Raw genomic sequence first — 72,089 nt, 5'->3', positions numbered from 1 at the left:
ATCTTGAAGATAGAGCAGCAAATTGTAATCCAAAGACGCGTGGTTGTGGAGAGAGAACTGGGCAAGGATGTTGTGGAGGTCAAAGAGGTCATGGACCTTATTAAAACTTATGGACTAATGAAAATTGTTGTTGGGTTATCTCAGCGTTATGAAGGACTGGTGAAAGAATTTGTGGTCAACATCCCTGAGGACATTGCTGATGAAAATAGCAAAGAGTTTTGTAAGGTGTTTGTAAGAGGGAAGTGTATCAATTTTTCTCCAACTGTGATCAATAACTTTCTAGGTAGAGGAACAGAAGGTGCATGTGAACTGAAAGCGACAGACAATGAGGTCTGTAGGGAAATAACTGCAAGACAGGTCAGGGAGTGGCCTAGCAAGAAGCATCTCCCTGCTGGAAAGCTAATTGTGAAATATGTTATTCTGCACAAGATAGGGTCACCAAATTGGGTGCCAACCAATCACATATCTACAATCTCAAATGCCCTTGGAAGGTTCATCTTTGCTGTTGGAACCAAGCTGAAATTTGATTATGGTAGATTCATGTTTGAACAAATTGTCAAACATGCTTCTACAAATGCAGTGAAGCTTCCTATAGCTTTTCCCTCAATGATTTGTGGGATAATCCTGAGCCAGCAACCTGGAATTCTGAGCACAAATTATCTTCCTAGTAGAAGAAAACCTCCTCTGTCAGTTCATTACAAATTGTTTGAAGGCAGTCATGTCAATGAAATTGTCATGACATCTGCTGTGAAGAAGCCAGCCTCACAAGGTGGTCTTATTGCTGAACTGAAAGAAACTTGTAAAGAATTGGATACAGGGATAAGGGTGGCAAAATCCAGGAAAGAAGCTTTGGAGGCTCTATTTGAAAGCTTGGAGCAAGATGATAGAGATAATGTTGGACAGGCCAAGGAAACAGAAGCCCAAACCTTTAGAGAGAGGTCTGAATCTAAAGATGAAACAAGTGGCAGTTCTGGTTCTAAAGCTGATGAAGATGCAAGCTCCTCTGACTAGTTTTGTTGAAGTTGTCCCCCACTTTTCTGATGGTGTACTATGATGAATGTTCTTTTGGTGGTTCTTTTGGCAGTCATGTTTTGATGCCTTGATGTGTATTTTTTTCTGGGTTCTTTTTGGTTTTTTTGGATTTTTATCTCAGCTTGTAAAGTTGTGTATGTTTATGGTTCTGTAACACCTAACAATATGCTGTGACATTCTGTGTGACATTTTGTTTGACTAATAGACATTTATTTTGTCTAGTTGGTCTCTTTGGTCTCTTTTGGCGAAAAAGGGGGAGAAGTAGCTAAAGTAGATGTAGCTAAACTAGAGTAGTTATGTTATACTATAGACAGATGATATAAGATGTTGAAGAGTATGTATATTGGAGATAATCTGTTTAGTACAGATGATGTTGAAGGTGATGTCTGTGTTGAGCAGACTGAGGGGGAGAAGGAGCACAAGCGCATGTGTGTTTAATATGTGTTTACTAGTTGCTATTTAAGCTAATAATGCGTGTTTTGTTACTTCTGCTGCTAAAACTGATACTGTGATTATACTCTTGTGAACAAATGGTTTGATGTATGTTTTAGCCAAAATTTGCCAAAGGGGGAGTTTGTTGGTTCTATGTGTTGGCAGCAATTTTGGTAAAACCTAGAGTGTTCACAAGTTGTCACAAGTGCTGTCTAGACATGAGATAACAGGTTCCTGCAGGGTTAAGATGTGAATGTGCAGGATTTTACTGAGATGTCAGACCCGATGTCATGACATCTATATACAGAACATTCAGTATGAATGTTATGTATTGTGTGATTACGTTTTTTATGTTAATCTATGTGTGATTGATAAGATGATTGAACGTGTCATTCAATCAGTAATTACAACCGGATTGACTTATTTTCCAAGGAGATATAATCAGTTGTCATGAGAAGATATGAATGGAAAATAGTTTTAGGGTTTTGTGATGTCCAAGCCCAGCCAAACACTTCTATATAAAGGGCATGGAAAACCTGGTTTTAATACACAAGAAATAACAAGCGAAATATTGAAAGAGAATAAGGATTTTAGTCTTTTGTGGTTGTGTGTATTGTGAGCCATTCATTCATCCATAGATGATTGAACTGGACTGACTTTTGAGTTGTAATTTGTCCACTCTAAGCTTTGAAGCAAGAGTGTGTGTTTACTTGGTTGAAGCTTTTAAGCAAGATCAAGTATGTGTTCTTGAAGAGTGTCTTCTTTCATTGTAATATTTTTTTTACATCACTGCTGTGATTGAAGGGGAGTGAGTAGGATCTCATATCTAAGAGTTCTTAGATAGAAGTCACACGGGTAGAGATTAAGTGAAAAGACTGTAACTTGAAGTTGTTTACTGAGAGTCTTTGAACCAATTATGTTTAGTGGATTTCCTTCCTGGCTTGGTAGCCCCTAGACGTAGGTGAGTTTGCACCGAACTAGGTTAAGAATTGCTTGTGTCACTTGTATTCCTATTCTTTATCTTTTATCCTGTTTATATTCTTCAGATATTAGTGTCGTGATATTACCTTCGACATTTCATATCTGATACCAGAATTTCATGAAGGAAGACCGTTGATCATGTATTTGATTGCACTCGAAGATAGTATGGGTTGTTTTCTTGGTCAGCAAGATGAGACTGGGAAGAAAGAATTTGCAATTTACTACCTCCGTAAGAAGTTCACCGACTGTGAGACTCGGTATTCGATGCTTGAGAAGACTTGTCGCACATTGGCTTGGGCTGCTAAGCGTCTGCGCCCATATATGTTGAAACATACCACTTGGTTGATATCCAAAATGGATCCAATCAAGTATATATTTGAAAAGCCTATTTTAACTAGGAGGATTTCTCGTTGGAAGATGTTGTTATCAGAGTATGATATCGAATACCGATCTCAAAAAGCGATCAAAGGTAGTATCTTGGCTGACCATTTGGCTCACCAACCAATTGAAGATTATCAGTCAGTGCAGTATGATTTCCCTGATGAAGAGATTTTGTACTTGAAAATGAAAGATTGTGATGAACCATTGCTTGAAGAAGGGCCATAACCTGGTTCCCGTTGGGGCATGGTATTTGATGGAGCTGTTAATCAGTATGGAAATGGCATTGGGGCAATGATCATTACTCCTTAAGGCACGCATCTACCATTTACAGCTAGGTTGACTTTCAAGTGTACAAACAACATGGAAGAGTATGAAGCTTGCATTATGGGGCTTGAAGAGGCCATGAATCTTAGAATAAAGTATTTGGATGTCTTCGGTGATTCGGCTTTGGTTGTGAATCAAATCAAAGGTGAGTGGGAAACAAATCAACCCGGTTTGGTACCATATAGAGATTATGCGAGGAGGATTTCAACATTCTTTACCTAATGGAAGATTCTCTTGCAACGTTGGCATCAATGGTTGTAGTGAAGTATTGGAATGAAGTTCCCAATTTATTTGTGATGTGTCCTGATAGGCCAACTCATGTGTTTCCTATTGAAGAGATTAAAGACGAGAAGTCGTGGTATTACGGCATCAAATGTTTTCTACAAAGTCAGATTTACCCGCTTGGGGCATCTTTGAAAGATAAGAAGACTTTGAGAAGATTAGCCGGTAATTGTTACTTGAATGGTGATATACTATACAAGAGAAACTTCGACAAGGTTTTGCTCAGATGCGTGCATAGACACGGAGCAGACTTGTTGATGACTGAAGTGCATGAAGGTTCCTTTGGTACTCATTCCAATGGATATGCAATGGCGAAGAAAATGTTGCGAGCAGGTTACTATTGGCTGACAATGGAATCTGACTGTTGCAAATCTTTGAAGAAGTGCCACAAGTGTCAAATTTATGCTGATAAGATTCATGTGCCTCCGATACTATTGAATGTTATCTCTTCCCCATGGCCCTTCTCCATGTGGGGAATTGATATGATTGGGATGATTGAGCCCAAAGCTTCGAATGGACATCATTTCATTTTGGTGGCAATTGACTACACAAAATGGGTTGAAGCGGCATCATATGCAAATATAACCAATCAAGTGGTTGTAAGGTTTAACAAGAATCAGATTATATGTCGTTATGGTGTATCAAGTAAGATTATTACTAACAATGGATCAAACTTGAATAATAATATGGTGGAAGCTCTTTGCAAGGACTTCAAGATTACACATCATAATTCTTCTCCCTACAGACCCAAGATGAATGGGGTTGTTGAAGCTGCGAATAAGAACATTAAGAAGATTATCCAGAAGATGGTTGTCATGTGTAACACCCCAAAATTTGCCCTCCTTATTCACGCATTCATTTTTAGGTCATTTAACATTAGATACATTGCATTTCATCATGTCAATCGGGATTAGCTCCAAGAAGCTTGAACATCATCCAGGACACTTTGTGGGTTCTATTTAGATGATCAGTCAACACAAGGGAAAAACTTGAGTTACTTCCAACAAGGGTCTATTCGTCAGTCAAAACGTTAATCTTGAAGGAGAAAAGGTTTGTTCATGAGTTGTCATGCTCGCTAGGCGAAGCCCACGTGTTATGCAAAAAAAAAATAAAAAAAAAAACAAAAAAAAATAAATTAAAAAAAAATCGAAAAAAAAATCGGAAAATGAAAAAAATTAAAAAAAAAAAAAAAAAAAATTAAAAAAAAAATTAAAAAATAAATAAATAAAATAAATAAAATAAAAAATCTCAGACTTGGACCTCTCTCAAAAGCCCACTAAGCTACCAATATTAGGCTATAAATACTAGAGTTTTCATTGAAACAAAACCCTGGACAAAACCTGGAGAGAAACCTAGACAGAGAGAGTGAAAATTAATCTGCAGCAACCTCCAGGCAACTCTGAAAAGTTCATTCTGACTCACACACTTTCAGCTCAAGCAAACCCTAACATTGGTTTGCAAAATCCAGCCGTGCCATTTGATTTCAACCGATCTCTCCAATCAGGTTTGCCCTTATTCCCATTACCTTTGTGCTTTGAAGTTGAATGCTCTGAATGTATGAGGTATTATGGGTGAATTTGATACCCTTTTGATGCATGTGTTTGACAAGAGGTTTATGCCTCCTACCCTTGGTTGCTTTTTGTGAGCTTTTTGTGAATTTTAATGGCATGATTCATGTGGTTACATTTTGATTTGGGGGCAACTCTTGATTACCCTATCCTGTTTGCTCTAACCTGTTTTGTGTTTGTTATGGCATTGTTTTCTCCTAATTCCGTCATATTACTCTAACCTGTTTGCCTGGTGTTCCACTTTATTTGTGGGATACCACCTGGAGGTTTATTCTGATTACCTGTACTGACTCACTTTCTTTGATGGTGTTTAGCTTGGAAGGGTCCCTGGGTTTCCCATTCCTCTAATTGTTGTTACTTCGGATCTTTATCCGCGTGGTACTTTTACATTTTTCCCGCATTTTACTGCTTTCCTAGCTGAAAGACCTCGATAGGAGGCAATGTTTTTGTGTGTTTATTTTTTTTTTACAGGTTCCTTCGTCCAGGACTCCTTTTGCATGCGCATTCCTAAAACGCAAACATTTCATTGATTTTTCTTCTCCTAAGAACACGTACTCCTTCTACTACAGGCGAGTAAGTCTCCCAAGGTCGAGCATCCGGTAGATTCCGTAGTAACGTCGTTCGTCCAAAACCCAATCCATAACCCTGTAGTTAGCCGAACTACGACTTGCTCTGATTCTCATTCCAGATGAGATACGTAGGCATAAGACGCGATGTCTTAGCCCCTAGGTAGCCGAGCTACGAAGACTCTGATTCTCATATTCAGATGAGATACGTATGCAGTGGATGCGACATCCGTGCGAGTCATTTTCTTTTGACCCCTTTTTTTAGTAAATAACACATTATATAAACCCACACCCTTTAGACAAGAACTACAAAAGTGGACCCCGTAGAGTACTACGGATGCGTAGGGGTGCTAATACCTTCCCTTCGCATAATCGACTCCCGAACCCAAGATTTGGTTGCGAGACCCTGTCTTGTCCTTTCCTTTTTTCAGGTTTACTTCGAGCGTTTCCTTTCCCTCCTTTGGGATAAATAACGCACGGTGGCGACTCTCCTGTCTTTCTTCGCCGGTTGTTTTTTTTCGCATTCCATTTTTCAGGTTGCGACATCATGTATAAGGAGTGGCATGAGATGCTCCCTTTTACTTTGCATGGGTATCGTACATCCATCCGCACTTCAACAGGGGAAACCCCTTTCTCTCTTGTTTATGGCATGGAAGCAGTGCTCCTCGTAGAGGTTGAGATTCCTTCATTACGTGTGCTCATGGAAGCCAAGTTGACTGAAGCTGAATGGTGTTAGACCAGGTTTGATCAGTTGAATTTGATAGAAGAGAAGAGATTAACTGCCATGTGTGATGGCCAGTTGTATCAGCATGAAGAAAGCTTTTGATAAAAAGGTCAGACCTCGAGTGTTCATAGAAGGTGACCTTGTGCTCAAGAAGATTTTGACGTTTAAGCCAGATTCCAGAGGAAAATGGACTCCTAATTATGAAGGCCCATATGTTGTTAAGAGAGCCTTTTCAGGCAGTGCATTGATTCTTACAACAATGGATGGTGAAGAGTTCACTCATCCTGTGGACGCAGATGCAGTTAAGAAATACTTTGCCTAAAAAAGAAAAGAACAGCTCGCTAAGTTGAAAACCCGAAAGGGAGGCTTAGGCAAAAATGAGCGTCTTAGTGGATTGAAAACCCGAAAGGGCGATCCAAGCAAAAATTAGAGACATAAAACAGAAAGAATTTCTTGATAAGTTGAGAACCCTTCCTTGGGGCAACTTATGCAAAAATTAAGGATTATGGCAAGTAACTGCATTCTGCTGATCTTCAGATTTTGAAGACTTGTTTGAGCATAAGGGTTAACATTAATTCATCCCCAGCAGCGGTCAAGGGCACAGTGGATATCAAGAGTTGGTAGAAGGATTAAGGATCATTTGTATTCAATGAAACCCTTTTTTCATGTAAATTACCATTTTCAACTTTGTAAAAATCTATGGAGTCTTGTCATTTAGAGACTACCATTCCATTAAATAAAGTTCAGCTTTTATCCAAATTATTTCTACTCTTATTTATTTCAGCCAATAGTTTTAAATTTTATTATGGTCATTTTGAAATAATTTTTTTTAAATCAAAATCAAGGTTTTTCTTAAATATATAAAAGCAAGAATTTTTTCAAAGCAAGTAAAAGGAATATCAACAGCATCTTGATGAACAACAAGTCCTTAAGTGAGAAACATCAGAGGTTCCCCAAGCAGTTAATCCTTCGGGTATCCCTAGACGTTTGTGTTGAATCAGTTCCTCGGTGGAGTGTTTAATCTTCAGTGGAATTCCTTTCCTCGTCCCCAGCTGAGTTGGTTGATTCAGATACCCTGCGGCGTGTTGTTTTCCCCGACAGAGTTTCTGCCTTCCCCAGCGGAGTTTGTACACAACGAAGTTCATTTTCTTCAGTAGGGTTGATCTTTAGAGGTGGTTGATCTTCCCTAGTAGATCACATCGGTTTCCCCACCAACCGCCATTCAACTTGCTTCTAGTCAGATTTTCCTCCTAGTTTCTGAGAAACTTTTGTTATGATTGTTTTCTGTAGGGTTGTCTCCCATTTTTATGGTGTTGACCTAAAATTCCCCACAGATTGGATGTTCTGTCCTCAATAGATCTCCTCCTTCCCCAGCTAGGTTTGAACCTTTGGGATGTTGATCTCTTTGTTCTCCAGCAGTTGTCTCCATATTTTGTCGATTGACCGAGGATTGTACCGATGGTTCAAATTCTTTGCGACACCTTTGTATCCTTTGTGATTGTTTGGTCAGCATAATCATCATATATACATATACATATACATTCATATAATTTCATAATTGCATATCCTGCATCTTCATATTTTGATTTGTTTGAGATTATTATTCTCTATTATGGCGGTATTTTATCCCCATTACCAAATCTGGTGTCTGTCCTCCTTCAATTGTAGAGTGTCAGCCCCTTAAGCAGAAAGACTTTAACCTTTCTCCTTTTCCCTACTGAGTTGGTTTCCTCATGGATGGTTGTTATTTCGGTTTCCTCCCTAGTTGGTTTTCTGGATGGAATTACTCCCCTTGAGTTATGTCCTCATTGGGTTGAGTCTTGATTGACCGTTTTCTTTCTAGCTCTTACCTAGATAGATGCTTTGGTCCTCTGAGAGTCTATTACCCAGTAACTGGTAATATTCTTCTTAGTTTGCAGTTTGTTACTTCTTGCCCACTACCCGGCAAAAGTACCTTTTTTTTTCTCCTCAGTAGATTCCCCAGTGGATCTATTCCCCAGGAAGTATCTCCTTGATATGTTCATCCTAACCGGTGACGGATATCTTTCTTTCCCTTGCCTGAGTCAATCCTTGATATGTTCACTTTAACCGTTGACGGGTATTCTCATTCTTTTAGAATTCTACCCAGTAAAAAGGTAGTTGTAATCCCTATTTTGTTCCCTAGAGAGTTAATCCTTGATATGTTCATCTTAACCGATGACGGGTTTCCTTCTCCTTGTGGTTTTCTACCCAGTAACCGGTAGTTGTAAATCCTACTTTTCCCCTGCACGGAGTCTATCCTTGATATGTTCATCCTAACCGGTGACGGATTTTCTCTTCTATCGTATTCTATCCAGTAACTGATAGATATAATCCCTATTCTTGCTCCTCATCATAGTCGATCCTTGATATGTTCATCCTAACCGATGACGGGTCTTATCTTTGATTCATTTTCCACCCAGTAACCGGTAGTTGTAAATCCTATTTTCCTCCTCGCAGAGTCTATCCTTGATATGTTCACCCTAACCGGTGACAGATTTTCTCTCCGTTGGTCTTCTATCCAGCTTTCGATAGATGTAATTCCTACCCTTTTTGTTCAGTTGGTATATCCTTGATATGTTCATCCTAACCGATGACGGGTATCCTCCTTGACATTTCCAGGCAAGTCTATCCTTGATATGTTCATCTTAACCGGTGACGGATTTTCTTCCCTATCGAGTTTATCCTTGATATGTTCATCATAACCGATGACGGATACTCTCACTCTTGGTCTTCTGCCTTGTAACTGGTAGTTGTAAATCCTATCTTTCCTGTAATTTTTCCCAGCAAGGTTATTCTTACCCAGTAACCGGTAATGAATTTCCTCTTCTAGGATCCTCAACGAGTCATCCTTGATATGTTCATCCTAATCGACGACGGATGTTCTCTCTGCCAGATCTTTATTATCTCCTTACCCAGTAACAGGTAGTGGATAATAGATTTTTGCTCCTCCTGTGTTGAATTTTATCTTCCCCAGTTGAGTTGAGTGTGCATTTCCTTAGTGAAATTGCTTTTCCCCTCATGAGTCGAGTACCTCAGTTTTATCCTGACTTACTCATATTCCCTGCTGATGTTGTTATTCCCCTGCTGAGCCTTTCCATTTTGTATGGATTTCCTCAAGTCCCCCGTTAGTTTTTAAGTCGTAGCTTGGCCTATGCGTAACGACTTGTGTCCCCTCAGAGTCTTTGTCGCCCTAGTGAGTTTTCCTTATGGAATGCATTATGCTCCTGCGGACTTTCAGTCTCCCTGATTTCTTTTTCCTTTGTGGCAATATTTCCCCACAGAGCATTAACTTTCGCATTCATATCATTTACATCATGAGGTCTCTTAGGGACCAAAATTTGTTTCTCTATGTTGTTATTTAAGCCCATTCTACTGAGTCGAGTCGAAGATTTAAACCTTCACCTCCTCAGTTAGAATGTCCTTAAATAGGGGCAGTTGTAAGACCCCAATTTTGACCCTAAGATCCCTCATGCAATTTCATCATAGGAATTAGCATTGGGATCATACCTTGGCTTTCTCCTTACCCATCCTTCATTGGGTTTGTTCTGGGAGAGATCACCTAGTACTATGTGATTGTATCATACTTGTATTTTATCATTTCACTAACCAAAATACACAAAATATGTCTTTGTATTTGCCTAACTCTTTTGTAGGAAGGGCATGATCCCATTGATTCATCAAGTTCACATCTAGGGTTTGAGACCCTCCTGAACAAAGAGCACAACCAAGAATTGATCCAAGAATTTTTATGAGCATCATATATGAGTCCCAATGTTCTCTACATGTTATATTGATCAAATTTTCTTCAAGAGTTTAAGGGTGATTTGCCTTGGAAACCCTAGTTTGACTAGGTATCTTGAGTAACTTCTCCAACAAGCTATCTCACAAATTGATCAAATTTCTCAAGGTACACTTCAAAATTCATCATCTTATGCATATATGATCTACCATGAGCCTAGAAAGTCAAGAGAATTGGAAGTTAGCAAGTTGGTTGATGGTGGTTGGCCAAATGAATTCATCTAATCAAAACTGGGTCTCCCTAGACCGTATCTCCTGCAATTTTCACCATATGAAAATAATTCCAAGAGAAAACATACTCTAAATGACATTACAAATAACTTTCATGTTTAGACCTAGAGCTAGTTTTGCTTGGAAAATCATTTTCTATGTTGAAACATTATAGGTCATTTTGTCTAAACCCTAATTTGAAAGTCAACTTCCCAAGGACATAACTTGCTCAATTTTTATGAGACTAAAGGTTTCCAAGTTTCACAATCAAATTCAATGTGTATACTTCAACTTTGATGTTTAGAGTGGGAGCTAATTCAACTTTTTTGACCATGTGATATGAGGTTACATTATAGGTCACTTTTGACCTATACCATTGATCAAGTGATTTTTCCAAACTTCAAAAATGCATAACTCTATCATTTCAAATCCAAATGAAATGAAATTGGTAATCATTTTAAAGGTCTTTGAAATAGATACAACTTTGATGAATACACTTTTCTCATTTGAAGCTCATATAAAAAGTTAAGCAAGGTGAAACATTGAGACATATGGCTTAACACTTAGAAAAATTTTGATATGTCAAATATTTCCAAACTTCCACCTCAAATTTCTTCAAGTTACAAACTCCAAATGGAAAAGTGTTGAACATTAAAGTCATTTTTCTTGATCTCACCTTTCCAAAAAGCTCAAATTCATTCATTTTGAACAAGGAATGCATAAGCTGCGCATGGCATGAACATGGTGTCATCACTTGGCAATGATCAAATTTCAAATCTTCATGCACACTTGCCTTGCAATTCAAGTTGAATTCAGATTATCTCACACTCATTTGTGGACTTATGGAAATGATTTTATGGGCCTATGCGCGCTCATGCACCCATGCATCATCAATACCAAATTTGGAAAGTGGACTTCCAGTGTGCAAAAAGCAATGGTTTCAGCTATAAATAGAGCCTCACATGCTCAACATTTCACACACATTCGCCCCAGCTTTAATCCCCTACCTCTAACCCTCACATTGCAAAGGATAATCCTGAGAAATTAACTTGAATTTGAGTTTGAATTTCCACTGTTTTGAAATTCAAATCTCCAGGAATCCACAATATTTTGAGCATTCAATCCTTCTTCTGCATGCATTTGGAATGAGATCAAGCACGAGCAAGAACAAGATCAGTTGAATCCAGACCTCCATTGGAGGTATTTTTCAGAAATTTTGATCTCTTCGATTCTCTCTAATTCTTGCTCAATTCTATTGATTCTTTGGTTGTCTAAAGTCCTACCAATGTAGGCAAGAAGATTGAGTTGCTTTGAGCCTAAATCAAAGCAACTTAGTTCATGTACCTCAAATTTCAAATCTATGTATCTCTCAATATACTTGGAGTTAGAGTGAATTGAGGCTAGATTTGAACTCAGTGCCATTTTTACTATGAAATGATATCCTTGTTTTTAATTTTGGTGATGGTTATGACTGAACCAGTCCGACGAGGTTCGCCGGAGAAGACAACCGATCCTTGGCCGCCGGTGGTGTGCTGGATGGTTTTGAGCCATAGGATCCATCTAATTTGTTTTAATCCTGAGCGTTCCTTCTGAATACCAATTGTGTAGCGCGCTGAATTAGGTGCACGGTGGAACGCGTATTTTGATCCACTTGATTTGCCACCTCAATTAATGAGGGAGATCAAGTGGTCCACGTTTTTTCTATTATTTTAATTTTCATTTTAATTGCTTTATTTTCAATAATTCATATTAAATTTAATATTGATCCAAAAAATATGGGACTTTCACCAAATATTTTCAAATATTTTCCTCTTTCATATTCTGAACAAAAATTATTTCTTAGATCAATATTAATATTTTTCATGAATTAATTGATTTTGAATTTGTGTTTAATTGTTTAAAAATATTTTTAAATGTCCAAAAATTATGAACTTTTTTCTCCAAGGTCCTTTGACCTTGTTTGACATAAGATAAATCTCATGGCCATTTCTTTGGTGTTTTGATGAGATTTTAGGAATTGGACATACCATATTTAATTTAAATGCACTATTTTAGTATTTTTAATTTGAATAAATGCCAAATAAATTTGTTGACCAATTGTGATGACTTGTTTATGTTTGACTCTTGTTGTTGGGTCTTGGTCAAGGTTGATCTGACTTTGTCAAATTAATATCATTGGATTTAGGGGATTGATGGAATGTACATTCCATCTCCCAAAATGAATGAATGATATTAATTTGGTAAAAGTCCTCCTTTGACCAATTTGTGTTTTGATCCATTTAACTCCCACTTCATCTTATTCCCTTTCTTCACTCATTCATTCCATTTGGCCTATGATATCTCAAAATCCTAAGGCTAGTTGATTGAAAAAATTGACATGAGTATGAATGAGATTAGGCCACCCTTTTGCATATTCTTTTTGTGTGTGGTATGTTTCATGAGCATAGTCTACTATACTATGTCTCTAACATGCATTAACACCAAAATTTTATTGCCCGACCTCAAATAATTATGACTTCTACATAAGTCCAATTACGATTGCTTAACATAGCTCTAAATTTGTGACATAAAAGGCATAAGCATTCTAGTTAGTGAGATTGTAAGTCTCCCCTCTTTCATGGTATTGTGTGGAAACTTAGCCTTTTTTCCTTCCTTTGGAAGATGTCTTGGTTCAAGGATCCATGCTTGTGATAAGTGGGTTGAGTGTTCTCCAAAGAATGACTTCAATTAAAAAGAAAAACCAAAGCCATACTAACTTCTAACCTATTAACTACTAACTTTTAATTTCAAGCCCTTTACTTTAATGCCATTTAATTTTTGCTTTTATTCATTTGCCATTGTTCATATCATTCTAATTGTTTATGTTAATGCAATTTTCACTTTGTCCACTTGGACCATATTGTGTGATATATTTTGTTTGTGTATACTTTGTTTGTTTGTATGGTCTTTGATCATTAATGTACATAATAACAACAAAAAACCCTAAAAACTTTTGTGTGGACTGTTGGCTTGATCTTGGACAAATGGACTTAGAATCTAGGCAACCTTCTTATGCTAAAGGACATGGCCAATGCCAACTCAATAAGAAACTAAGTGTTTTCAATTTGAAACTTCATCTGATACATCATTCAAGATCCTTCTGAGTTCATCTACAACATGATCATTGTGAAGCTGTTATTTTGAACCTGTGATTTGTGGAATTCATCTGTTACATGGGCTATTTTGGAGAAGATCATGGAATGGATAAGCTTGGATGTGGCCATCTTTATTTGATGCATTGCTCTTCAAGATAATAAAATTGTACATTTGTGTGTTGCTTGATTCTAAAAAAGTCCAAGGGAATTCTGGGTTTCTATTGACATTCTTGTCTATTGGATTGCTACCCATTTGGTCAGATCTTTTCAACTCTAAACTTTTAATTTTTGTACATAGGGTAGTCTGTTCATCTTCTCCCCACTTCTTTAATTTCAAAATCACTCCTTCTTTTTCAAAACCTTCTTTGATTGAACTTATTTTGTTCTAAACTTTGACCACTTTGCAAAAAGATAGAAACTTTGGCCTTATGCCATTGCATTTTCAAATTTCTTTTCTTAAATAAATTTTGTAAATAAACTTAACTATACTTGACCTAAACTTTCAAAAAGCCAAAAAGAACTAACTCATTCAAACCATTTTAGGCCTTTGTGCCTTTCAAGCTTAAATTTTGTTAAAAGTAATGCATCCACTTTGAAATTTGTATCACGAACTATGAGGTTCTGATTCCTCATTTTTATGTTGGTACGTAGGCACAAGACCGAAGGTCTTGTCAAACATAAAAATATAATCAATGAATTCTTTTCTCATCCCCCCATTCTATTTTTTTGTAAACATCACTTTATACCAAGTACATATGCACACAAAAAGGGCTCCCTAGGCGTACCTAGGACACTTTGGGTGCTAATACCTTCCCTCTGTGTAATCAACCTCCTTACATGTAATCTCTGACATTTTATTAGTTATGATTTGAAAACTTCTTACTTTTTTGGGTTTTGTTCGTACTTTTTCCCTTTTCCTTTGGAAACAATAAAAGCGCAGTGGCGACTCTTGTTATTTGATCTCTAGCTTGTCAATAGTTTGATGATCATGAATTTACCACTATGGTTAGGAAAATACAAAGGCATATTTTTGGTATTTTGGTTAGTAAAATGATAAATATACAAGTATGATACAATCACATGCTGCTTGGTGATCTCTCCCAAAATAAACCCAATGAAAGAGGGGTAAGGAGGATGCCAAGGTATGATCCCAATGCTAATGCCCATGATGAGATTGCATGAGGGATCTTAGGGTCAAAATTGGGGTCTTACAGCTGCCCCTATTTAATAACATTCTAACTGAGGAGGTGAAGGTTAAAATCTTCGTATCGACTCAGTAGAATGGGCTTAAGTAACAACATATAGAAACAAATTTTGGTCCCTAAGAGACCTCATGATTCGTATGATATGAATGTAAAAACAAAACTCTCTATGGGGAAATGTTGCCACAAAGGAAAAGAAATCAAAGAGAACGAATATCCGCAGGAGCATAATGTATTCCGTAAGGAAAACTCACTAGGGAGACAAAGACTCTGGGGGATAAAAAGGGTTATGCGTAGGCCAGGCTACGACTTAAAAACTGATGGGGGACTAGAAGAATTCCATAAAAAATGGAAAGACTCAGCTGGGAGGACAAAAACATCTGTAGGGAAAACGAGTAGATCAGGATAAAACCGACATACTTGGATCATGCAGGAAAAGCGATTTCCCTAAGGAAATACGCACTCAACTCAACTGGGGAATTAATAAATTTCAAAACAGGAGGAGAAGAAATTTATTATCCCCTACCTGTTATTGGTTAAGGAGATAATAAAAATCTGACAGAGTTCATCCATCACCAGTTAGGATGAACATATCAAGGATGACTCGCTAGGGAAACGCCGGGAGGGAATATTCATTTCCGGTTATTGGGTAGGAATAACCTTGCTGGAGAAAACTATAGAAATAGGATTTACAACTACTAGTTACTGGGTAGAAGACCAAAGATGAGAATATCTGTCTCCGGTTAAAGTGAACATATCAAGGATAAAATCAAAGGAAAGATAATCCATCATCGGTTAAGATGAACATATCAAGGATAGAATTGCCTGGGGATGTTTAGGACGATATCCGTCATCGGTTAGGATGAACATATCAAGTATATACTCACTGAACAAAAAGTAGGAATTACATCTATCAAATGCTGAATACCATCAAGGAGAAAATCTGTCATCGGTTAGGATGAACATAACAAGGATAGACTCTGTGAGGAAAGAATATGAATTACATCTATCAGTTACTAGATAGAATACAAGAAGAGAGAGTACCCGTCACCGGTTAGGATGAACATATCAAGGATAAACTCTACAAAGGGGAATGAAAAACATGATTTATAACTACCGGTTACTGGGTAGAAGACTGCAGAGAGAAGGAAACCCATCATCAATTAGGATGAACATATCAAGGATTAACTCTCCGAGGATGAAAATAGGGATTATAACTACCTTTTTTTACTGGGTAGAATACCAAAGATGAGAATATTTGTCACCGGTTAGGATGAACATATCAAGGATAAACTCAAAACAGGGGAAGGAAACATCTGTCATCGGTTAGGATGAACATATCAAGGATATACTTCCGGGGGAATAAAAAATGAATCCACTACGGACTCCACTGCGGAAAAAACAGGGGTACTTTTTCCGGGTATTGGGCAAGAAGTAGCAAATTGCAAACTAAGGAGAATATTACTAGTTACTGGGTAATAAACTCTTAGGGGACCCAAAACATCTATCTAGGTAAGAACTAGAAAGAAACAATCAATCAAGCCTCAACCCAATGAGGATGTAACTCAAGGGGAGTGATTCCATCCAGATAATCAACTGGGGAGGAAACTGAAATAATAATCATCCACGAGGAAATAACTCAGTGGGGAGAGGAGAAAGGTTAAAGTCTTTCTGCTTAAGGGGCTGACACTCTACAATGGAGGGAGGACAAACATCAAACTTGTATGGGGATAAAGTACCGCCGTAACGGAGAATAAGAATCTCATTAGTGAGTCAAGAAAAATGATGATGAAATACATGAGTATATATGTACATGTATATGTATATGTATATGTGATGATCATGCTGACAAAATGATCGCAAAGGATACAAAGGTGTCACAAATTTGAATCATCGATACAAGTCTCGGCCAATCCACAAAAGAGGGAGACGACTTGCTGGAGAAAAGAGAGATCATCGTCCTAATGACTCAAACCTAGTCGGGGAAAGAAGAGATCTGTTGAGAAAACCCGTTATCGAGTCTGCGGGGAATTTTAGGTCCACATCATATCAAATGGGAGACAACCATGCAGAGGATAAACACAAATAGTTGCTCAGAAACCAGGAGGAAACTCTGACTGGGAGCGAATCAGATAGCGATTAGTGAGGAAACCAAAATTCTACCGCAACCATGCGAGCTGCTGAGGGAACCGGTTTTCAGCTGGGGAATAAACACAAATTTTTCTGAGGAATAAACATTCCGTAGGAGAATAAATCAACCAACTCGGTTGGCTACCCTACTGTGGAATAGCGGACAACAATTGCTGAATGCTAGAAATGCTGTTGAGGATGAAAGAGAAATTATGCCTAATGCTCGGGGAGGACCAATACTGCTCCACACTTAGGGCTTACTGCTTTCGAACCACTGATGATATTTCTTTTAAATGAAATCAATTGCTTTAAGATTCATGCTTTTATATGTTTAAGAAAAATAATTTTGATTAGAAATTTGAATTTCAAAATGATCATAATAAAATTTAAAACTATTTGCTGAAGTAAACAAGAGTAGAAACAATTGGATAAAAGTTCAACTTTATTTAATGGAATGGTAGTCCGTAAATGACAAGACTCCATATATTTTTACAAAGTTGAAAATGGTAATTTACATGGAAAAGGGTTACATTGAATACAATAATCACTAATCCTTCTACCAACTCTTGACGTCCATTGTGCTTTTGGCCGCTACTGGGGATGATGAATCACCGTCGACCATTGTGCTCAACAAAGTCTTCAAAATATGAAGATCAGCAGGATGCAGTTACTTGCCATAATCCCTAGTTTTTGCATAAATTTCCCCAAGATGGGGTATTCATTTTATCGGGATAATTTTTCTGTTTTATGTCTCTAACTTTTGCTTGGATCGCCCTTTCGGGTTTTTAATCCACCGAGACGCTCATTTTTGCCTAAGCCTCCCTTTCGAGTTTTCAACTTAGCGAGTTGTTCTTTTCTTTTTAGGCGAAGTATTTCTTGATTGCATCTGCGTTCACAGGACGAGTGAACTCTTCACCATCCATAGTTGTAAGAATCAAAGCACCGCCTGAAAAGGCTCTCTTAACAACATATGGGCCTTCATAATTAGGAGTCCATTTGCCCTTAGAGTCTGGTTTGAACGATAAAATGTTCTTGAGCACAAGGTCACCTTCTCTGAACATACGAGGTCTGACCTTCTTATCAAAAGCTTTCTTCATTCTCTATTGATATAACTGACCAAGACACATGGGAGACAACCTCTTTTCTTCGATCAAATTCAGCTGGTCAAACATGGTCTGACACCATTCAACCTCAGTCTACTTGGCTTCCATGAGCACACGCAATGAAGGAATCTTAACCTCTACGGGGAGCACTGCTTCCATATCATATACAAGGGAGAAAGGGGTTGCCCCTACTGAAGTACGGATGGATGTTCGATACCCGTGCAAAGAAAATGGGAGCGTCTCATGCCAATAGTTATATGTCATAACCATCTTCTGGATAATCTTCTTAATATTCTTGCTCGCAGCTTCAATAACCCCATTAATCTTGGGCCTGTAGGGAGAAGAATTATGGTGTGTGTAAGACCCCAATTTGGTCCCTAAGATCCCTCATGGCATCATATCATATGATATCATTGCCTCAAGGATCATTGTGCACCTTGCTTCCTTCCCTGTGGGTGGGTTATCTTTTTGAGAGTGATTCTTGATCACCAAGCATGTTTTGCATTTGTATATCATTGCATTTCTTTTTACCAACTAACCAAAAGTACAAAAATATGTCATCTAACCTTTGTCTTGCAGATGAAGCAACAATAGGTCAAACCAGTTAAAGGCAGTCATTGAGCAATAGATGGTGGCCGTTCTTGAGAATTTGGGCACCACAATCATTATCAAGAGTTCATATGAGCCATGTTATCATTTTGAATCAAAATCCCAAGTGGTAGAGGCTTGAATTTCATCAGAACATTGCCAGGTCAACTGAAGACCTAGAAAGTCAACTGCAAGTCAACTGTTGGATTTGGAGGTGGGAAGAGCCTAGAAATACTTCATTCATGTTCAAACAAGTCTCATTTAACATTTCAAACATCAACATTGAAGAAAATAAAGTCAGGTCAAAACTTTCCAAAAATACAAAATGACCTATAATTCAAATTTGCCAAAAATGGAAAGTTTTTAACCTAACTTCAACTTCAAATTTCATCATCAAGAAAGCTTCAAATGAAATTTTGTTGAACATGAAAGTTGTAGATCTTTCTCTCCCATTTCCAAAAAGTCCAAGATCATCAATTTCTCATGTGTGGTTAAGGAGATATGATCAAAACATGGCCAAGTGCACATTGAACTTCAAATGGACACAACTTCTCAACCAAAGCTCCAATTCAAGTGGTTCTTTTTTCTACATTCTTATTTTGACCTATAGTTTCCAAAACATGCATTGCATTTCATCAATTGTCGTCATATGAACATGTGCCAATTCACTTGATTTTTGGAGGGAATTTTTAAAGTTTAAAATTGGTGCATTATTTGAACATTCTATCATTGCCAATAGCTCCAAAATGGATTTTTAAGTGAAATTAAAGTGAATTCGTGCACTGTTCATGCATGCATATCATGCATGAGGTGAAATTGCTAATTTGCACATACACCACATTCTTGCTCATCCACTTACCATTTTCTTAAACATGATTAAGAGCATGATTAGGAGGGAGTATATAACACAAACCCTAACTGTTTTCAGCTAAGAACATTCATAATTTCAGATCTAGATCTAGAATACACAAATTTTCTCTCACTTTTTTCTTGAAAATTCTTCACATTCAAACCATTCCATTGCTTGATCCTTGGTCCTGAAGAGTTCTTGAGTAGGTTTGCATGTAGAATCGAAGAAAACAGTGCCTGTTTGTTCATGCTTGGAGCTTTGATGCAACAATGGTGAATTGAAATTTTGGAGGATTCGTGCACAGTTAAACTTCAATTCTTCATCCAATCAATCATACAAGCATTGTAGAAGAAGTCTGGAGCATTGCAAGGCCTTGTATCCACCAATTCCAGTTCTGCTTCTTCAAGAGGTCATTGAATCGATCTCTCTAATTCTTAAAATGATTATGATGTTGTTATAGATCTTTTGATGCTGAATATTCTGAGCTTTAGATCATTAAATTCCATGCCGAATTGAGTTAGTTATGTTGATTTAAATTTCCATGTGTGAAACTTGATTGCTTCGATTTGATCTTATTGCTTTGATTCATGCTTAGTTATTAGTGGATTTATGCTCTATGTTGCAAGATCTACACCATGATATGTTTGATTTTGATTTCTGAGAACTTTTGTTCTTGAGCCTGGCACTGTTCATGATGAACATGATGAAGATGATGAAATTTCGTTTCCAGGCACGCGTTTGATCTTTCAAAATGTTTTCCTGCGTTTCTGCACGTGTTTGTGAAAAGATGCACATGTACTGGTCCACGTCCTAGCTTGCATGGCATTTTGATTCGTCCGCATTCGCTTGACCAAGCACGCGTCAGCATTGACTGCCACTGGGATTAATGAAACACAGTGTTTCAATCCCTGGCGCGCCAATTATTCAAATGTTGCTTCTGTTCGATTCCGTGCCATTGCATTATTTCAAATGCTTCACATATTATTTCTTTTCCCTCCATTATTTCCATGCCTTAGCTTCATGCATTTTTTTATTTTTTCATCATCTTCATAAATTCATATCTAATTGAATAATGATCCAAAAAATATGAGGTTTTTTGCATTATGTTGCATTTTGTGTCTATTATTTTTTGATCATTTTTCCATAAATTGTGCTTGGCTGGTTTATCTTTTGTTCTAGGGTTTGTGAACATATATGCATTTTGTACCTTGCTATGCCATATCCTTTGTGAAATGTTGAGTTTTTATCCAATGGATCTGAAAATTTACATGATGAAACTAGACTCTTTGCTTGACATTTTGGTGTTGATTTGGTATTTTTACCATTTGTCATTTCTGTTTCATGATCATGTGAATGTTGGTGTGACAATTTGTGTCACACCTTTGCTTGTTCAAATTATGTGATGTATTTGCCTTGCCAAATCATCTTCAATTATCCTGATCTTTTGCATAATGCATATTATGGATGTTGTGAATAAGCATGAATTTTCTTGGAATTATTTGATTGATTTCTGATTTAATTGAGATTTTTCATTCTGGTTGGTCACATTTGAGCCTTAAAATAGTCTTGAACTTCAATTGATCATGAAATGCTTTTGGTAATTGATATTGATGTGAGACCTTTTGGATTGTTTCAAGATATGTTTGAAGTTGATGCATGTTGATTTTCAGCTTCTGTTTTAAATTTGTTCTCCATCTTTTACCCTAGGCTTTGACCTAGTGGTTGGTTGCTTATCTTTGAGCTTTGATTTCAGGTTAAGCATTCAAGTTCCATAGTTGTTGATGCTTCATCACTTGAGCATTTGATGTTTACTTTTGACTACTAACATTGTGTGTTTTGTAGGGTTGTTAACTCATTTGAGCTTGACTTGTGGCTTATGCCTTTGCTTATTGGGTTTGACTGTTGATATTGACTGGTGTTTAGTTGTCTGAGTTGTGTACTGATTTGTTTGATGTTTCCACAGGTACATTAGTTGCTTAAGTTCACTTTGAACTTGCTTTTGCTTGGTTGCTTAACCACTTAGGTATAACCTCTCTTCTTCATGTAGTCTGGAAGACCTGTCCTGTTATGTGGGCAGGCACCTGTCTGAAGTCCTCCTTAAGAGGCAATGCTTGTGATTGTTTACTCTTTGTGCCAAGCAGGAAAAGTCCTCTTATGAGGCAATTGGTAGATAAAAGAGATGTGTAATCCATCTCCTACTACTCAGTGTGTCATCCACTTTGCTCACATAACATGTTGATGCATTGTGGATATTAACCCAAGACCTTATAGAGTCAAATCATTTGTGGAGAAGAGTTCCAACTTCCTGAACTCCCACACATTCCATTGTTTAAAGCTCTCCCAGTCCAGGGATAAGAGCTATGAGGCACACCCCTCATCTCCTTTTCATCTGCTTCACCCTAACTCTCAATGTTAGGGTTAAGAGCACAACATACCCCATTCCAGTTGACTGTAAAGTCTAACCTTGTTTGAGCCTAATTGCTTGTGTATAGTGTGTGCTAATTGACTTGGTTGTTGATCACTTGATCCATCTGTGCATATCTGCTTATATGTGCCTTTGTGCATTTATCATCATCATTTGTATATCATTTCATAAACTTTGCTTTATAGCATTTTGCTTTGTCCATGGAGGAGACAAGCATACGTCCATTACTTGGCAGTTGTTCCTATGATATGGTGGGAGATTGGTGTAAGTCCATATATTGGCATCTGATATCCATGTTTGTTTTAGGAGATTGGTGTAAATCCATTGATTGGTATCCGGTATCCGCTTTTGTTTTGTGAGACTAGTATAAGTCCATTGATTGGCATCTGGTATCCTTATTATTTTGTTTTGTGAGACTAGTATAAGTCCATTGATTGGCATCTGGTATCATTGTTTCATTTTGTTTTAGGAGATTGGTATAAGTCCAGTTGATTGGCATCCGGTATCCATCTTTTGTTTTGTTTTAGGAGATTAGTGTAAGTCCATATATTGGCATCTGATATCCATGTTTGTTTTAGGAGATTGGTGTAAATCCATTGATTGGTATCCGGTATCCACTTTTGGTTTGTGAGATTGGTGTAAGTCCATTGATTGGCATCCGGTATCCATTTGTTTTGTTTATTTGTTATTGCTCATTGCCTATTCCAAAGGAATCACTTGAATCATCTTCCATATGATCTCAAGAGGTGAACATCTAAGAAGTTTTACACTCCCTCACCCATCCCACCTTTTGTTTCTTTAAACCTCTCTTTGCATGTTAACCTAAACCTGAAAACTATTGTGCAAACATTTTCACTTCTTTTCAAATTAGAAACCTAGGCCTTAAGCCTTTGATTTTCAAACTTCATTTTCATAATACTTCTTCGAATTAAATTTTAATCATACTTTGACCATCTTTTTGTGAATAAATTCTAATTGGTTAATCCAACTCATTCAATTGTTTTGTGGCTTTGTCCATTCTTGATAAGTTTTCATACATTAGCCATAGATCTCAATTATCCTAGTTGGTTGATGTTAATCTCACCTTTTGTCCGTAGTGATTGAATTGTAAGACTTCCTTGCTTATTATAGGGTTAACCCCTCACTAGCAAGTTGAAGCTTTTCTCACGTGGTGGACTTGTTGTTTGTATAAGGTTGAGTTTTCTCCCGTGGATAATGAAAGACCTTAGGGCTTTTGTTTAAAATGAACCCACTCATATTTTGGAAATCTTTTAGCCGAACTACGGCGTTTTGATCCTTACCTTTCATGGAAGGTACGTAGGCAACGGGTTCATCCGTTCAAACACAAAAATAATAACTTGTACATTCTTTTCTCATCCCTTCAATCCATGTTTCCACACTAAATATTTTCATAACAAATAACATTTCGTACAACAAGTGTGAAAAGGGCTCCCTAGGAGTACCTAGGACGTTTTGGGTGCCTAACACCTTCCCATTGCGTAATTTACCCCTTACCCCGATCTCTGATCTTTTCATTAGTTTTCTATGTGTAAAACTTCTTAGGCTTTTGTTCGCTTTTTAGCCATTCCTTTGGATAAATAAAAGTGCGGTGGCGACTCGATTCTTTGTATGCTTTGCTTTTGATTTAGTCAATAAATCATAAAGTGATGAATACACCGCTACAGTGTGCAATCTTGAAGTCTTTACAAATAGCTTCCACCATATTATTTTTCAAGTTCGATCCATTATCAGTAATGATCTGGCTTGGCACACCATAACGGCATATAATCTGATTCTTGATAAAATGCACAACAACTTGCTTGGTTACATTCGAGTATGATGTCGCTTCAACCCATTTCGTGAAGTAGTCAATTGCCACCAAAATGAAGCGATATTCATTCGAAGCTTTGGGCTCAATCATGCCAATCATATCAACTCCCCACATGGAGAAGGGCCATGGGGAGGAAATGACGTTCAACAGTGTCGGAGGAACATGAATCTTATCCGCGTATATTTGACACTTGTGGCATTTCTTTACAAACTTCCAATGGTCAGATTCCATTGTCAGCCAATAGTAACCTGCTCACATCTTCTTCGCCATAGCATGCCCATTGGAATGAGTACCAAAGGAACTTTCATGGACTTCAGTCATCGACAAGTCTGCTTCGTGTCTATCCACGCATCTGAGCAGAACCATATCGAAGTTTCTCTTGTACAATACATCACCATTCAGGTAGAAATTTACGGCTAATCTCCTCAAAGTCTTCTTATATTTCGAAGATGCTCCATGCGGGTAAATTTGACTTTGGAGGAAACACTTGATGTCATAATACCAAAGCTTCTCGTCTTTGATCTCTTCAACATCAAACACATGAGTTGGCCTATCAAGACGCATCATAGTCAAATTGGGAACCTCATTCCAATACTTCACTACAATCATTGATGCCAACGTTACAAGAGCATCTACCATCCGGTTTTCATCTCGAGGGATATGATGAAACTCAACCTTTATAAAGAAAGTTGAAATCCTCCTCACATAGTCTCTATATGGTATCAAACCGGGTTGATTCGTCTCCCATTCACCTTTGATCTGATTCACAACCAAAGATGAATCTCTAAAGATATCTAAATGTTTAATTCTGAGATCAATGGCTTCTTCGAGCCCCATAATGCAAGATTCATATTCTGTCATATTGTTTGTACACTTGAAAGTCAATCTAGTTATAAATAGAAAATGCGTGCCTTGAGGAGTAATAATCACTGCCCCAATGCCATTACCATACTGATTAACAGCTCCATCAAATACCATGCCTCAACGGGAACCAGGTTCTGTCCCTTCTTCAAGCAATGGTTCATCATAATATTTCATTTTCAAGTATAAGATCTCTTCATCAGGAAAGTCATATTGTACTGACTAGTAATCTTCGATCGGTTGGTGAGCCAAATGGTCAGCCAAGATACTACCTTTGATAGCTTTCTGTGTTTGGTATTCAATATCATACTCTAATAACAACATCTGCCAACGGGCAATCCTCCCAGTTAAAACAGGCTTCTCAAATATATACTTGATTGGATACATTTTGGATATCAACCAAGTGGTATAATTCAACATATACTGACGCAGACGCTTAGCACCCCAAGCCAATGCACAACAAGTTTTCTCAAGCATAGTAAATTGCAAATTCTTACTTTCCAATCTCATCTTGCTGACGAAGGACATAACCCATACTATCTTAGAGCACAGTCAAATACATGATCAATGGTCTTCCTTCAACAGGTGGAGACAAAATCGTAGGTTCAAGCAGATATTGTTTGATACTATCAAAAGCTTTCTGGTAGTCTTCGGTCCAATCACAAGACTGATCTATCCGAAGAAGCTTGAATATAGGCGCACGTGTGGCAATCATGTGTGAAATGAATCTTGAGATATAATTCAAGCGGCCGAGAAAACCTCTGACTTGCTTCTCAGTTTTGGGTGCAGACATCTCTTGTATTGCTTTGACCTTGGCCGGATCAACTTCAATACCCTTCTCGCTGACGATAAAGCCCAACAACTTACCAGAACGAACACCGAATGTACACTTATAGGGATTCAAGCGGAGTTTATACTTCCTCACACGCTGGAAAAGCTTTAACAAATGCTCAACATGTTCCACTTCATCAAATGATTTAGCAATCATTTCATGGACATAAACTTCAATCTCTTTATGCATCATATCATGGAAAAAAGTAGTCATTGCTCTTTTGTAAGTTGCACCAGCATTCTTCAAACAAGAAGGCATCACTCTATAACATAATGTTCCTCAAGGTGTAATGAATATGGTCTTCTCCATATCTTCGGGTGCCATCTTGATCTAATTATATCCGGAAAATCCGTCCATAAACGAAAAGACTTTGAATTTAGCAGTATTATCTACCAACATATCAATGTGTGTGTAAGACCCCAATTTTGACCCTAAGATCCCTCATGGCATCATAACATTGCATTTGCATTGCCTCAAGGATCTTTAGCATCTTGGTTCCCTTTGCCTTTGGGTGGGACTCCTTGTGATTGGTTTGAGATCACCAAGCATGCTTGAATTATACATCATTGTTTCTCTTACTTTTGTTTACTAACCAAAAGCACAAAAATGCGTCACTAACATCTTTTGTTTGAAGCTTGAGTATCATCCAAGACACTTTGTTGGTTCTATTTAGATGATCAGTCAACACAAAGGAATGACTTGAGATACTTCCAACAGGTTCAAATGGGGTCTATTCGTCAGTCAAAACGTTAATCTTGAAGGAGCAAAAGTTTGTTCATGAGCTGTCATGCTCGCTAGGCGAGCAGAATGGGTCGCCTAACGAGTCCCAAGAAAAGCCACCAAAATCACCTACGCTCAGAGGAATTTCTTGAACTGTCATGCTCGCTAGACGAAGCCCACGTGTTAAAAAAAAAACCAAAAACCAAAAACGAAAAAAAAAACAAAAAAACGAAAATAGTAATAATAATAATAATAATAATAAATAAATAAATAAATAAGTAAATAAATATAACAGAAAAATTTTGGACTTGGGCCTCTCTCATTTGAGCCCACGGGTCCACAAAAATCAGGTTATAAATTCAGAGTTTCAGTGAAACAAAATTTCATTCTATTCCTATTACCCTGGCAGGGAAAAAGATAGTGAGAGAAGAGCTAACAGAGTTCAGAGCAACCTCCAGAGACTGAAGGGAACTCATCGGCAAAGAACCAATTCCCTCTCATATAAACCCTAAGATTGCTTTGCAAACCCAACCGGGCAATTCAATTTCATTCGATCTCTCCAGTCAGATTTGCCTTATTCCCATTACTTTATGCTTTTAATTTGAATGCTCTGAATGTATGAGGTATTATGGGTGAATTTGATACCCTTTTGATGCATGTGTTTGACAAGAGGTTTAGGCCTCCTACCCTTGGTTGCTTTTTGTGAGCTTTTTGTGAATTTTAATGGCATGATTCATGTGGTTACATTTTGATTTGGGGGCAACTCTTGATTACCCTATCTTGTTTCTCTAATCTGTTTGTTGAGTTTTGTTTTGTGAGGGCTCATATGACTCTTGCAGAGATGGCTTGCCTGGTGTTCCACTTTATTTGTGGGATACCACCTGGAGGTTTATTCCGATTACCTGTACTGACTCGCTTTTCTTTGATGGTGTTTAGCTTGGAAGAGTCTTTGGGTTTCTTATTTATCTAATTGCTGTTACTTCGGATCTTTATCTGTACGGTAGATCTCTCGATCCCTTTACTTTTCCCGCATGTTACCGATTTCTTAGGTTTCGTATAGCCTCTCGTGGCATGCCATTTAAGGTAGCGCGGTTCCTTCATCTGGGACTGCCTTTTTGCATGAGCATCCCTAAACACTCCAAACTCATTGATTTTTCTTCTCCTAAGAACACGTTATCTCCTTCTTCTACAGGCGAGTAAGTCTCCAAAGGTCGAGCATCCGGTAGATTGCGTAGTAACGTCGTTCACCCCAAAACACAACCCTTACCCCGTAGTTAGTCGAACTACGTTTTGCTCTGATTCTCATTCCATATGAGATACGTAGGCATAAGATGCGATGTCTTACCGAGCACACTCCTCTTTAACCCATAGGTAGCCGAGCTACGAAGACTCTGATTCTCAAATTCATATGAGATACGTATGCAGTGGATGCGACATCCGTGCGAGTCATTTTCTTTTGACCCTTCTTTTAGTAAGTAGTACATTAGATAAACATACACGCTTTTGTCATCCCTTCAATCATGTTTGCACAAATAAATTTTCAAAAAAAAAACAACAACCTTTGCAATAAATGTGAAAAGGGCTCCCTAGGAGTACCTAGGATGCTTTGGGTGCCTAATACCTTCCCATTGCATAACCAACCCCCTTACCCAGATCTCTGACATTTTTACTAGTTTTTGATTCGATAAAACTTTTAGGTTTTTGTTCGCTTTCTAACAATTCCTTTGGATAAATAGAAGTGCGGTGGCGACTCGACTTGTATGATTTACCTTGGATTTAGTCAATATCTCTAATGGTAACAAATACCCCGCTACAAAAAATTGGCGACTCTGCTGGGGATCGAAACATCCTAGTGGGTTTTGCCTACTTTTCATATTTGTTGTATTGTATTGTATATTTTTTTTTGTGACATATTTTTGTGCAATTTGGGATTACTGTATTGTATGTAATGATTGAATTGTTTGAATATTAATTCCTTTTATGCTTGGTGATATTTGTGAGATGAGTTCTATACCCGGACTCGAGTGCACTTAGGATAGGAGAATGGCGTAGTCTTGTTGACTTGTGTGGAGTTATTCTTTAGCAAGTTGACTTGCAAGTCCATTCACTTGGTGGAGGTTATGTTGGGATCAATAATGTCACACAAGTAAGTTGTGGTTAGACATTACTCTTTCCAATATAGACCTTAGAAGCCAAGGACCTTAGTTTACCAAGCCCATCTTGGCCTACTCTTAGGATGTAGTGCGAAAGTCGTTCAAGTGTAAGATTTGATACGATTGTTACGCAATACTACACTCATAAGAGTCTCTCTTGAGAATATTTTCGGAATACGAGTAGTCGTTTCTCCAATAATATCCGAAAGATGGGATGATGACTATGGGAACCTCTTGTAGAACATGTTTGGCAGGTTTAAACCTTAGTACACTCCCGTTGGGTGGTTCTTTACCTAAACTCCATGCTCGTGACTTGCAACAAACCCTTGATTCATGGTTGATCCGTTCAGGTGTCCTTAATATCAATGGAACTTGGGTGTTGATAAGGTGTAAACCATAATCCACCCCATGACATGATCCATCCCATGACCTTTGGATGGTTGATATTAAGGATAACATGATCCATCCCATGACCTTTGTTTGGTGTGCTTTGCTTGATCCTTGAGTGTGATTGTTGCATTCATGCATTCATGCACCCATTTGCATCCATATCATCAATAAATAAGAAAAATTTCAAGGAACTTAAGGGGTTTATTTGCAAAATTTTCAGACATGGAAAGACAAAGAAGGAATACAAAGAAGTACAGCTTCAGGCAACCAGATTTGAAAGAGTTAAGGAATCTGACATCCTATGTATTAGATCCTTTGGGTTTCAAGGCTCGTTTTGGGAAGCTTCTTCCTCTTCTGACTACTCAGGTGGATGAAGGATTGGTGAGTGTATTGATGCAGTTTTATGATCCCTTGTACCATTGCTTCACGTTTCTGGATTTCCAGCTTTTGCCTACCCTTGAAGAGTATGCTTACCTTTTGGGTATACCTATTCTAGACCAGTTGCCGTTCAGTGGGTTGGAGAGTATTCCTACTTCTCAAGAGATAGCTGACATGTTACACGTAGATGAATCTCTGGTTGGTGATCATATGACTACCAAAGGAGGAATTCAAGGTCTCCCTTCTGAGTTCCACATTGCTCAAGCTACTATATATGGGAAGGCCATGAGTGAGGACGCATTTGAAACCATATTTGTACTTCTCATCTATAGATTGGTATTGTTCCCCAACATCAACAAGTTTGTGGACGTGAACGCTATTAGGATCTTCTCTACTCTTAATCCCGTTCCGAATCTGTTGGGCGATACCTACTTCTCTTTGCATATGAGGAATGCAAAGGGTGATGGCGCCATTGTGTGTTGTTTACCTCTGTTGTATAAGTGGTTTATTTCTCACTTACCTCAGACGGTCGCTTTCAAGGAGAACAAGGAATGTCTACAGTGGTCCACAAGACTTATGTCTCTCACTAATGATGATATCTCTTGGTATAACCATGTGTATGATGGTGTGCAAATTATTGACTCTTGTGGCGAATTCTCCAATGTACCTCTTCTTGGTACATGTGGTGGGATTAACTAAAATCCTGTTTTGGCACGTCGGCAGCTTGGGTTCCCCTTAAAGGATAAACCCAATAACATTTTGTTAGAGGGTGTATTCTTTCAGGATGGTAAAGATCCCCAAGGCTTGAAAGCTAGGATGGTCCGCGCTTGGCGCAAGATTCATAGGAAAGGAAGGAAAGAGTCGGGTCCTAAGAATTGCATCGCTTTGGAGCCTTACACTGTTTGGGTTAGGAAGAGGGCGTCTGAGTATCTCATGCCTTACGAGTATCCGAGACCTACACCTATGATTATGGCTAGGCCTTCAACCCTCCCTAATCAAGGAGTAGAGGAGTTGAGAGACGAAGACCGTTCACGTGCCTGGATCCGTGAACGTGAAGAGTTGCTTCAACAAATTAAGGAGAAGGATGCATTGATTGAGTTTCTTGAGCATCAGGTTATTGATGACCCTGATGATGTATGGACTTCTCTACTTCCTCAGTCTTCTAAGTTCTAGAAGAGGAGGTATGATCGACTCGCCAAAGAGAAGGTCAATATGGAGGCAGCCTACGAGAGGGAGGTGAAGAGGCTTCGTGCATCTTATCTTCCTGTGTCCCGAGCTTTAGATGATTATTTCTAGGGATCCATAAGACGATTATTTTCCTTTTCTCTTATATATGATTGACGATGTTGCACTTCTTTTCCCTGATATTATTTGATGAGATATTTCCATATGTGATAAAATGCTTAATATTTCCAGAATTTGCAAATAAAACTCTAAAGTTCCTTTGAAATAAAAAACAAATCATATGCACAAACATTACATGCATCATATGCATAAGCAGGTTTTGTTTCCGGTCCCTTGCCTTGTGGTCTAACTCTGTGTCCTTCATTTATTTTGAAGACAAGCTGACTCACCGGTACTACACTAGAGCCAACATTTCAAGGCTGATGGATCACATAGACCATGGATTCACGAGACAGGCGCCGTGACGTCCACCCTACACCAGAAATTGAAATTCGTGAAAAACAAGAAGCTGGTGGTGGTAGGGGGAGAAAGGGCTCTCCTGGTTAGCCATTTGTCTTCCTTCTCTTATATAGATGCTGAGGTTGAAGTTGGAACTCCTTTCCAAACTTTATCTATAGCTGAGTCTATTAAGAAGAGAACTCCTTCATTTGCTTACAAAGATGCAAAGCTGGCCATTGAGCGTGGTGCAACCACTGGTTTAGGAAAAATGATTGAGTTAGAAGTCAACGAGTCCCGGGCTGGCATAGGTTTTTCTTCTGGTACTTTCAACAAGCAAGGGTTATTCAAGAGTGGAGGTTTGATCCACACTGGTCTAGATGAGGAGGTTGTTGCCGTTTTAGAAGAAGATATAGAGGATTCTGGCAATTTCATCATCCCTGGAGGGGTCTGCAACAATTGGGTCGCTGTGGATATTCCAACAGTTGTCCATAAGTCAACGTAGTGATCACTTTGTTTAAAAACCCTTCTCCCATGCCAAAAGGAGGAGTGATAACATTGTTGGCAACATAAATACAATGATATTTTCATTCAATAAATTCATGTTAAATGTTTGTTTTTCCCATTTATTTTCCCTTTTTGTTTTTGCATGAAATTGGTGATCACATAAAACCTCAAAATGGAATAAAATCAATCTTTTCATCTGCATAATGATTTGCTTTGTTTGAGTTCTAAAATCTCTTTTATATCCAAAATCATTATGCAGGTTGATTGCTAAACCCATTGAACATAATGACCCAACACCATCTCCCAATTTTGAATTCCCTGTATTTCAGGCGGAAGAAGATGATGTTGAAGAGATTCCTGATGAGATCACCCGTCTACTTGAGCATGAAGAGAAAATCATTCAGCCGCATCTTGAGAATCTGGAAACAGTCAACTTGGGGTCTGAAGATTGTGTGCGAGAGGTAAAGATTGGGGCACTTCTGGAAGAATCTGTTAAGAAGGGGTTGATTAAGTTGCTACGAGAATATGTCGACGTCTTTGCTTGGTCGTATGAAGACATGCCTGGTCTAGATACTGATATTGTGCAACATTTCCTACCTCTAAAGCCTGAGTGCATGCCTGTAAAGCAGAAGCTCAGAAGAACTCATCCTGATATGACAGTGAAGATCAAAGAGGAAGTTCAGAAGCAAATTGATGCGGGGTTCCTGGTGACTTCTATATATCCTCAATGGGTGGCCAATATTGTGCCCGTGCCTAAGAAAGATGGAAAAGTCCGGATGTGTGTGGACTATAGAGACTTGAATAAAGCTAGTCCGAAAGATGATTTCCCTCTACCACATATTGATATGTTGGTAGACAATACAACTAAGTTCAATGTCTTCTCGTTTATGGACGGGTTTTCCGGATATAATCAGATTAAGATGGCACCGAGGATATGGAGAAGACAACATTCATCACACCTTAGGGAAGATTCTGTTATCGAGTGATGCCCTTCGGTTTGAAGAACGCCGGAGCCACGTATCAACGAGTTATGACTACCTTGTTTCATGATATGATGCACAAGGAGATTGAGGTATATGTTGACGATATGATTGCTAAGTCAAGAACGGAAGTTGAACATGTAGAGCATTTGTTGAAGCTTTTCCAGCGTTTGAGGAAAAATAAGCTTCGTCTGAATCCCAACAAGTGTACATTTGGAGTCCGTTCTGGCAAGTTATTAGGCTTCATTGTTAGTGTAAGAGGTATTGAGGTTGATCCTGCAAAGGTCAAAGCAATACAAGAGATGCTTGCGCCCAAAACTGAGAAGCAAGTCCGAGGTTTTCTTGGCCGATTGAATTATATCTCCAGATTCATATCCCACATGACTGCCACATGTGCGCCTATACTCAAGCTCCTCCAGAAAGATCAGTCCCATGATTGGACCGAGGATTGCCAGAAAGCTTTCGACAGTATTAAAGAATATCTGTCTGAGCCTCCGATTCTGTCTCCGCCTGTAGAGGGAAGACCTTTGATCATGTATCTGACTGTTCTTGAAGACTCGATGGGTTGTGTCCTTGGTCAGCAAGACGAATCAGGGAAGAAGGAGTATGCTATTTACTACCTGAGTAAGAAGTTCACAGATTGTGAGTCTCAACAAGTGTACATTTAGAGTCCGTTCTGGCAAGTTATTGTAAGAACAAAAATTGTTCTACAACAGATTCCATGATTTTGATGATACAAAGGATGAGGGTTCTAAGGAAAGAAGGAAGAAATCATCAGATACAGAATCATATCAAATACAAATTATCAGAAGACCAGAAGCATCTGAAGTAGAAACACGTTCAAGAAAGTCTAACTCTGAGCAAAACAGCAAAATATCAGAAGCATCTGAACAAGAAGTACGCTCTAGAAGTTCTGACTCTGAACAACGGTATGTCAAACTCCAGAAGTTCTCAGCGCTATCTGAAGAAACCATCAGAACTCAAAAGAGATCAACATCAGAAGTTAGATAGCAAGATTCCAAGATCTCCAGAAACACGAAGACTCTGATTATGGAATTGCTAAATAAGGAAGAGTAACGTTAACTTCAAATAAAGTTTTGGAAATGGATTTCCTAATGCAGAAAGAGACGTTAAACTCCAAATTCAAATGAAAAGGAACTATATTTGGAAAGTAGTCATTCAAGGAGAGAAAGTCATTTTTGGCAAGAAGCTATATAAGTTATGGCATTATTTCAAAGCATTGACCATCAGTTTCAACGACTACTTCACTCCTATATATAAAGGACTGCAAATCAACATTGTGTGTAGAACATACAAGTACAACAACACAAAAAGAACATACTGAAACATCAACACACATAAAAACGTTTTATTCTCTCAATCTTCACAAAGCTTTTGCTTGAAACGTGAAACACTTTTTGTTCTTACTGTTGTAATATTTGCTTATCTTAGAAGCACTCTAGATTACATAAGTTTTTATCTTTGTTGTATTTCCTCAAGTGACTCTGTGCAGTCTGTATACTTGAGAGGACTAAGAGATCTTTCTCTTAGACGTTGTTTGTAATCAATCTTTCAAGATTAGTGGATTAAGTCCTTGTTGAAGGCGAAATCACCTTGGCCGGGTGGACTGGAGTAGCTTTGTGTTATAAGCGAACCAGTATAAAAATCCTTGTGTGATTTTCATTTTGAAAAAGCGCTTATTTTCCAAACAATTCAAACCCCCCCCCCCCCTTTCTTGTTTTTCTCACCTTCAATTGGTATCAGAGCTCCGGCTCTGTTATTGATTTTCTAATCAAACACTTAACAGTGTAGAGAGATCCAGAACAAGAAAAACTATGGCCCACACAAATGAAAAGGATAGTTACAATGTTAAGCCTCCTGTCTTTGATGGAGAGAAATTCGATTACTGGAAAGATAGAATTGAAAGTTTCTTTCTAGGCTATGATGCTGATCTCTGGGACATTGTCACAGATGGATACAAACCTCCTATCACAGAGGATGGAGCTGAAGTTCCCAGAAGTAAGATGTCAGATGATCAGAAGCGAGTTTTCAAAAATCATCACAAGGCCAGAACCATACTCCTCAATGCTATATCTTACAACGAGTATGAAAAGATCACCAACAGAGAAACAGCCAAAGACATACTTGACTCTCTGAGGATGACTCATGAAGGAAACTCTCAGGTCAAAGAGACAAAGGCTCTGGCGCTTATCCAGAAATATGAAGCTTTCAAAATGGAAGATGATGAAGCCATAGAGGCAATGTTCTCTAGATTCCAAACTCTGATTGCAGGTCTCAAGGTTCTAGACAAAGGATACACAACTGCAGACCACGTCAAAAAGATAGTCAGAAGTCTGCCAAAGAAATGGAGACCCATGGTTACTGCTCTGAAGCTGTCAAAGGATCTGAACAATATCAGTCTTGAAGAACTTGTCAGTTCCCTCAGAAGCCATGAGATAGAACTAGAGGAAGATGAGCCTCAGAAAAGGAACAAGTCCGTAGCATTAAAGTCCATATATGAAAGACGCAAACCTGACAGAACGAAAGCTCTTCAGGCAGAAACTGAAGATACTGATGACTCTGAACCAGAAGATTCTGATGATGAAGAAGAATTGTCCCTCCTGACCAGAAGAGTTAAACAACTCTGGAAAAAGAGGAACAACAACTTCAGAAGACCAAGACCTAGAGGGGATCGATCAGAATCAACCTCAAAAGGTAAAACTAACAAAGATATTATTTGTTATGAATGTAAAGAAACAGGTCACTACAGGAATGAATGCCCCAAGCTAAAGAAAGACAATTCTAGAAAAGAAAGCTTCAAGAAAAATACCTTCAGGACAAAGAAAGGATTAATGGCTACTTGGGATGATAGTGAATCTGGGTCATCAGAATCTGACTCTGATGAACAGGCCAACGTGGCACTTATGGCTACCACATCCAGGAGCAGCTCAGATGAAGAATCTGAAGAGGTATTTCTGAACTCTCTCGATCTGATCTAGAATCATGCTTGTCAGAAACTCTTAGCTCATATCAGAAATTAAAACAAAAGCTTAAAAACATAAAAGGCTGTCTTAAAGCAAAATTTGAAGAATGTGGCAAGCTTGAGATGACAATTCTAGCGCGAGAAGATACAATCAGATCTTTAACATTAGAAAGAGATGGAGCAAAAAGAAAAAGCTTAGAATCAGAAGAAGCATTGTCTCAAGCACCACAAACTTCAAATAAATTAATTTATGAATACGAAGAAGCCTTTCAAGAATTTCTGAAAAATGGAATAGGTAGGAGTATTATGGCATCCATGATTTATGGAGTCAGTCAGAACAATAAAAAGGGAATTGGGTATGATCCTAAGGAAGTTAAAACTTCTTCTAGTGACCAACTTAAATCTCCATTTTCATATCACTATACACACACACAAGAACAAAAATTTGAAAATGCTAGAAAACCCAAAGTTATAAGAAACTCTGGGAAGACTAATCAGAAAGGACCCAAGAGATTCTGGGTACTGTAGCGGTGTATTCGTCGCTATATGATCTATCGATTAAATCATAAGCTAAGAGATACATTGAAATTTCGAGTCGCCACCGCACTTTTATTTATCCAAAGGATTGGCTAAAAAGCGAACAAAAGCCTAAGAAGTTTTACACGTAGAAAACTAATAAAAAGATCAGAGATTCTGGGTAAGGGGTAAATTACGCAATGGGAAGGTGTTAGGCACCCATCACGTCCTAGGTACTCCTAGGGAGCCCTTTTCACACTTGTTGTAAAATATTGTTATTTATTATGACAAAAAGATTGTGCAAACATGATTGGGATGATGAGAAAAGAATATACAATTTTTATTATTATTGGGTTATTGGGTTCGAACGGATGAACCCGTTGCCTACGTACCTTCCATCAAAGGTAAGGATCAGAACGCCGTAGTTCGGCTAAAAGATTTCCAAAAGTGGGTTAGGTTCAATTTTAAACACAAACCCTAGGTCTTACGTTATCCACGGGAGAAAACTCAACCTTATACAAACAACAACGTCCACCATGTGAGAAAAGCTTCAACTGGCCAGAGAGGGGTTAACCCTATAATAGGCGAGGAAGACTTACAATTCAATCACTAAAGACAGAAGGTGAGATTAACATCAACCACTAAGATAAATCAAACCTATAGCTCATGTATGAAAAGATTAATGGACAAAGCCAAAACAAGTGAATGAGTGAAGTTACTGATTATGATTATGAAAATGGAGTCAAAGTATAATTAAGATCAATTCAGATAAGTATTATAAAATGAAGTTTGAAAAAGGTCAAGGACTTGAGTCCAGGTTTTTAGTTAGAAAACATGAAAATGTTTGCACAACACTTATGTCAAGTTTTAAAAGATAAAGTGTGAAAAGGTTTAGGACATAATGAGTGATGAATGAATGAGGATGGAAAGTAAAACTTCTTAGAAGGTTCACTTCTTGAAATCATATAGCAGATGATTCAAGTGTGTCCTTTGGAATAGCAATTAATAATAACAAATAAACAAAGCAAGCAAAAGCGGATATCGGATGCCAATCAATGGTCTTAAACCAATCTCCTAAAACAAAACGGGATATCAGATGCCACTCTATGGACTTACACTAATCTCCTCAAACAAAGAAATAAAAAGGCGGATGCCGGATACCAATAGATGGATTTATACCAGTCTCCTAAAACAGAACAGGATATCAGAAGCCACTCAATGGACTTACACCAATCTCCTCAGAAGAACACAAAGATGAAAAGGGGAAGTTAACTGCCAATCTATCTGGACTTAGGTTAACTTCACAGTATGCTCACAGGAAATCCAATGCCACATCACAGGGACTTACAATGGATCCTCACATACAAGAACAAAAGCAACAATATGATCACAGGAATGCAAATGCCAACTTACAGGGACTTATAATTGCAACCTCTCACACAAACAGATCAAACAAACTATGATCACAGGAAAGCAGATGCCAACTTACAGGGACTTATAACTGCAACCTCACATGCAACAAACAGATCAAACTATGATCACAGGACAACAGATGCCAACTTACAGGGACTTATAACTGTATCCTCACGTACAAGAACAAAAAGCAACAATATGATCACAGGAATGCAAATGCCAACTTACAGGGACTTATAATTGCAACCTCTCACACAAACAGATCAAACAAACTATGATCACAGGAAAGCAGATGCCAACTTACAGGGACTTATAACTGCAACCTCACATGCAACAAACAGATCAAACTATGATCACAGGACAACAGATGCCAACTTACAGGGACTTATAACTGTATCCTCACGTACAAGAACAAAAGCAACAATATGATCACAGGAATGCAAATGCCAACTTACAGGGACTTATAATTGCAACCTCTCACACAAACAGATCACATTATGATCACAGGACAACAGATGCCAACTTACAGGGACTTATAACTGTATCCTCACATACAACACCAAACAGATCAAATTATGATCACAGGATAACAGATGCCAACTCACAGGGACTTATAACTGTATCCTCACATACAAAACCAAACAGATCAAATTATGATCACAGGATAACAGATGCCAACTTACAGGGACTTATAACTGTATCCTCACATACAAACAGATAAACAGAAGATATGAGTGACCAATGAGGTCTTACACTCTATCCTTCCATATCACAGGAGCAAATGCCAAAGCAATGGACTTACAATTGTCCTCAATGGGCAAACAACAATGATAGCATCACAAAACAAATGAGATGATCATGCATTAATGGCAATTGATGATGATGATAAATGCATAGCATATAAGCAAGCAAGTGCATATGAAGCAATCAATCAATCAACGAATATCAAACAGCACACTCTATAGCCAAACAATGGGGGCTCACACAAGAGGGTTTGACTTTGAAAGTCCACTGTAATGGGTGAAGGTTGCTCTTAACCTGGCCATTGAGGGGCTCAGGTGAAGCAGATGAAAAGGAGATGAGGGGTGTGCCTCATTGCTTCAATCTCAAATCAGAGAGAGCATTAAAGAAAGTGTGGGAGTTCAGGAAGTAGGAACTCTCTCCACATTATTGACTCGATTAGATCTTGGGTATTTATCTCATTGCTTCAACCAGGTACTGGGAGCAAAGAGAGGACACACTGAATAGTGGGGGATAGATTACTTATCCCTACCTTCCACCAATTGCCTTACTTGAAGGACTTTTCCTGCTTAGAACAAATATAAACAAACACAGGCATTGCCTCTTAAGGAGGACTTCAGACAGTTTGCCCGGTCAAATAACAGACCGGGTCTCCAGACTACATGAAGAAGAAGTAATTATACCTCAAAGCAAATGCTAAAAAGCAAAGCAAGCACTCAAGTTCAAAGAACTTAGGCAACTAAAGCACCTGAAAAAGTCAAACTCATTAGTAAACAAGTCAACAGTTAAAATCAAAGGAAATGGATAAACAAAAGTCAACCACAGAGGGACCAATTGTGCAAGGCACAAAGACTCAAGCATATGAGTCATCTACAAAACAAATGTTAGCACATGATAAACAAACCAACTCAATCAAAATTGAAAGGTCTTTGGGGCATTGGTGCTCAACCTGAAACAAACAGCTCAATTGTAAGCTTACAAGACCACTAGGACTAGCCTAGGGTCAAAGATGAAAGAAAAAGGTCAAGGCAGCAAGCAATATTCAATCAAAGTCAAACTCAATCATGTAGGAATCAAACACAATTGGATTCAAACTTATATCATGCATCAAGGTCATTTCATAAGCAAAAGGATGCAAAGCATGGCAAGAAAAGCATACAAAAGTCAACAGCAAAGACTTCATTCAAAAGTCAACTCAAACAATCCCATAAATTATGAAATAAATCACACTCAATCCTAACATCTAACATAGCAAGCATGTCAAATTTCAATGCATTTGGATGAGAGGAAGGCAGTCAATGAAATTCATGAAGTCAAACCAAATTCAAGTAAGCATGGTGAAAGTCAACAAGCATGGGTCAACTTCAAAAAATCATATCAATTTGAAAACAGAAGAGAAATGAATGAGATTAACACCAATGCAAAGCTTGAGATGTCTAGTTATCACATATGAAATTTCAAGGTCATACAATAAGATTTGAGAATTTCACAAAAGATTTGGCAATGCATAGCACAAAAAGTCAACAAATGACCAAGTATGGAAGAAAATTCTCAATTAAATGGAAAACAGCAAGATTAATTCCAAGAAAATTCATACATCAATTAGACATACAAGGGATCATTCATGCAAAATTTGAAGTGATTTGGATAAGAGGAAGCATGTGAACAAAAATTGGGAACATACATGTTCATGTTGTGACACCAAATTCAACACATAACTTCAAAAAAATCAAAGCTCACAAACCACAAATGGGAAATGCACAAACTTTATATGGAAATGAAGGTTAATGTGTCTAGTTTCAACACAAAAAATTTCAAACTCATTGGATGCAATATGAGAATTTCACAATAAGAATGGCACAATGTATCATTTATGCACACATGTGAAGAAAACAATTATCATTAAAAATCCAGCCAATGGAAAATTAATTAAAATTCACCATTAAATATTAGACTCATTCGTGAACATGTGGAAAAAATTTCATAATTTTTTGATGAAAATCGAATGAGAAATAAATTGTGGAACTTGAGTGATAAATGGATGAAGCATAAGCAAACAAACATGAAACAATGGTCAACAAGGAAAATCAGCGTGGCAATTGTGTAAATATGTGTGGCACTTAGTGAAACGACTGCGTTTCAGGGGCGGCCAGGAAATGTTCTGATTGGCCCGCCCCAATGAAACAGTAACAAACGCAGCAACGGCCAGTGAGCTCCAAATTTCTGGGGATTTCATGCAGGGAACTAGGGTTTGGCAAACAGCATTCAACATTTCCAATCAAAATCACAGCAATCAAAAATCATAGCTCACGAACAAACATGGTAATGATGCAACCACACTCATGCACACTTAAACAGTACAAACCATACACATTCATGCAGAATTCTGGCAAGATTTTAAGGTTTCAAAACGGCAGCATAGCATCATCATCATTCGACCAAACCAAAACAAATGACAGCATGGTATTATCAACATCAGCTTGATCAATCAACCAGAAACAACAGCAACATGTAACAATACATAGGTCAAACATCCACAACCAACACAACCAAATATCAATTCTGTGGATGCTGCAAGCAAGTTTAAAGGTTTCTCAAACAGCAGGGCATTGACAGCATTGGTATTCATCATCATGTTTCATTCATCAATTAAAACCAACAGCAACATGTAGCAATAATCATACCATAAACCAGCACCCATGTCCAAATGCAACAAACAACAGCATGTTAATTTTATGAACAAGTTTAGAGTTTTCAATCAGCAGGGCATGTGCAGCAACAACATGTATCATGTTTCATCATCATACCAAATTCGAGTAACAATACACAATGACATAGTAAGAACTTCATCATGCAACATTAAGGTTTTGGCAATGTTCTAGCAAGCATTTAACAAGCATACAACACAGTCACATTGGTTTTTTTGAACATGTTCATAAGACTTCAGAAATTGCAGCAGGAATTTAGCAACAGCATGGATTTAGCAGCAACAACAACATGGTAGTGGCTCATGTAATTAAAACAGACAACAGCAGTCAATATTCATCATCATGTGCTCATCATCATGCAGGCAACTTCAAACAGACACAAGGAACAGCATGGTAAATAGTTGTTCATCAACATTCAAACAGAATAAACAACAGCACACAACAGCATGAATATTTTTCGCATGGATTTCCTGGCATGGCATAAGGTGTTCATCAACATCCAAACAAAATGAACAACAGCAAACAACATGTGGATTTAGCAAGCAGCAGGACACATTCATCATTAATGATGTTCATCATCACATAGACACTTCAAGCAGGCTCAATCAACAGCATGGCCAATGGAATACCATTTTGCAACATCAAAATAACAACAAACCAAACACAACATTAATCATGAAATTTCTGGACAGAATAAACATCATGAGCAACAGGGTATGAACTCCATCACTTCCAGCAGATCGAAATTTTCAACATGCTTATAAACAAAAATTGCTCACACCATTATGCTTATCTAACAACAAACATACACATTCCATCAATCATTTTCATGAAAACCACAGCATTTTAGTAAATCGATGAAAAACAACATTCAGGCATAAAAATGAAATCCCTATTCCTCACAGCACGGTTAACCTTTTGACATGCTTCAATGCTTTAATCAACCTACTAAGTAAGACCTACATGGTGTGTAGCAAGATTTGAGAAAATAATGAAGTTGAAAAAATTCACCTGATGCAAAGAACCCAATGAAACAGTGCTGTTGGTGTGCTTCCAGCTCAATCAGAGATCCAATATGCTTTTGGAGTGAAGAAACTTTGAAGAACCTTGACTCACACTTGCTTGAAATCCTTCAAAATTCTAACTGCCATGTTTGATGTGCTTGGAAAACAGAACAAAGACTGGAGTTCCAGCTGGTGTTTAAAGATCCAAAAAGTTTCCAAAGGTTGGTTGGATCATGAGGGAACCAAAGATGTTCAAGGTTTTTTGGAGTTTTTATGCAGAAAATCCTTTAGTGCAAAAATGCAAAATGAGAGCAAAAGGAATGTTTCTGGTCGTGGCTGCAGTGTCTAGGGTTTTGCAATGTCAGAAAATGTCCTTATATTCATCTGTTAATCATCACTTAATTAAATGGTAAGCTTGTTTTGTGTGTAATGATGCATTTTGCATTTTTGCTAAGTTGGCAATAAATGAATATGGAGGGTGTAAATGGCTGCACAAATTGGGCTTAAAAGGCTGCATACAGACTGTTCCAATTGCTGTTTGTGGTTGTACAGAAAATGCTGTATGTGTTTTGCTTATGTACTTCCCTTTTGCACCTTTTGCCAAATTTGCATTTTGATTCAAAATGATGATGGAATGATGGTATGGACATGGTTTTGGAATTGGAACAAGTCACAAATATGGTTTAAAGCATTTCCAAATTGACCAAATCAAGAAAAAGTCAAAAACTCAAAAAGTCAAAGTTTGGTCAAACTTTGATTTTAAATGCAAAAGGTCCAAAAATGCCATTTTGAATGGTAAGGTTTTAGGTCATGAAATTTATATTTTTGGAAAGAGGATGAAAAATGTGGTGTGTAGGAAAAAACCCCACCAAATTTGGCCTTATGGTTTGAGAGATATGGCTTGTTGAAGTTCAAAATTTGGTGAAAATGATTTGATCATATCTTGACAACCACACATGGGATTTGAGAGTTCTTGGACTTTTTGAAAATGGGAAGACAAGATCTTCAACTTTCATGTTGGGCAAAAATTCATTTGGAGCTTGTATCATGATGTAAGTTTAAGATCAAGAAGTTTCCATTTTTGGCAGTTGAAATTACAGGTCCACTTTCTATTTCTGGAAAATTTTCTGATTTCACTTGATTTTCTTCCATGATGAGGTTGAACATGATAGATGAGGCTAGTATAAGCATGAATGAACTCCTTCAAATCAATTCTATCCATCAAATCTTGATTAAATCAACTGTTGACCAAGTTTGACTGTCTGTTGACTTTTCTAGGGTTTTGGACTGATTGGACCACTTCTGATGAATTCCAAACCCTAATTCCTTGAGACCTTGACTTCAAATGATGTTTCAAGATGTATAAACCTTTGATTATTGATCATGGTGCCCAAATTCTGCAAGAATGGCCACCATCCATTGCTTTGACTGATCAATGACTGACTTTGACCTAATTGCTGATGATTGCTTCAACTGCAAGCAACAAGGTTAGACTGACAATATTTTTGTACTTTTTGAATGATAAACATATGAAAGCAAAGATATACAAATGCAAAGTATGCTTGGTGATCAAGAAACAAACCCACAAGGCAATCTATCCACTAAGAGGAAAGCAAAGGCATGCATTGATCCTTGAGGTTATGATATGAATGATATGGGCCATGAGGGATCTTAGGGCCCAAAATTGGGGTCTTACAGATGCCCCTATTTAAGGTCATTCTAGCCGGAGAAGTGAAGTTTAGAAATCTTCATCTCGACGCGGTAGAATGGACTTAAATAACAGTAATGAGACAAATTTTGGTCCCTAAGAGACCTCATGATGCAAATGTATGTATGCAAAAGACGCAAATTCTGTGGGGAATATGATTCACACAGAAGAAAAGACGATCCATCGGAGTAGTACACTCACCAGGAACAGAGACTCTAATAAGACTCTATGGGGATAATAAAAGAAAAAGAAATGTGTGAACAATACACGACTCTAAACTGGGGAAGATAAAACTGACATAACGTGATCAAAACACGACTCTGATTAAGGAAAACAGAAAAAACAGACGGGAGAACTCACTGGGGAGTGAAGAACTCACACTGGGGAAAAGAATTCCAAAGGAAAATAAATCCATTGGAGAGACACAAGCTGACTCCTGAGGAGAAGCAACAAAAAGTTTCACTGGGGAAGTAACAAAGAAATGAGATGTTACCGAGCATACGGGTAACAAACTCAGGAAAATCTGACTCCACAGGGGGACCGAGGTCATAATAGGGAGCAGAAAGGAGGGAACACCAAGGATACCGGTTACTGGGTATATAATAGGTGACCGACCAAAGCGTGGATTGGATTTCACTTCCAAAACACTCATCATCCTGAAGAGAGCGAAAGCAAACTTGTTTGTAGGATGAACATTCAATTCCACAAGGAAAATGAATCTTACTCTGAGGGGAAAACAATCAAAAGATCGACTCAAGAGTGAACGAGATACAATATCCATTACCGTCAGAACGTGGATAGAATACTCAGATGAGACATATTATTCATTACCGGCAGACCGTGAATAATATACTCGAAAGGAAAATTATCCTGAACCGGTTACTGGGTTGTTTATAGGATAAAATCCGAAGACGTGAATTGGTTTTCACTTCCAAAACACTCATCACCCGAAAGAAAGCTAGAACAGCAGACTTGTTTGTAGGATGGATATTCGATTCTACAAAGAATACGAATCTTACTCGACTGGGGAAGATCAACAAAGGACTCCAACCAAAGAGCGCATGAGACATATTATTCATTACCGGCAGACCGTGAATAATACACTCGCATGGTGAGAAACACCAGAGATACCGGTTACTGGGTATATAATAGGTGATCTACCGAAAACGTGAATTGGTTTTCACTTCCAAAACACTCATCATCCGAAACACAAACTGGTTAAAGGATGGCTATTCGATTCTACAAAGAATACGAATCTTGCTCAGTTGGGGAAAATCAACAAAGGATTCCAACTAAAGAGCGCATGAGAAATATTATTCATTACCGGCAGACCGTGAATAATACACTCGAAAGGGAAAGACACCAGAGATACCGGTTACTGGGTATATAATAGGTGACTAACCAAAAAGAGAGACAATCGATACCAAGCATCCGGGTAAACGAAAGACAACTCAAAGGGATAAACTGCAAGCATCCGGCAATTATCCAACAACAAGAAAATATTCGACTCCACAAAGGGAAATAACGAATCTTACTCGACTGGGGAAACACAAAAGGCTTCGACTGAAGAGTGCATGAGATATACTATTCATTACCGGCAGACCGTGAATAATATACTCGCATGGAAGATTATCCACAACCGGTTACTGGGTTAATAAAGGATAAATCAACCGAACAGAAAGGCATCGGGATACCAAAATAGGTATATAATGATGACCAATCAAAAGGAAGCAACAGACATTACCAACAAAAGGGTAAATGAAAGGCGAACTGCTGAGGATAATTTGCAAGCATCCGGCAATTATCGACAGGGACTAGCTGGGGATGCATTGGTAAACAACCAATGATCCGGGGAACAAATCACTAGCATACGGTGAAAAGACCCACTGGGGATAAAATTGCTAGCATACGGCAATTATCCACAAAAGACTTGCTGAGGATATAAGTGCTGATCTGAGCAACTTATCCAAGCAAAGGAAAATCGACATCAAATATTGAATGAAGATAACCACAAAATTAAGGTTTACATCTACCGAATACGGGGTAGAAGACCAACAACTCCGCGTGGGGATAGAACAAATCACAAATCCGCACGGGAAACCAAAATAGGGTTTATAACAAACCACAAACTGCTGGAGAGCAGAAAAATAGGATTTACAACTACCGGGTAGTAGGTAGAAAACCAAAAACTCTGGCTGGAGAATAAAAGGTGTATAACCACAAATTCTGTTAAGAAAGCCAGGAAAAATAGGACTTACAACTGCTGGTTTGTAGGCAGAGGCCCAAAAACATTCCGCTGGGGAACAACCCACTGGGAGCACAAGATATTTGACAAATAGTCGATTCGGGAATGATCCGAAAAGACGGACTGAATCAAGACACGTCCTAATGAGGATGTAACTCAAATAGGAAAATCCATCCCAATATATGTGTTGGGAGGACACGGAAGAAACCGTCATCCACGAGGATATATCTCAGTGGGGAACTGCAGAAGGAAAGACAAACTTTTTCTGCTTATGGGGTTGACTCTATATGGAGAGATTTTAAACACCCGACATCTGCTTGGGGAGATCTGTAAAGAGATCTATATCACCATAGCAGGAGACACGACAAACAAAAGATATATGGCAACAAATGCAACATGAATATCTGAATGTTTTATGAATATGCATGAATATACGCGATTTATGTTTGATGAATGCTGACAAAACAGACAATTCTAACACAAACAGGTTCGGGAACAACGTCCGGTATTATACTTCCAGGGGAAAAACCAGCTGGAGAGCCAATCTGCGGAGATCTACATGCTGAAGAGCAAAGATCTGCAGGCAACTGCTGAAGAAGCAGAGAATCAGAAATATCAGGAAACAACCCAATCAGGGTACAGAAAGTCACAACGGGCAAAACAGCCACCAAGACAAATCTGTAGGGGAACAAGAGAAGTCCCAAAGTATCTGCAGGGGATCTCAGTGTCAACTGAGGAACAACAAAAGAGTGCATTGCACAAGCACAAACTGCTGTAGAAGCAAAAACACACAACTCCGCTGGGGGACACCCACTGAGGGAGAGTGATATCATCCAAGTAGAATCTAACTGCATAAGCAACTCTACTGGGGAAAAACTGTCGGCTACTCTCTTGGGGAACAACCCACTGAGGGAGGACAGATCAAACAAGTATATTCTGCAACAAACTACTCCACTTGGGGAGAATATACAGCAAATTGATCACAACAAGTAGATTCTGCAATATAAGCCACTCTACCGGGGATCACAAACAGTCAGGAAATCAAATCCGTTCACTGGAGGCTAGAGTCATCATCCGACCATATCGGGATTGAAGGAGTATTCAACAGGCGAAACTGCCACAACAAACATTCTGCAGACTATAGCTGAGGAAAAGATGGTTGTAAATATACTGGGATGTCAACCCAAATCAAAACTGCTCAGGAAAATAAATCCTGCTCTGCTGAAGAGAATAACTCTGATGGAGAGATAGCAACAAATCCGCAGACGACTTCGCCGGGGAAAAGGTAAAGTACCGGGTATTAAACCACTGACTTACCGAGTCTTCAAAAAGAAAGCGATCATGCTGAGGAAACAGACAATTCCTGCTGGCACACTGCATGGGGAAAGCTGTAACAACTCCACTTACAACCCTGGTGGGGATATCAATAACAGCTCTACTCGCGACTCCGAGGGGAGTATCGATCAATCAGTTATACTCATGACTGTTGAAGAGACAAATAAAGTCTGGGGATATGACCCACTGGAGAAAGTGACGGGGCACCAAGGTAACAAACCATCAACCACCGAAACTTCGCAAGAAAACACCCATGCTGGGGGAACTGCTGCTGGAGAGAACGAAGTCTTCAACAACAATCTGCTTGCGACTGTACTGGGGAACAACCCTAACAACAACCCTGTTTGAGGAACAACCTCAACAAAGATCTGAAGAAAGAAAATACCACCAAACCAGGAATATGAGCAAATGTCTTACCTGTTGGAAATCATGCCACCCTCGGGAGAGCACTGAGATATTCTTGAGTATCTTTTCAATCTTGTGAATGTTCACTTTGTATAAAACAACAATTTTGAAAAATTGATTTGTTTAAAACAATGACATTTTATCAATTTAAAACATGCAAAACATTTGTTGAATTGAAACAAATAAGAGTGCAAATAATTGGATAAAAAGCTCAAATTGATTTGATGGAATGGTAGTCTGCAAATGGCAAGACTCCATAGATCTGTACAAATTTGAAATCAGCGATATATATTGGAAGAGGGCTACATTGAACATAATGATCCTTTCTCTACCAATTTGAATCTCGATGTATCCGAAGCTTCGGTTGACGACGAATCGAGAATCTTCTGACGAAATGACGACTGATGAACCAGAAAGTCTTGTCAGGATGCAGTTACTTGCCAAAATCCCTAATTTTTGCCTAGATTGCCCCAGAGTGAGGTACTCAATCTAGCGGGATGCAAATATATCTTTTTTTCAAGTCTCTAATTTTTGCCTGAATTACCCTTGCGGGTTCTCCACCGAGACGCTCATTTTTGCCTAAGCCGCCCTTTCGGGTTTTCAACTTAGCGAGCAATTCTGTTTTTTTCATTTGTTTTTTCATTTGCATATACTTTTTTTTTCTAGGCAAAGTATCTCTTAACTGCATCTGAATTCACAGGACGAGTGAAATCCTCCCCATCCATTGTTGTAAGCATCAAAGCTCCGCCTGAAAAGGCTCTCTTAACAACATATGGACCCTCGTAGTTTGGAGTCCACTTGCCCCTGGAATCGGGCGCGAAAGACAAAACTTTCTTGAGCACAAGGTCACCTTCTCGGAACACACGAGGCTTGACCTTCTTGTCGAATGCTTTCTTCATTCTCTGCTGATATAACTGACCATGGCACATGGCAGTTAGTCTTTTCTCTTCAATCAAATTCAGTTGGTCATAACGACTCTGAATCCATTCAGCATCAGTCAACTAGGGACTTGAGGGTATAATTTTTTTCTTTTTCCTTTGGAAAAATTTTGAAAAAATTTTCCTGGTTTTTGATTTTTTCATCTTTTTTTTTTTTTTTTTTTTTTTTTTTTTTTTTTTTTTTTTTTTTTTTTTTTTTAATTGATTGCATTTGCAATGCCCCAGTTTGACTGTTGCTGATTCTCATGATACAGCTGAATGAGCTTCTTCGTGTGCTCAAGAAGGCGGGTAATCTCGTCAGGAATCCCCTTCATCATCATCTTCCTCTGCCTCAGATACAAGGACTTCAAGATTGGGAGATGGCGTTGGATCATTATGTTCAATGGGTTTAGAAATCCCTGCATAATGATTCTGGATAATGAAAAGCTTTTGAATTTTAAACAAGCAAATCAATTATGCAGATGAAAAATGCTGTTGTTTTTTTTTTTTTTTTTTTTTTTTTTTTTTTTTTCAGGATTTTTTGTGATCACTGATTTCATGCAAAAGCAAAAAGTGAAAACAAAGGAAAAACAAATGTTTGACAATGCATTAATTGAATGAAAACATCATTGTATTAAATGCTGCCAACAATGTCATCACTTCTCCCTTTGGCATGGGAGAAGGGTTTTAAACAAGGTGAACAAATCACGCTGACTTATGAATGACCATAGGAACATCCACAGCGACCCAATTGTGGCAGACACCACCAGGTATGATGAAATTGTTCAGCTCTTCTGCATATACTTCCAAGATAGCAGCAGCCTCTTCGGGTTGATCAACATGGATGAATCCTCCACTCGTGAACAAACCTTGCTCATTAAGTGCCCCAGAACAGTAGCCTATGCCAGCCCGGGATTGGTTAACCAGGAATAAATCCATCAACAGGAATAAATCCATTAAAAGCACTAAGGCTGGCAAAATCCTCTCTGAATTCACAATTCTCTTGCCCAAGACGATCCATCAATCTGGCAGAGTTGGCTCTGATATAATACCGGCGAGGTGCGTCTTCAAAATAAATGAAGATCGCGGGGTCAGACCACAGGACGGGAGACCGGAACAAAACACCTGCTTATGCAAATGATGCATGAAGTGTTTATGCATATGCTTGTTTTTTTTGTCAAAGGAACCCGAGGGTTTTATTTGCAAACTTTGAAATGTTTAAGCATTTGATCTTACATGAGAATATCTCATCAGATATATCAGGTGAAAAATTTTTTCCGGTTTTTTCATGTTTTGAAATTTTTTGCAAATAAACTCCTTTGAGTTCCTTGAAAATTTTCTTTTTATCTGATGATATGAATGCGGATGAATGCGTGAATGCATGAATGCAACAAACACACTCAAGGATCAAGCAAAGCACACCAAACAAAGGTCGTGGGAAAGCTCTAGGTATCCCTAATATCAATCATCCATTTTGGTGGATTTAGGTTTTCACCTTATCGACACCCAAGTTCCATTGATATTAACGGTACATGAACCGGTTCAAACATTCCTAATATCAACCAGCCGCTTTGGTGGATCTTAGGTTTTACACCTGATCCGGGATCCATTGATATTAACAATGTTTGAACGACTCAACCACGAATCACGGGTTTGTTGAGAGTCACGAGCATGGAGTCTCAGTTAAGAACCACCCAAAGGGAGTGTACTAGGGTTTAAACCTGCCAGACATGTTCTATCAGAGGTTCCCATAATCATCGTTCCATCTTTCGAATATTTTCGGAGGAACGAATACTCGTATTCCAAGAATATTCTCAAGAGAAACTCTTATGAGTGTAGTATCGCGTAACAATCGTATCAGAACTGACATCTGAACGACCTCCGCACTACGGTCCTAAAAATAGGCCAAGATGGGTTTGGTAAACTAAGGTCCTTGGCTTCTGCGGCACATGATTGAAAGAATAATGCCTAACCACAAATAACTTGTGTGACATTATTAGTTCAACATGACCTCCACCAAGTGAATGGACTCGCAAGTCAACTGGCTAAGGACTACTCCACACCAGTCGACGAGACTATGCCATTCTCCTATCCTAGAGTGCACTCGAGTTCGGGTATAGAACTCATCTCACAGATCACCAAAGCAAACAGCAAATGTATACCAAGCAATTCACACATTACAATCAATACATTTATCCCAAATTGTACAAAAATATGTCAGATAAAGATAAACAAATATCATACAACAATGGTGAAAAGTAGGCAATACAACCAGGGATTCTGGTAATTCTATTCCCCAGCAGAGTCGCCACTTTTCTGTAGCGGTGTATTCGTCGCTATATGATCTATCGATTAAATCATAAGCTAAGAGATACATTGAAATTTCGAGTCGCCACCGCACTTTTATTTATCCAAAGGATTGGCTAAAAAGCGAACAAAAGCCTAAGAAGTTTTACACGTAGAAAACTAATAAAAAGATCAGAGATTCTGGGTAAGGGGTAAATTACGCAATGGAAAGGTGTTAGGCACCCATCACGTCCTAGGTACTCCTAGGGAGCCCTTTTCACACTTGTTGTAAAATATTGTTATTTATTATGACAAAAAGATTGTGCAAACATGATTGGGATGATGAGAAAAGAATATACAATTTTTATTATTATTGGGTTATTGGGTTCGAACGGATGAACCCGTTGCCTACGTACCTTCCATCAAAGGTAAGGATCAGAACGCCGTAGTTCGGCTAAAAGATTTCCAAAAGTGGGTTAGGTTCAATTTTAAACACAAACCCTAGGTCTTACGTTATCCACGGGAGAAAACTCAACCTTATACAAACAACAACGTCCACCATGTGAGAAAAGCTTCAACTGGCCAGAGAGGGGTTAACCCTATAATAGGCGAGGAAGACTTACAATTCAATCACTAAAGACAGAAGGTGAGATTAACATCAACCACTAAGATAAATCAAACCTATAGCTCATGTATGAAAAGATTAATGGACAAAGCCAAAACAAGTGAATGAGTGAAGTTACTGATTATGATTATGAAAATGGAGTCAAAGTATAATTAAGATCAATTCAGATAAGTATTATAAAATGAAGTTTGAAAAAGGTCAAGGACTTGAGTCCAGGTTTTTAGTTAGAAAACATGAAAATGTTTGCACAACACTTATGTCAAGTTTTAAAAGATAAAGTGTGAAAAGGTTTAGGACATAATGAGTGATGAATGAATGAGGATGGAAAGTAAAACTTCTTAGAAGGTTCACTTCTTGAAATCATATAGCAGATGATTCAAGTGTGTCCTTTGGAATAGCAATTAATAATAACAAATAAACAAAGCAAGCAAAAGCGGATATCGGATGCCAATCAATGGTCTTAAACCAATCTCCTAAAACAAAACGGGATATCAGATGCCACTCTATGGACTTACACTAATCTCCTCAAACAAAGAAATAAAAAGGCGGATGCCGGATACCAATAGATGGATTTATACCAGTCTCCTAAAACAGAATAGGATATCAGAAGCCACTCAATGGACTTACACCAATCTCCTCAGAAGAACACAAAGATGAAAAGGGGAAGTTAACTGCCAATCTATCTGGACTTAGGTTAACTTCACAGTATGCTCACAGGAAATCCAATGCCACATCACAGGGACTTACAATGGATCCTCACATACAAGAACAAAAGCAACAATATGATCACAGGAATGCAAATGCCAACTTACAGGGACTTATAATTGCAACCTCTCACACAAACAGATCAAACAAACTATGATCACAGGAAAGCAGATGCCAACTTACAGGGACTTATAACTGCAACCTCACATGCAACAAACAGATCAAACTATGATCACAGGACAACAGATGCCAACTTACAGGGACTTATAACTGTATCCTCACGTACAAGAACAAAAAGCAACAATATGATCACAGGAATGCAAATGCCAACTTACAGGGACTTATAATTGCAACCTCTCACACAAACAGATCAAACAAACTATGATCACAGGAAAGCAGATGCCAACTTACAGGGACTTATAACTGCAACCTCACATGCAACAAACAGATCAAACTATGATCACAGGACAACAGATGCCAACTTACAGGGACTTATAATTGTATCCTCACGTACAAGAACAAAAGCAACAATATGATCACAGGAATGCAAATGCCAACTTACAGGGACTTATAATTGCAACCTCTCACACAAACAGATCACATTATGATCACAGGACAACAGATGCCAACTTACAGGGACTTATAACTGTATCCTCACATACAACACCAAACAGATCAAATTATGATCACAGGATAACAGATGCCAACTCACAGGGACTTATAACTGTATCCTCACATACAAAACCAAACAGATCAAATTATGATCACAGGATAACAGATGCCAACTTACAGGGACTTATAACTGTATCCTCACATACAAACAGATAAACAGAAGATATGAGTGACCAATGAGGTCTTACACTCTATCCTTCCATATCACAGGAGCAAATGCCAAAGCAATGGACTTACAATTGTCCTCAATGGGCAAACAACAATGATAGCATCACAAAACAAATGAGATGATCATGCATTAATGGCAATTGATGATGATGATAAATGCATAGCATATAAGCAAGCAAGTGCATATGAAGCAATCAATCAATCAACGAATATCAAACAGCACACTCTATAGCCAAACAATGGGGGCTCACACAAGAGGGTTTGACTTTGAAAGTCCACTGTAATGGGTGAAGGTTGCTCTTAACCTGGCCATTGAGGGGCTCAGGTGAAGCAGATGAAAAGGAGATGAGGGGTGTGCCTCATTGCTTCAATCTCAAATCAGAGAGAGCATTAAAGAAAGTGTGGGAGTTCAGGAAGTAGGAACTCTCTCCACATTATTGACTCGATTAGATCTTGGGTATTTATCTCATTGCTTCAACCAGGTACTGGGAGCAAAGAGAGGACACACTGAATAGTGGGGGATAGATTACTTATCCCTACCTTCCACCAATTGCCTTACTTGAAGGACTTTTCCTGCTTAGAACAAATATAAACAAACACAGGCATTGCCTCTTAAGGAGGACTTCAGACAGTTTGCCCAGTCAAATAACAGACCGGGTCTCCAGACTACATGAAGAAGAAGTAATTATACCTCAAAGCAAATGCTAAAAAGCAAAGCAAGCACTCAAGTTCAAAGAACTTAGGCAACTAAAGCACCTGAAAAAGTCAAACTCATTAGTAAACAAGTCAACAGTTAAAATCAAAGGAAATGGATAAACAAAAGTCAACCACAGAGGGACCAATTGTGCAAGGCACAAAGACTCAAGCATATGAGTCATCTACAAAACAAATGTTAGCACATGATAAACAAACCAACTCAATCAAAATTGAAAGGTCTTTGGGGCATTGGTGCTCAACCTGAAACAAACAGCTCAATTGTAAGCTTACAAGACCACTAGGACTAGCCTAGGGTCAAAGATGAAAGAAAAAGGTCAAGGCAGCAAGCAATATTCAATCAAAGTCAAACTCAATCATGTAGGAATCAAACACAATTGGATTCAAACTTATATCATGCATCAAGGTCATTTCATAAGCAAAAGGATGCAAAGCATGGCAAGAAAAGCATACAAAAGTCAACAGCAAAGACTTCATTCAAAAGTCAACTCAAACAATCCCATAAATTATGAAATAAATCACACTCAATCCTAACATCTAACATAGCAAGCATGTCAAATTTCAATGCATTTGGATGAGAGGAAGGCAGTCAATGAAATTCATGAAGTCAAACCAAATTCAAGTAAGCATGGTGAAAGTCAACAAGCATGGGTCAACTTCAAAAAATCATATCAATTTGAAAACAGAAGAGAAATGAATGAGATTAACACCAATGCAAAGCTTGAGATGTCTAGTTATCACATATGAAATTTCAAGGTCATACAATAAGATTTGAGAATTTCACAAAAGATTTGGCAATGCATAGCACAAAAAGTCAACAAATGACCAAGTATGGAAGAAAATTCTCAATTAAATGGAAAACAGCAAGATTAATTCCAAGAAAATTCATACATCAATTAGACATACAAGGGATCATTCATGCAAAATTTGAAGTGATTTGGATAAGAGGAAGCATGTGAACAAAAATTGGGAACATACATGTTCATGTTGTGACACCAAATTCAACACATAACTTCAAAAAAATCAAAGCTCACAAACCACAAATGGGAAATGCACAAACTTTATATGGAAATGAAGGTTAATGTGTCTAGTTTCAACACAAAAAATTTCAAACTCATTGGATGCAATATGAGAATTTCACAATAAGAATGGCACAATGTATCATTTATGCACACATGTGAAGAAAACAATTATCATTAAAAATCCAGCCAATGGAAAATTAATTAAAATTCACCATTAAATATTAGACTCATTCGTGAACATGTGGAAAAAATTTCATAATTTTTTGATGAAAATCGAATGAGAAATAAATTGTGGAACTTGAGTGATAAATGGATGAAGCATAAGCAAACAAACATGAAACAATGGTCAACAAGGAAAATCAGCGTGGCAATTGTGTAAATATGTGTGGCACTTAGTGAAACGACTGCGTTTCAGGGGCGGCCAGGAAATGTTCTGATTGGCCCGCCCCAATGAAACAGTAACAAACGCAGCAACGGCCAGTGAGCTCCAAATTTCTGGGGATTTCATGCAGGGAACTAGGGTTTGGCAAACAGCATTCAACATTTCCAATCAAAATCACAGCAATCAAAAATCATAGCTCACGAACAAACATGGTAATGATGCAACCACACTCATGCACACTTAAACAGTACAAACCATACACATTCATGCAGAATTCTGGCAAGATTTTAAGGTTTCAAAACGGCAGCATAGCATCATCATCATTCGACCAAACCAAAACAAATGACAGCATGGTATTATCAACATCAGCTTGATCAATCAACCAGAAACAACAGCAACATGTAACAATACATAGGTCAAACATCCACAACCAACACAACCAAATATCAATTCTGTGGATGCTGCAAGCAAGTTTAAAGGTTTCTCAAACAGCAGGGCATTGACAGCATTGGTATTCATCATCATGTTTCATTCATCAATTAAAACCAACAGCAACATGTAGCAATAATCATACCATAAACCAGCACCCATGTCCAAATGCAACAAACAACAGCATGTTAATTTTATGAACAAGTTTAGAGTTTTCAATCAGCAGGGCATGTGCAGCAACAACATGTATCATGTTTCATCATCATACCAAATTCGAGTAACAATACACAATGACATAGTAAGAACTTCATCATGCAACATTAAGGTTTTGGCAATGTTCTAGCAAGCATTTAACAAGCATACAACACAGTCACATTGGTTTTTTTGAACATGTTCATAAGACTTCAGAAATTGCAGCAGGAATTTAGCAACAGCATGGATTTAGCAGCAACAGCAACATGGTAGTGGCTCATGTAATTAAAACAGACAACAGCAGTCAATATTCATCATCATGTGCTCATCATCATGCAGGCAACTTCAAACAGACACAAGGAACAGCATGGTAAATAGTTGTTCATCAACATTCAAACAGAATAAACAACAGCACACAACAGCATGAATATTTTTCGCATGGATTTCCTGGCATGGCATAAGGTGTTCATCAACATCCAAACAAAATGAACAACAGCAAACAACATGTGGATTTAGCAAGCAGCAGGACACATTCATCATTAATGATGTTCATCATCACATAGACACTTCAAGCAGGCTCAATCAACAGCATGGCCAATGGAATACCATTTTGCAACATCAAAATAACAACAAACCAAACACAACATTAATCATGAAATTTCTGGACAGAATAAACATCATGAGCAACAGGGTATGAACTCCATCACTTCCAGCAGATCGAAATTTTCAACATGCTTATAAACAAAAATTGCTCACACCATTATGCTTATCTAACAACAAACATACACATTCCATCAATCATTTTCATGAAAACCACAGCATTTTAGTAAATCGATGAAAAACAACATTCAGGCATAAAAATGAAATCCCTATTCCTCACAGCACGGTTAACCTTTTGACATGCTTCAATGCTTTAATCAACCTACTAAGTAAGACCTACATGGTGTGTAGCAAGATTTGAGAAAATAATGAAGTTGAAAAAATTCACCTGATGCAAAGAACCCAATGAAACAGTGCTGTTGGTGTGCTTCCAGCTCAATCAGAGATCCAATATGCTTTTGGAGTGAAGAAACTTTGAAGAACCTTGACTCACACTTGCTTGAAATCCTTCAAAATTCTAACTGCCATGTTTGATGTGCTTGGAAAACAGAACAAAGACTGGAGTTCCAGCTGGTGTTTAAAGATCCAAAAAGTTTCCAAAGGTTGGTTGGATCATGAGGGAACCAAAGATGTTCAAGGTTTTTTGGAGTTTTTATGCAGAAAATCCTTTAGTGCAAAAATGCAAAATGAGAGCAAAAGGAATGTTTCTGGTCGTGGCTGCAGTGTCTAGGGTTTTGCAATGTCAGAAAATGTCCTTATATTCATCTGTTAATCATCACTTAATTAAATGGTAAGCTTGTTTTGTGTGTAATGATGCATTTTGCATTTTTGCTAAGTTGGCAATAAATGAATATGGAGGGTGTAAATGGCTGCACAAATTGGGCTTAAAAGGCTGCATACAGACTGTTCCAATTGCTGTTTGTGGTTGTACAGAAAATGCTGTATGTGTTTTGCTTATGTACTTCCCTTTTGCACCTTTTGCCAAATTTGCATTTTGATTCAAAATGATGATGGAATGATGGTATGGACATGGTTTTGGAATTGGAACAAGTCACAAATATGGTTTAAAGCATTTCCAAATTGACCAAATCAAGAAAAAGTCAAAAACTCAAAAAGTCAAAGTTTGGTCAAACTTTGATTTTAAATGCAAAAGGTCCAAAAATGCCATTTTGAATGGTAAGGTTTTAGGTCATGAAATTTATATTTTTGGAAAGAGGATGAAAAATGTGGTGTGTAGGAAAAAACCCCACCAAATTTGGCCTTATGGTTTGAGAGATATGGCTTGTTGAAGTTCAAAATTTGGTGAAAATGATTTGATCATATCTTGACAACCACACATGGGATTTGAGAGTTCTTGGACTTTTTGAAAATGGGAAGACAAGATCTTCAACTTTCATGTTGGGCAAAAATTCATTTGGAGCTTGTATCATGATGTAAGTTTAAGATCAAGAAGTTTCCATTTTTGGCAGTTGAAATTACAGGTCCACTTTCTATTTCTGGAAAATTTTCTGATTTCACTTGATTTTCTTCCATGATGAGGTTGAACATGATAGATGAGGCTAGTATAAGCATGAATGAACTCCTTCAAATCAATTCTATCCATCAAATCTTGATTAAATCAACTGTTGACCAAGTTTGACTGTCTGTTGACTTTTCTAGGGTTTTGGACTGATTGGACCACTTCTGATGAATTCCAAACCCTAATTCCTTGAGACCTTGACTTCAAATGATGTTTCAAGATGTATAAACCTTTGATTATTGATCATGGTGCCCAAATTCTGCAAGAATGGCCACCATCCATTGCTTTGACTGATCAATGACTGACTTTGACCTAATTGCTGATGATTGCTTCAACTGCAAGCAACAAGGTTAGACTGACAATATTTTTGTACTTTTTGAATGATAAACATATGAAAGCAAAGATATACAAATGCAAAGTATGCTTGGTGATCAAGAAACAAACCCACAAGGCAATCTATCCACTAAGAGGAAAGCAAAGACATGCATTGATCCTTGAGGTTATGATATGAATGATATGGGCCATGAGGGATCTTAGGGCCCAAAATTGGGGTCTTACAGGTACCGAAAGATAAGATTGTTTATGTTGCAGATATCCTATGCAGCAAAGTTCAGACACCAGTCATGGTACCTGGACTCTGGATGCTCGCGACACATGACGGGAAGAAAGTCTATGTTCCAAAGTCTGGAACTTAAAGACGCTGGATTTGTAGGTTTCGGAGGAGATCAAAAAGGAAGGATCAGAGGCTCCGGAACTATTGGTAATGGTACTCTTCCCTCTATATCTGATGTCCTTTACGTAGAAGGATTAATGCATAACTTGTTATCCATAAGTCAATTAAGTGATAACGGTTATGATGTAATCTTTAATCAAAAAACATGTAAAGCCATAAATCAAAACAATGGTTCAGTCCTATTCACAGGCAAGAGGAAAAACAACATTTATAAAATCAATCTTTCTGATTTAAAAGAACAAAATGTTAAATGTCTGATGACTGTTCACGAAGAGCAATGGGTGTGGCATAGACGCTTGGGCCACATTAGCATGAGGAAACTTTCTCAGCTAAATAAACTCGAGTTAGTCAGAGGCCTACCTAAACTGAAGTTTTCTTCAGATGCTCTGTGTGAAGCATGTCAGAAAGGTAAATTTTCAAAAACATCCTTTAAAAAGAAAAATGTTGTTTCTACCTCTAAGCCTCTGGAACTTCTCCACATTGACTTATTTGGTCCTGTGAAAACAGCATCAGTCAATGGAAAGAAGTATGGACTAGTCATTGTTGATGATTACAGTCGCTGGACATGGGTGAAATTCCTAAAGCACAAGAGTGAGTCTCACTCTGTATTCACTAGTTTCTGCTCCAAAGTGCAAAAAGAATTTGACTCTAAAATTATTAGAGTCAGAAGTGATCATGGTGGAGAATTTGAAAACAAAGATTTTGAGGAATTATTTGACTCTAATGGAATGTCCGATGATTTCTCCTGCCCTAGAACTCCACAACAAAACGGAGTTGTAGAGAGGAAGAATAGGACACTCCAAGAGATGGCCAGAACCATGATCAATGAAACTAATGTGGCAAAGCATTTTTGGGCAGAAGCTGTAAATACAGCGTGTTACATTCAGAATAGAATCTCTATAAGACCTATTCTAGAAAAGACTCCCTATGAACTGTGTAAAGGAAGAAAACCAAACATTTCATATTTTCATCCTTTTGGATGTTCTTGCTTTATCTTAAACACTAAAGAACATCTGAACAAGTTCGATTCCAAAGCACAGAAAGGTATTATGTTAGGATACTCAGAACGCTCTAAAGGCTACAGAGTATACAACACAGAAACCAAAATTGTGGAAGAATCAATTCATGTCAGATTTGATGATAAGCTTGACCCTGAAAAGTCAAAGCTAGTTGAAAATTTTGCAGATTTAGAAATCACTCTTGCAGGATCTGATAAAACTCCAGAAGCAACTGTCACTCAGAACTCTGAAGAAATTAAATCCCCAGAAATCCCAAAGAAAGTTAAAAGTCGTATCAACGTATCTGAAGATTTGATTATGGGAAACAAGGACGAACCTGTCAGAACCAGATCTACCTTCAGGACCTCTGAAGATACTCCTTTGGGACTAGTGTCTCTGATTGAGCCTACGTCCTGTGATGAAGCACTTCAAGATAACGACTGGGTTTCAGCCATGCAAGAAGAATTAGATCAATTCACAAAGAATGATGTCTGGGATCTTGTTCCAAAGCCCAGAGGCACTCACGTTATTGGAACCAGATGGGTATTCAGAAACAAGCTAAATGAGAAAGGAGAAGTCGTCAGAAACAAAGCTCGACTGGTAGCTCAGGGTTATAGTCAACAAGAAGGTATTGACTATAATGAAACCTTTGCTCCAGTCGCAAGGTTAGAATCTATTCGTCTTCTTGTATCTTTTGCTATTAACCATTCTATTAAATTATATCAAATGGATGTCAAGAGTGCATTCCTTAATGGTTATATATCAGAAGAAGTGTATGTCAACCAACCTCCAGGTTTTGAAAATCCAAATTTTCCAGAACATGTCTTTAAACTTAAAAAATCTTTATATGGACTTAAACAAGCTCCCAGAGCTTGGTATGAACGTTTAAGCAATTTTCTTCTGGAACACAATTTTATCAGAGGGAAAGTTGACTCCACACTCTTCTGTAAGAACCTTAACAATGATCTCATGATATGCCAGATATACGTTGATGATATTATTTTTGGTTCAGTTAACGCCTCTGTTTGTCAAGAATTCTCTGAGTTAATGCAGGCAGAATTTGAAATGAGCTTAATGCAAGAACTAAAGTTCCTTCTGGGAATTCAAATTAACCAAACTTCAGAAGTTACATATGTTCATCAAAGCAAATATATTAAAGATGTTCTGAAGAAATTTGACATGGCTGACTGCAACTCTGCAAAAACTCCCATGCATCCGACATGCATTCTTGAAAAGGAAGAAGTAAGCGCAAAGGTTTGCCAGAAGCTCTATCGAGGTATGATAGGCTCTCTTCTCTATCTGACTGCTACTCGTCCTGATATTCTCTTTAGTGTCTGTCTCTGTGCCAGATTCCAATCAGATCCTAGAGAATCTCATTTAACAGCAGTTAAGAGAATTCTCAAGTATCTGAAAGGAACTCCTAACCTGGGCCTGATGTATAAGAAAACATCAGAGTATAGACTTTCGGGTTACTGTGATGCAGATTATGCAGGAGATAGACTAGAACGAAAAAGCACATCTGGAAATTGCCAGCTTCTAGGAAACAATCTGATATCCTGGGCTAGCAAAAGACAGTCAACTATCGCTCTATCAACTGCAGAAGCAGAGTATATCTCAGCATCACTGTGCACAACTCAGATGCTCTGGATGAAGCATCAGTTAGAAGATCTGCAAATCTTCGAGAGTAACATTCCTATCTTCTGTGATAATACTGCTGCCATTTGTCTAAGTAAGAATCCCATTCTACATTCCAGAGCTAAACACATTGAAATAAAACATCATTTTATCAGAGACTATGTTCAGAAAGGGATAGTAACATTGAAGTTCATTGATACAGATCATCAATGGGCAGATATCTTTACTAAGCCTCTAGCTGAAGATAGATTTCTTTTTATCTTAGAAAATCTGAACATTCAAAATTGCCCTGAATGAAGTGTGGCTCTGAAGATGTAAAATGAGACTCTGACATAAACAAATGTGTTTCTGCCTCTGACTCTGATACTTCTACCAATTAAGAAGATATCTGAGTTAGAAATCTCCAGGAACCAATCCTTTGGTATTCCTAAAGATCAGATACATCAAAACACGTGGAGCACTTAGCATCTAACCCTAGAACTTCTAGACAGCTGTCCAGAAGAAAATCAAAGGTCAGACGATTGAGATCTCCTCAAGCAGTGTGTATACTGTTGGGATTAGACATTCATTAATGAGCCTTAATCATTTTTCCCCAAGCGTGCTAACTTGTGTTTTGTGCCAACGCTGAATTGTGTGTCGTTTTGCATGTGTTTTCGTTTAGGGTATTTAAACACTCCTCTCACATTTCACACACTTATCACTCTCACTCACTCTCAAAACCTCTCTGAAGCATTTCTTCAAACTCTTCATCTTCATCTCCTTCTTCATCAACTATGGATGCTCAACAACAACAAGTTTTCAACTTTTCTCAGCAAATGGAATCCAACACCACTGCCCAAAGTTCAAGCATTCCAACTCCAACTGTTACAGGAGTCTCCATTACTCCAGTGTACAAGGAACCCCATGTTCTTGATCGTGAACCCCACATAAACCTAGCAACTCCCTTTGAGGGACTGGAAGTGTTGTGTGAAACTCTAGTGGACTTCGACAACATGAAGAGAAATGGAGTAGATCTTACTGAAGAACTCCGTCTACAAGGGTGGGAAAATTACTTCCAAAGGCTGTATGGCCCTGTGTACCCAAATCTCATCAAAGAATTCTGGAGATTTGCTGACGCTGATGACCATTTCATCGTCTCCTATGTTTTGGGGGTAAAGATAGTGATTACTGAAAAGTCAATTGCTTCTTTACTGAACATGGAGAAAGATGGAGGAAAAAGGATTTACAACATCAACCCTAGGTCAAGGCGCATTGCTGAAGAAATCAATCCAACCATCTTCAAACTCAACACTGAAGGAAATCCTTCAAAGAACAAAGAACTTCATCAGAACCTCAGAGTATGGCTCAAGATCATTCTGGGAACCATTCATCATCGCCCAGCATCAAACTCCTCTGACTACATCAATACAGATCAGAAGTGCATTCTGTATTGCATTCACAAGGGTGTGAAGCTCTGCCTTCCTGCACTTCTCTTCAGATATCTCAGAGACTCTGTAAGGGAGACCAGAAACCACATGAAACCCAGAGCCTACATCCCTCTGGGAAGGCTTTTGTCTGATGTCTTCATAGAAAATGGGCTGGTAGATCATCTGGAGAAGAACAGACTGATGGAAGATCTGGCGATAGATACTGGAAAGCCTCTGAACGCCAGAAATTTGAAAAGCATGGGAATTCTGAAGAAGATTCAAGTCAGACCCACTATGGACACCTCCTGGGATGCCTTGAAAGATCAGAGGAAGCTGCCCCATGGTCTTGCAAGGTTCTTTAAGAATGAACTCGTAGATGCAATCCTCCACTATCTGCAGCGTCTGAAGGATGAAGGAGTCGACATATCTGACTTCAGATTGGACGATTGTCTAGATTCAGAAGAAGACTTTGTCAGATTCAAAAGAGGTCCCTCTAAGAATAAGTCTTCAAAGGCAAAGAGAGCAAGGATAGGAGAAACCTCTGAAATAAGATCTCCAGCACCTCTGCAAATATCTACTGGTAAGTCTGCTCCCTCTATTCCCTCTAAACAACTTATGGCTTCTTCTAATCCTCTCCCAACACCACCTATATACACATCCTCTGAAACCCCACCTTCTACAACTAGAACCTCATAACCTCTACCCAATTTTAATCTTGCTCACACTACCACTTCCTCTTCATCATCTTCAGCCCCAGAATCACCTCCATACCTTGACCTCTCCTCTGACCCAGAATACTCTGACCCTAACTCTCCAACCTTAGCCCAAATTCAGGCTCAAAACCTTGCTTCACAATAACCAACACAATCTGAAGCAACTTCACCTCCCCCAGAACAAACAACCAACATTCCTTCTGAAGACCAACCTTCTGAAACTCAACCCTCTGACCTCCACACCTCTGATATCACCCCTCCAAACACCTCCGCTGAACCTGAAGCTGAACCTGAACCTCTAACATTAAATCTCAGCCCTCCAACCTCTTCACCTCAAACCTCTAAACCTAACCTTTCCGTACCTACCCTTGAGGAAGCCATAATGCTGGTCGCAGGGGCTTCAGTACAAAAGGTCAAGTCTCTGACCATTAACTCTGAAGTCAGTGATGATCCTGACTCTGTAAGGACACACTGGAACATAGTCATTGGCTGGATGACCTCTGAGGCTTTTAAGCTGAAGAACATCTCTGAGCAAGTCAGAAATGGCTACATCAGAGATGCTGAGGCAAAACTCCAGGAAAGACTTGCAAGAGAAGCTGAAGCCAGAAGGCTGGAGGAAGAGAGACTAGCAAGAGAAGCTGAAGAAGAAGCCAGAAGGCTAGAGGAAGAAAGGGCAAAGGAAGCTGAAGCTAAAGCTCTGGCCGATGCTGCTGCTGCTGCCGAAGCTGAAGCACAGGCTGCTGCCGAAGCTGAAGCACAGGCTGCTGCTGAAGCTGAAGCAAAGGCCGCTGCTGAAGCACAACTGGCTCTGACTCAGGGGGAGTCCTCATCTGTTGTTCCTATGGTTCTCCAGACGCTGGAAGAACTGAAGAAAGATCAGAAGGAACTCCGTGCCAGAATGGATAAACAAGACACTGTCAATGACAACATTCAGAACATGCTGGCTCAATTGCTTCAGAGAATGCCTCCGCCTCCCAACCCCTAGGCACTTAGGATTTTGTTTGCTTGTTGCTTTGCTTGTTTCTGATGTTTATTTGTTCTTTTTGACCTTGTCTCTGTTGCCTTTTATCTGAATACAATGTTTTTCTCTTGAATTATTTTTTTTATGTCTTTTTGATTCTGACAAAAAGGGGGAGAAGTCATTAATAGCTCTGATGAAAATACTGTCTAAATACCTTAAGCACTCTGCAACATATTTTTCTTAAAATTTTTTATCTAACACTAGACTTTAGAAATTGCAGAAGGTATCAAGAAACCTCATTGCTTGGAAGCTCTGGTAAGAACTTCTGAACTCCCTGGCCTATCTCAGGGGGAGCTCTTGTCTATCTGATCTGATATTGTTCATGTTTCATCTACTAATTAAGTTAGTTTTGTCATCATCAAAAAGGGGGAGATTGTAAGAACAAAAATTGTTCTACAACAGATTCCATGATTTTGATGATAACAGAGGATGAAACCAAAAATGGCACCCTAACGAAAAGTTTCTAAGTGTGCAGGGTTCTAAGGAAAGAAGGAAGAAATCATCAGATACAGAATCATATCAGATATAAATTATCAGAAGACCAGAAGCATCTGAAGTAGAAACACGTTCAAGAAAGTCTAACTTTGAGCAAAACAACAAAATATCAGAAGCATCTGAACAAGAAGTACGCTCTAGAAGTTCTGACTCTGAACAACGGTATGTCAAACTCCAGAAGTTCTCAGCGCTATCTGAAGAAACCATCAGAACTCAAAAGAGATCAACATCAGAAGTTAGATAGCAAGATTCCAAGATCTCCAGAAACACGAAGACTCTGATTATGGAATTGCTAAATAAGGAAGAGTAACGTTAACTTCAAATAAAGTTTTGGAAATGGATTTCCTAATGCAGAAAGAGACGTTAAACTCCAAATTCAAATGAAAAGGAACTATATTTGGAAAGTAGTCATTCAAGGAGAGAAAGTCATTTTTGGCAAGAAGCTATATAAGTTATGGCATTATTTCAAAGCATTGACCATCAGTTTCAACGACTACTTCACTCCTATATATAAAGGACTGCAAATCAACATTGTGTGTAGAACATACAAGTACAACAACACAAAAAGAACATACTGAAACATCAACACACATAAAAACGTTTTATTCTCTCAATCTTCACAAAGCTTTTGCTTGAAACGTGAAACACTTTTTGTTCTTACTGTTGTAATATTTGCTTATCTTAGAAGCACTCTAGATTACATAAGTTTTTATCTTTGTTGTATTTCCTCAAGTGACTCTGTGCAGTCTGTATACTTGAGAGGACTAAGAGATCTTTCTCTTAGACGTTGTTTGTAATCAATCTTTCAAGATTAGTGGATTAAGTCCTTGTTGAAGGCGAAATCACCTTGGCCGGGTGGACTGGAGTAGCTTTGTGTTATAAGCGAACCAATATAAAAATCCTTGTGTGATTTTCATTTTGAAAAAGCGCTTAATTTCCAAACAATTCAAACCCCCCCTTTCTTGTTTTTCTCACCTTCAGTTATTGGGCTTCATTGTTAGTGAAAGAGGTATTGAGGTTGATCCTGCAAAGGTCAAAGCAATACAAGAGATGCCTGCGCCCAAAACTGAGAAGCAAGTCCGAGGTTTTCTTGGCCGCTTGAATTATATCTCCAGATTCATATCCCACATGACTGCCACATGTGCGCCTATATTCAAGCTCCTCCGGAAAGATCAGTCCCATGATTGGACCGAGGATTGCCAGAAAGCTTTCGACAATATTAAAGAATATCTGTCTGAGCCTCCGATTCTGTCTCCACCTGTAGAGGGAAGACCTTTGATCATGTATCTGACTGTTCTTGAAGACTCGATGGGTTGTGTCCTTGGTCAGCAAGATGAATCAGGGAAGAAGGAGTATGCTATTTACTACCTGAGTAAGAAGTTCACTGATTGTGAGTCTCGATACTCAATGCTTGAAAAGATATGTTGTGCTTTGGCTTGGGCTGCTAAGCGCTTATGCCAGTATATGATAAATCATACGACTTGGTTGATATCCAGAATGGATCCAATCAAGTACATCTTCGAGAAGCCTGCTTTAACAGGGAGAATTGCCCGTTGGCAGATGTTGTTATCTGAGTATGATATTGAGTATCGAGTTCAGAAGGCTATTAAAGGTAGTATCTTGGCTGACCATTTGGCACATCAGCCTATTGAAGATTATCAGTCAGTTCAGTATGACTTCCCGGATGAGGAAATTTTGTATTTGAAAGTGAAAGATTGCGATGAGCCTACACTTGATGAAGGGCCAGAGCCTGGTTCCAGATAGAGTATGGTGTTTGATGGCGCTGTAAATCAGTATGGAAATGGTATTGGGGCCGTGATTATTACTCCTCAGGGCGCGCATATTCCTTTTACAGCAAGCCTAACTTTCAAATGCACGAATAATATGGCTGAGTATGAGGCCTGTATTATGGGATTGTAGGAATGTATTGGTCTAAGGATCAAGCATCTTGATGTATATGGTGATTCGGCCCTCGTTGTTAATCAGATTAAGGGTGAATGGGAAACGAATCAGCCTGGCCTCATTCCATACAGAGATTATGCGAGGATGATTTTAACGTTCTTTACTGAGGTTGACTTCCATCATATTTCTCGAGATGAGAATCGGATGGCAGATGCTCTTGCTACGCTTGCTTCAATGATTATGGTTAAATTGTGGAATGAAGTCCCCAATATCACCGTGATGCGCTTGGACAGACCAGCTCATGTATTTGTAGTAGAAGAAGTAAAAGATGATAAGCCGTGGTATTATGATATCAAGTGTTTCCTTCAGAGCCAGATTTACCCTCCTGGGGAATCTGTAAAAGATAGGAAGACTTTGAGGAGTTTGTCAGGTAGTTTCTACCTCAATGGCGAAGTGCTTTACTAAAGAAATTTTGACATGGTTCTGCTCAGATGCGTGGATAGACACGAAGCAGACCTGTTGATGACTGAGGTCCATGAGGGTTCATTTGGTACTCATTCCAATGGACATGCCATGGCTAGAAAGATGTTGAGAGCAGGCTACTATTGGCTGATAATGGAGTCTGACTGCTGCAAATTTGTGAAGAAATGCCACAAGTCTCAGATTTATGCTGATAAGATTCATATTCCCCCGACACTTTTGAATGTGATCTCATCACCATGGCCTTTCTCCATGTGGGGAATTGACATGATTGACATGATAGAGCCGAAAGCGTCCAATGGACACAGATTTATTCTCGTAGCAATTGATTACTTCACCAAGTGGGTTGAAGCGGCGTCGTATGCAAATGTGACCAGGCAGGTGGTCGTGAAGTTTATCAAGAATCAACTCATATGCCGATATGGTGTGCCAGATAAGATCGTTACTGATAATGGATCTAACTTGAATAACAAGATGATGAAAGAGCTATGTAGTGAATTCAAGATTTCACATTATAATTCTTCTCCGTACAGACCCAAGATGAATGGGGTTGTTAAAGCTGCTAACAAGAATATCAAGAGAATTATCCAGAAGATGGTTGTTACGTACAAAGATTGGCATGAGATGTTGCCATTCGCTTTGCATGGCTATCGTACATCTGTCCGCACTTCAACAGGGGCAACCCCTTTCTCTCTTGTTTATGGAATGGAGGCGGTACTCCCAGTAGAGGTGGAGATCCCATTAATGAGAGTCTTGATGAAGGTCAAGTTGACTGATGCTGAATGGGTTCAGAGTCGTTATGACCAGCTGAACTTGATAGAAGAAAAGAGATTGACTGCCATGTGCCACGGTCAGTTATATCAGCAGAGGATGAAGAAAGCTTTTGATAAGAAGGTCAAGTCTCGTGTGTTCCGAGAAGGTGACCTTGTGCTCAAGAAATTTTTGTCTTTCTCGCCCGATTCCAGGGGCAAGTGGACTCCGAACTTTGAGGGTCCGTATGTTGTTAAGAGAGCCTTTTCAGGCGGTGCTTTGATACTTACAACTATGGATGGGGAGGATTTCACTCGTCCTGTGAATTCAGATGCAGTCAAGAAATACTTCGCCTAAAAAAATAAAAACTAAATAGCTCGCTAAGTTGAAAACCCGAAAGGGCGGCTTAGGCAAAAATGAGCGTCTCGGTGGATTGAAAACCCGAAAGGGAGATCCAGGCAAAAGTTAGAGACACAAAAAATATATAATAATGATATATGCATCCCGCTAGATTGAGTACTTCATCCTGGGGCAATCTAGGCAAAAATTAGGGATTTGGCAAGTAACTGCATCCTGACAAGACTTTGTTCTACAACTGTCGTCCGTCAGAGATCCTTGCTCATTATCAGCCAAAGCTTCAAATACATCGGATTCAGAATTGATGGAGAAATGGTCATTATGTTCAATGTAGCCCTTTTCCAATATATATCACCAATTTCAAATTTGTAAAGATCTATGGAGTCTTGCCATTCGCAGACTACCATTCTATCAAATAAATTTGAGCCTTTTATCCAATTCTTGGCACTCTTATCTATTTCTATTCAACAAATGTTTTGCATGTTTTGATAAAGAAAATATCATTGTTTTAAACGATCAAATTTTTTATAATTTGTTTTTAAACAAAGTGAACATTCACAATGACGAAAGGATACTTAGGAGATCCTCAGTGCTCTCCCAAGGGTGGTACGATCCCCAACAGGGTAATATTTTTGTCCATATTCTTGGCATGACTGTATCTCCTCCCTTCGGAACCCCTTGTGGTTTATCCTACCAAGTGGATTGCTTGTTGAGAGTCACCTCTCTTCCCTTCAGCAGAGTAGAAATCTTTCTTCCTCAGCAGCTTGGATCTCTTTGGGCAAGAGCGATATTTGGTGGTTGATCCCGATAAATCCTTTATCTCCTCGGATAGATTCCCCAGTAGAGTTTTTGGTGTGGTGGACCTTGTCTGTGATAACTCTCGTCCCCAGATAGAATGATTGATGATTCATCCCTTGCAGAGTTCTTTGCTTCCTGGTATCTCTGATCCCCAGCAAATTGGATACTCTCTAGTGAACTTGGCTTTCTCTCTTGAGATATAGTACCGGGTGGTTGATTCCTGGACCTGGTTGTGTTAGATATGTCTGTCTGTCAGTATACATCATACATAAACCGCGCATATTCATGCATAATTATAACATTCAGATATTCATGTTGCATTCTTTGCCATATATCGTTGTTTTCTGTCTCCTGCTATTTGGTGATATACTTCCCCAAGCAGACGTGTGTGTCTGATCTCTCCATATAGAGTCAGCTCCATAGGCAGAAAGCGTCTATCCTTTCTTCGATATTCCCCACCGGGTTATATCCTCGTGGATGTTGATTGTTTTTGTTCCTTCCCAACACATATACTGGGATGGTTTTCCCCATTGAGTTATATCCTCACCGGGACAAGTCTTGATATGGTGTGCCTATCTAGTTTGATCCTAGATCGGTCTCTTGAGACTCTTTTCCTGTTTCCCCGTGGTAAATGAACAATTGCTCAATAATTAGTAATTATTATCCCCGGCGGAGTCTGTGTTTCTCTACCCTCATACCGGTAGTTGTAAACCCTATTTCTTCCCTTTTTGCAGAGTAACTATTTTTGCTCATCTTTAATTGGTGACAGTTATCTTCATCTAATATTCGGTGATGATATCCCCTCATCTGCTTGGATAATTTCCCTGATTATGCAATTTATCCCCAACGGGTCATCTCTCGTCTACCTTGTTGTTGTTGGTAACGATTGTTTCTCCCCTAAATTGGTCATCATTATATACCTAGTTTCGGTATCCCGATGCATTTTCTTTTCGGTCGATTTATCCTTTATTAACCCAGTAACCGGTTCTAGATAATCGTCCATGCGAGTATATTATCTACGTTCTGACGGTAATAGATAGTATATCTCATGCACTCTCGGGTCTGAAGCCTTTTGTTCTTCCCCAGTTGAGTAAGATTCGTATCCCCTTTGTGGAGTCGAATATCCATCTTGTAATCGAGTTTGCTTTTAGCCCTCTTTTGGATGATGAGTGTTTTGGGAATATTTCCCAATTCACGCCTTGGTTAGTCACCTATTATATGCCCAGTAACCGGTATCCCTGGTGTTCCTTCCTCTCTACTCCCTATTATGACTTTTTGTCCCCTGTGGTGTCAGAATCCCTGAGTTGAAGTATACCTTTTAGGTTTTCCTCAGACGTTTTGAAGTTTTGATATCTCTCACCCTTATACCGGTCTTGGATATTCATCTCTTCTTGAGCATGTTGTATCTCTCACCCTCATACCTGGCGTTCAGATCACATGTCTCCTTGAGCTTATTACCCAGTAACCGGTAATACCTCGTCCCGCTGCTTCCCCAGGAGTGTCCTTGTGGACATCCCCAGCGAAGTCCCTTAGTGGATTGCTTTCATCCGGATTTTATCCGAAGTATCCGTTGTGGATAGTTTTTTGCTATATTGGCATATTCCCCAATACATGCATCTTCGACTAAGCTCGAGTCTTTCCATTGGATCTTTTCCCTTTGGAATTTTGTTCCCCACGCTTTGAGTCGTGACCTTCTCACGCATTTTTATCCCTTTTCTATCCCCAGGAGAGTCCCCAGGGTCTTGGTCCCATGGAGTGAATTGCTCATATGGATTATCAGTGGCTTCTGATTTCTTTGCTTTTGTGGACACATATCTCCACAGAGTGCTACCATTTTTCATACCTACATTTGCATCATGAGGTCTTTTAGGGACCAAAATTCGTCTCTTTGTTATTATTTAAGCCCATTCTACCCCGTCGAGACGAAGATTTTACCTTTCACTTCTCCGGCTAGAATGACCTTAAATAGGGGCATCTGTAAGACCCCAATTTTGACCCTAAGATCCCTCATGGCATCATAACATTGCATTTGCATTGCCTCAAGGATCTTTATCATCTTGGTTCCCTTTGCCTTTGGGTGGGACTCCTTGTGATTGGTTTGAGATCACCAAGCATGCTTGAATTATACATCATTATTTCTCTTACTTTTGTTTACTAACCAAAAGCACAAAAATGTGTCACTAACATCTTTTGTTTGAAGCTTGAGTATCATCCAAGACACTTTGTGGGTTCTATTTAGATGATCAGTCAACACAAAGGAATGGCTTGAGATACTTCCAACAGGTTCAAATGGGGTCTATTCGTCAGTCAAAACGTTAATCTTGAAGGAGCAAAAGTTTGTTCATGAGCTGTCATGCTCGCTAGGCGAGCAGAATGGGTCGCCTAGCGAGTCCCAAGAAAAGCCACCAGAATCACCTACGCTCAGAGGAATTTCTTGAACTGTCATGCTCGCTAAGCGAAGCCCACGTGTTAAAAAAAAAAAAGAAACGAAAAACGAAAAACGAAAAAAAAAAACGAAAAAAAATAAAATAATAATAATAATAAATAAATAAATAAATAAATAAATAAAATATAACAGAAAATTTTTGGACTTGGGCCTCTCTCATTTGAGCCCATAGGTCCACAAAAATCAGGTTATAAATTCAGAGTTTCAGTGAAACAAAATTTCATTCTATTCCTATTACCCTGGCAGGGAAAAAGACAGTGAGAGAAGAGCTAACAGAGTTCAGAGCAACCTCCAGAGACTGAAGGGAACTCATCGGTAAAGAACCAATTCCCTCTCATATAAACCCTAAGATTGCTTTGCAAACCCAACCGGGCAATTCAATTTCATTCGATCTCTCCAGTCAGGTTTGCCTTATTCTCATTACTTTATGCTTTTAATTTGAATGCTCTGAATGTATGAGGTATTATGGGTGAATTTGATACCCTTTTGATGCATGTGTTTGACAAGAGGTTTAGGCCTCCTACCCTTGGTTTCTTTTTGTGAGCTTTTTGTGAATTTTAATGGCATGATTCATGTGGTTACATTTTGATTTGGGGGCAACTCTTGATTACCCTATCTTGTTTCTCTAACCTGTTTGTTGAGTTTTGTTTTGTGATGGCTCATATGACTCTTGCAGAGATGGCTTGCCTGGTGTTCCATTTTATTTGTGGGATACCACCTGGAGGTTTATTTCGATTACCTGTACTGACTCACTTTCTTTGATGGTGTTTAGCTTGGAAGAGTCTTTGGGTTTCTTATTTATCTAATTGCTGTTACTTTGGATCTTTATCCGTACGGTAGATCTCTTGATCCCTTTACTTTTCCCGCATGTTACCGATTTCTTAGGTTTCGTATAGCCTCTCGTGGCATGTCATTTAAAGTAGCGCGGTTCCTTCATCTGGGACTGCCTTTTTGCATGAGCATCCTTAAACACCCCAAACTCATTGATTTTTCTTCTCCTAAGAACATGTTATCTCCTTCTACTACAGGCGAGTAAGTCTCCA

Source organism: Lathyrus oleraceus, chromosome 3 (assembly GCF_024323335.1).
Source record: "Lathyrus oleraceus cultivar Zhongwan6 chromosome 3, CAAS_Psat_ZW6_1.0, whole genome shotgun sequence".
Lineage (NCBI taxonomy): Eukaryota > Viridiplantae > Streptophyta > Magnoliopsida > Fabales > Fabaceae > Lathyrus > Lathyrus oleraceus.
The sequence above is the reverse complement of the archived record's forward strand: the minus strand, read 5'-3'. Positions refer to the sequence as shown.